Genomic DNA, 72089 nt, shown 5'->3' with positions numbered 1-72089 from the left:
ATTACATTGGTAACCAGTTTAAAATAGCAATAAGGCACCTCAGGGGTTTGTGATATATGGCCAATATACCACGGCTAGGGGCTGTGTCCAGGCACCCCGCATTGCGTTGTGCYTAAGAACAGCTTTTAGCCATTGTATATTGGCCATATACCACACCTCCTCTGGCCTTATTGCTTAAGGGTGCATTCGTAAATTTCCTCTGGCTATCTACTCCGATTTCTGATCACTCTAATCTGAGTGTGCCAGAGCGCAGAATAACTGATGAGTTGAACATGGCTGGTGTCAGTAAACATCGGCAAAGAGTTAGCACAGTTACAGTCACAGTCAAGTCAACGCTCTGGATAACATGAAAACAGCCTAACCAGCTCTGTTAGGGCAAGTAAAATGGTCAAAGTGAGGTGTTCTCTCATTTATGTCTGGAAGTAGCTAACAAGCTAGCTAACTTTAGCCAGTTAGCTTGGGTGCTTAACTGCAGTTGTGATGTCAGAACACTCGAATGTACGCTCTGAGAGCAAAAACGCTCTGAATTTACGAACGGACAATCTGATAATTATCTGAATTTACGCCCTCTGGCACTCCACAGTGAAATATCTTTGACAAGTCCCCTATCTGTTGCTATGACAACGGGCTATAAAGTCGTTTTCCCCCCAAAGTTGCCAAAATGCCTCGTGCGTCCACTTATATCAGTCCATTCGTAACAACCTAACCATTACGAAACTTATATTCGAACAAATAAACCTCACGTAGCAATATATGTTATTGTTGACCAAATTCGAAATTCATTTACCTCCATACAACATTTCGTCACTTCGTGGGCGGAGTAAAACCTCTCGCTTCTCCTCTTCCTATGGACGGGAAGCATTGTTGTACCAGCTGGGCCTGTGAATGGGATATAACCACTTTTCCATGGTGCAAAAAGTTATTCTCTATTTTTCCAGCTACAACTGTTTGTTACGTATCTGTGGTAAGTCGAGATCTGTCTAGCACGCCAGTTAAATTTGTAAATTAGCTAGCTTAGCTAGCTAACTAGCTAGAAGATACCGATCCTACCGCGCTTGTTTACGACGTGCACTGGGTCAGAACGCAATCATTGTTACATTACATTAAGACACCGTGGATCCGACGCGTACCTCAATGCAGGGATGGGATATGCCACTGTACTCCAAATGTTACCTTTATCCACACTGCTCCATCGAGAAGATTGAAATACTGCTTGCCACTATGTGAACAGAATAAGCAGTTATTTTTGATTAAACTGTCCATTTTCCTAGCCTGGTCGCCTGCAAAATGTGCCCGCTAAATTTACAGTTCATCTTGTTTCAGTCGCGCTGCACTTCGTTATCCAGCCAGGTGTTACGAAAATATGCTCGGAGCGAGTAAAAAAAAAAGACAACCTTGAACACAAATTATAACAGTAATTTAGGGGACCGTGACGCCGAGACTAGTGGGTAAATATTTTCCAAAAACATTATCTTCCACTTTCGGACGTTATATTCATAATCCCAACTGGAGTTCGGAAATGTGCCATATGGCTAAGATGTGAAGTTCGCTACTTGACATGACACATTGAATAAGTGAAGTAATGTGACGTTCTCTTCAACACRAACTGGACTCGGGGGTAGATCCAGGACACTCAAATTAGTATATGTTATGTTTGGTATATTTACAGTGTTTGGTATATTTCGTAATAGACAGAACGTCTGCGCCCCGCCCGCCTTGGGGGGGGGGGAAATATCCCATTATCACCTTGACTCACAGCAAAAACGTTACCTTTTTCAAACACAATTTTCTTGTTCTGTGCAGTTTTGGAAATTGCATTGCCTAATACAGACAGAAGCATGTCTGTTCCACMWAATATATAATCAAATATTTTATTTTCTCCGCATGATTGTTGATGACACTCCGATGTTCCGATGAAGGGAATTAAATAGTCAAATAATGCGCTCAACTCAGACAGCGGTGTGTAGCCTACTGTAGCTGCTGGCAAAGTAATTCAAAGCCTATACTGTGTCACTCAGGATGTAACTTTCCAGTGCTACTATTTTTTGCAATGTAATGTTACTAAAACAAAATCAGACAACCCCATAGTAGAATAGTTTACATATTTACCTAGTCGGCTTGTTGTGTGTGCTATGCGAGATAAATATTKTTCTTGAGACGCATTTAATGCTAGAGGCATCTTGTCTTCTTGAGACGCATTTAATGCTAGAGGCATAGGAAAGAAACATGTGTTCAAGCAGTCAATGCACAACAATTCTTAAAGAAAACAGCAGGAAAACACTTTTGAAAGCAGTTTTGGCCTTTGTTTTTGTTTTTTTAAGGGGGGGGATCCCAGTTTTACATTGCTACCACGTTTATTCCTATACTCATTCAATTGTGGCATTCAAGAATGGTTTAAGGTGGCAGCAGACTCTATGTTGCGTTCCACCCAGAGAGGAAGTCTGTTTTGTGTAGTGTATATCCACTGGGGGCTTGGGGAGCCAAGGTAGTTTACCATTCAAGAGGGGCTGAGGCACTCTTTGACTCTAGCTAGCGAAGGCGTTTGAACTTCCGGATCTGGTATTATATGTCTGTTTACAAATGCTAGTTGCAAGCCAGACTAGTCTGGTGTTCTATGCTTAATGACACTACTTTTACTTTTGACACTACTACCTTTGACACTACTACTACTCTATGCTTAATGACATTTTCAATACTTTCGGATGTCGGTTGCCAGATTTGCCGACTTGCTTCAGCGACTTGCCCCATACATCTCGCACGAGAGAATTCACAGCTTGCCTGTAAGTGCTGCAGAAAGGCTGTCTGTGACCCTTTGGGTTTTTAGCGAGTGGCAGAACACAGAAAAGTATCGCTGAGAGTTATAAGTTAGGAATCTCAACAGTTTGTGCCATCGTCATGGAAGTGTGCCACACTATCTGGCATGTCCCGAAGGAAGATTTTGTTGCTTAATGGGCAGAAATTGCCAGAGGTTCGGGGTACTGCTGGAATGATCCGTTTTGTGCATGAGCTGTCGACAGAAAACATGTTCAGATCCGAGATCCGGCAAGCTCGGGCAGCGATTACTACAACTAAAATCAATTTTTCTCAATGGTCCTGATGGCAGTCTGCGATGCAAGGTACCAACCATATCCAGGTAAGATGCGCTAAATACATGTGACTATATACATATGTGAAAATTATACCAATATAAACGTTGTAATGATATGCCTCACATAAAAGTGATCTGGCATCCCTATAAGAGGATGGGTCCTATGTCCAAAGTATAGGCCACACAGTTATGACAGTACACATTTGATAGCTTTCATGGTCCTTTTCAATACTAATGGTAACCCTTTTATTCAAAGGTTCTTCTGGCCTTGATGACGCCAAGAAGATCTACAACTATTGCCACTCAGGAGCCAGAATAATTTCAAAGAACTGCTTTGGGATCCTTGCTGCAAGATGGAGGATCCTGGGATGAGCCCTTGAGGTTGCCCCAGACAAAGCTGAGACCATTGCGAAGGCATGTGTGGCCTTCCACAACTACCTTTGCACCACAGACACTGACAACACAACACAGATTCATCAACACGGTACATCCACCTCACATTTGTTGACCACTCCACACCCACTGTGTGGGACCTACTTCCAGAGCAGTGGAGACAAGGTTGTACAAGGCGACACCAGCTTCCTGGACCCAAGAAACATGTCGGCAGAAAGGGCAACCAGAGTTGCAATAGACGTGTGCAACAACACAAAGGACTACATCCACACACCAGTTGGTCAAGTGTCTTTCCAGGATGCTGCTTTCACACATGGAACCCTACAGTAAATGTTGGAGTGTGGTTTTGAAACATGTCCACAAGTACAGTACCAGTCAAAAGTTTGGACACACTTACTTATTCAAGGGTTTTTCTTTATTTTTACTATTTTCTACATTGTAGAATAATAGTGAAGACATCAAAACTATGAAATAACACATATGGAATCATGTAGTAACCAAAAAAGTGTTAATCAAATCAAAATATATTTTATATTCTTCAAAGTAGCCACCCTTTGGTTTTATGACAGATTTGCACACTCTTGGCATTCTCTCAACCAGCTTCACCTGGAATGCTTTTCTAACATTCTTGGAGTTCCCACATATGCTGAGCACTTGTTGGCTGCTTTTCCTTCACTCTGCGGTCCAACRTATCCCAAACCATCTCGATTGGTTTGAGGTCGGGTGATTGTGGAGTCCAGGTCATCTGATGCAGCACTCCGTCACTCTCCTTATTGATCAAATAGCCCTTACTTAGCCTGGAGGTGTGTTGGGTCATTGTCCTGTTGAAAAACAAATGATAGTCCCACTAAGCGTAAACCAGATGGGATGGTGTATCGCTGCAGAATGCTGTGGTATCCATGCTGGTTAAGTGTGCCTTGAATTCTAAATAAATCACAGACGGTACCACCAGCAAAGCACCATCACACCTCCATGCTTCACTGTGGGAACCACACATGCAGAGATATGTTCATCTGCTCTGCGTCTCACAAAGACATTGCGGTTGGAACCAAAAATCTCAAATTTCCACCAGTGTAATGTCCATTGCTTGTGTTTCCTGGCCCAAGCAAGTCTCTTCTTATTATTGGTGTCCTTTTAGTAGTGTTTTCTTTGCAGCAATTTCACCATGAAGGCCTGATTCAAACAATCTCCTCTGAACAGTTGATGATGAGTTGTGTATGTTACTTGAACCCTGTGAAGCATTTATTTGGGCTGCAATCTGAGGTGCAGTTAACTCTAATGAACTTATKCTCTGCTGCAGAGGAGACTCTGGGTCTTCCTTTCCTGTGTCGGTCCTCATGAGAGCCAGTTTCYTCATAGTGTTTGATGGTTTTTGTGACTGCACTTGAAGAAACTTTCAAAGTTCTTAATTGTCCACATTGACTGACCTTCATGTCTTGAAGTAATGAAGGACTGTTGTTTCTCTTAGCTTATTTGAGCTGTTCTTGTCATAATATGGACTTGGTCTTTTACCAAATAGGGTTATCTTCTGTATACCGCCCCTTCTTTGTGACAGCACTGATTGGTTCAAATGCATTAAGTTCCACAAATTAACTTTTAACAAGGCACACCTGTTAATTCAAATGCCTTCCAGGTGACTACCTCATGAAGCTGGTTAAGAGAATGCCAAGAAAGCTTTTCATATTTTTTGAGAGACTCTCAAGGCATTTACCTTAACTTGGGTCGTGTCATGGCCTTTCAATGAGATCTTTCCTGCTATGTTAAATGGGTGAGAATGGCTGTCCAGCTGTAGATAGTAAGGCTAGACCCCCAAGTCCTCATCTACATAGCTTATGTACAAAGCAGTACAATTTTACTGAGTGACTGATTCAAACACAATTACAAATAACCAGACAAATACTTTTTAAGATATGTATTTACTATCACCAGAGAGAAATAGTGCAATGTAATACACTGGGGGGGACAAGTTAGCCCCCCCCCCAGTAAATTTCCCACCACCATAACGTGTGAATAAGAAAAAGAAAGCATGGAACATTTTTTGCAGTGAGACAAATGGGAGATGTTGATCAGCAGTAATAGACACCATCCATGGTACTATGACATCGTAGATGGCCTTTGCTGGACTCTGCTGCTGTTTCTGTAACTCCTGCTATCATTTCTTTAAGTCATCCACCTGCTGCTTAATGTCGGTGTCCAAAGGATCCTCAGCTGCAGTGGCAATTTTAGCATGTAAATCTTGGTGGGGCAAACTCTAGAACATTTTTTTTAGATGCATGCCATTAAAGCCACTACACAACACTAAACCATATATTCATTGCACTATAATCGTGACAAACGGTGCCCACAAACTGTTAGGGCCTACATAAAGCAGAGCCTTTTCTGGCAGCAAAACAGTTCATTCAGCCTCATTTACTGCCTTAAAAAAAAAACAGCTGATATGGCTGACTTGCCTAAGCAAATGTGGTTTTTACTGACAATTGAGATGTACAAACTATGGCATAAGGGAACGACAAGCGGATAAGAGGCAATCCGTAATTTCGATTTAAGATGTTAATGAGCGAGCTAGGACYGATTCAGTCAATATAACTATTTGTTCAGCACTTTTGAAATGTACAGCGACAGAATTCAGAACATGGGCCGTTCTTACAGTATTCCCCCAGGGGGCACCAAGTCAGAATCGTAGGATAAATAAAGGAGGCATATAAGCAGACAATGYAAGCTCTTACAATATTCAATAATTTGTCATCAAAGTCTGGCATTCTCTGGATTTATGGTGCTTTCAAGACAACTGGGAACTCTGGGGGGGACCAAAAAAACTAGGTCGAATAATGATGTCTGTGATCTTTAGGTCGGAGCTCCAGAAAGAAGCCGAAATTGGATGACCGTTTTCCCCGAGTTCCCAGTTGTCTTGAACTCACTGAAGTCTGAGATTTCCGAGTTTCCAGTTGTTCCACACTGCTCTAAGCTCCGTCGGCCCTCTTTGCTATCGTCTATAGACCCCTTTTTTAAAGGCGCTGCATGGTCATTCCGACGTCTGCATTGGCCGTGCAGCATTTACGGTGATATTACCTCTGCAGAAGTCAGGGCATTCATACTTCTTGCGCAGTGCAGAGCTGTTTGTTCATACCGGACCTCTCGCCCTCACCTACCGTTAACCAATCATGTCAACGCGGAGCTATACGGAGCCCTTCACAATGTAAAAAAAATTGAGAGGGACACGGCGATACAGTACGGAGCACCATTCGGCCTCTGTGTTCCTCTGGAGGCTTGGTAATTGCGTCACACCATCCATACGGCGCAGCCGACCACATTTTCGGATCAAGCATAAATTGTCTGTTAGGCGCAGCTGCGTCAGAGTTCTTAAAGGGGAAATTACTTCTTAAAAGGGCATACAGTGCCTTCAGAAAGTAATCATACCCTATGACTTATTCCATATTTTGTTACAGCCTGAATCCAAAATGTATAAAAATATTTAAAAAATCTCACCCATCTACACACAATACCCCATAATGACGAAGTGAAAACATGTTTTTAGATATTTTTGCCAATTTATTYAAAATTAAATACAGAAATGTCTAATTTACGTAAATATTCACACCCATGATTCAATACATGTTAGAATCACCTTTGGCAGTGACTACAGCTGTGAGTCTTTCTGGGTAATACTCTTAAGAGCTTTGCACAGTTGGATTGTACAATATTTGCCAATTATTATTTTCAAAATTCTTCAAGCTTTGTCAAATTGATTGTTGATCATTGCTAGACAACCATTTAAGTCTTGCCATAGATTTTCAAGCAGATTTAAGTCAAAACTAACACTCTGGAACATTCACTGTCTTCTTGGTAAGGAACTCCAGTGTAGATTTGGCCTTGTTTTAGTTTATTGTCCTGCTGAAAGGTTATTTAATCTCCCAGTGTCTTGTGGAAAGACTGAACCAGGTTTTCCTCCAGGATTCTGTGCTCAGCTTCATTACATTTCATTTTTTTATCCTGAAACTCACCAGTCCTTAACTATTACAAGCATACCCATAACATGATACAGCCACCACTATGCTTGCAAATATGGAGAGTGGTACTTAGTGTTGTATTGGATTTGCCCCAAACATAGCACTTTGTATTCAGGACAAAAAGTTACTTGCTTTGCCAGATATTTTGCAGTATTTTTGCAAAAAGGATGCATGTTTTGGAATATTTGTTTATTTTGTACAGTCTTCATTCTTTTCCCTCTGTCAATTATGTTAGTTTTGTGGAGTAACTACAATGTTGATCCATCCCCAGTTTTCTCCTATCACAGCAATTGAACCCTGTAACTGTTTTAAAGTCACCATTGGCCTAATGGGGAAATGTCTGGGCGGTTTCCTTCCTCTCCGTCAACTGAGTTAGGAAGGACGCCTGTATCTTTGTAGTGACTGGGTGTATTGGTATTCCATCCAAAGTGTAATTAATAATGTCACCATGCTCAAAGCGATATTCAATGTCTGCTTTATTTTTTTTACCCATCTACCAATAGTTGTCCTTTGCGAGGCATTGGGAAACCTCCCTGGTCCTTGTTGAATCTGTGTTTGAAATGCACTGCTTGTCAGAGGGACCTTACAGATATGTGTGGGTACAGAGATGYGGTGGTCATTAAAAAATCATGTTAAACACTATTATTGCACAGAGTGAGTCCATGCAAAATATTATGTGACTTGTTAAGCACATTTTTATTCCTGAACTTATTTTGGCTTGCTATAACYGGCTGAATAATCTTTTCTTTTTTTAAATTCGCCTTTGATTTAACCAGGTAGGCTAGTTGAGAACAAGTTCTCATTTACAACTGCGATCTGGCCAAGATAAATCAAAGCAGTTTGACACATACAACAACACATGGAATAGACAAACATAGTCAATAATAAAGTCTATATACTTTGTGTGCAAGGGAGGTAAGGCAATAAATAGGCCATGGTGGCGAAGTAATTACAATATACCAATTAACCACTGGAGTGAATAGATGTGCAGAAGATGAATGTGCAGGTAGAGATACTGGGGTGCAAAGGAGCAAGATAAATAAATACAGTATTGGGATGAGGTAGTTGGATGGGCTATGTAAAGGTGCAGTGATCTGTGAGCTGCTCTGACAGCTGGTGCTTAACTAGTGAGGGAGAAATGAGTCTCCAGCTTCAGTGATTGTTTTTTATTTTTTGCAGTTTGTTCCAGTCATTGGCAGCAGAGAACTGGAAGGAAYGGGGGAATAGGCTTTGGGGGTGACCTGTGAGATATACCTGCTGGAGCGTGTGCTAGGGGTGGGCYCTGCTATGGTGACAAGTGAGCTGAGATAAGGCGGGGCTTTACCTAGCAAAGACTTGTAGATGTCCTGGAGCCAGTTGGTTTGGCGATGAATATGAAGCGAGGGCCAGCCAACGAGAGCGTACAGGTCGCAGTGGTGGGTAGTATATGGGGCTTTGGTGACAAAACGGATGGCACTGTGATAGACTGCATCCAATTTGTTGAGTGTTGGAGGCTATTTTGTAGGTGACATCGCCGAAGTCGAGAATCGGTAGCTTTCTATAGCTACTATGCTTCAGCAGTTGGTTACAGGTGACAGAGCAATCTTTGTAATAGTAATAAGCGTTGTTACAATGTGGTTCAATGGGAAATAATGTTAGTTTTCCCCAATTTCGTTGAGGGGAATTCCGTCTTATGACGAGTATGTATTTATTTGTGGATGTCAATCATCAATTTCGTATGATATGTTACTACAAATTGCAATTCGTATAATATGTTACGAAGTCCAATTTGTTGTAGCCAACATTAGCTAGGTGGTTTTCTGGCTAATGCTAACGTTAGCTAGGTGGATAATGTTAGCTAGGTTAGGGGTTAACGTTAGGCGTTTGGTTAAGGCTAGGGGAAGGGTTAACTAACATGCTAGTAGTTTTAAAGTAGCTGAAAAGTAATAAGTTGCTAAAGTTGTCTGTGATGAGATTCGAACGGGCAACCTTTGGGTTGCAAGACATTTGCGTTATACGCCCACCCTGACCAACCACCCTCTTTCGTTTTTGCCTTAAGTAACCTTCTGTCTTAATGTAACCATACCAAACGTAACATATCATACTAATGAGTGTCCCAGATTTACTATGTTAAGTCTAGTCTATGAGACCAGGCTGTCAACACAACTTACTGAGGCTCATGGAATTTATAAAATGACTGTTCTCTGTGTGTTATTGTTTGCCTGGCTGCTTCTTGGGTCATGCATTTTTAATGAGTCCTGTCCCCCATTTCTCAAACAGGTTGGAGCACGCCAGGCATGAGTGGTGCACACCTAGGCGAGTGGCAGAGGAGGTCCTTTGACATTTCATCTGGCACCTGCGCACCTGAGCAGACGGCAGACGCCTATCGGGCGCACATCCTCGCCATTCAATATGCATGGGCGAGCTCCCAGCTCTCTCAGGCCGGCACGGCCAGCCTGCTCAGGACTTACTCTGAGCGCTATGCCGCAGTGCTGGACTCGGACGACCCTCGCACAGGGCTTAACAACTATGCAGAGAGCGCACTGCACCTGGCCCGCAGTCAGAGGAACCACAGTGACAAATGGGAGTCGTCCCTGACAACTGCGAATGTGCTGGAGCTGCCGTGCGTGCAGAAGATGATTCAGGCTGGGACAGGGGGTGGAAAGTCCCTGGTGGCACCTGCAGATGTTGACGTCACTGTTGGACAAGAGAGCAGAGGCAGCTCCCTGCCTGTTGTTTCCTCCACTGGACTCAGAGCTGCAGAGCCTCCATTCAAACCCCTGGGACCCACATCATGGCCAAAGGCTGCGGGCAACAGCACTTTCAGCAATTTACAGAGTATTACTGCAGAGAGACCAAGAGGCCCTGAGGGATTCCCCAGCCACCCCAATTCCTCTGCTGGCCCCTCAGGAAGTGGTCAGTCTCTGTTTGGCCAGTACTCCTCAGCTCCACCACATCCAAACCCAGGCCCTGAAGCGAACCAGTCTGTCTTCTTCAACTCTAACCCCTCCAAGAGGAAGACATTCTATAACTCCTGTGGAGAGAGTGGCAGAGGGGGGGCATCTAGAGGGCAAGACCAAAGTGGTGGTGGCACTAACTTCAAAACGGCAAGGGAGCAGTTTATTGTTGATCAGCAGAAAAAGCACTCCCACCAGCCCCAGAGAGCTCAGCAGCCCCCTGGGACGGTGGTTGCCATGGGGAATGCCACGAAGAAGTCACTGGGGGCCAACAGGCCACGGGGGACATTTTCCAAATTTGTGTCCCCAATGCCAAGGCAAGAGGACAAGGAGGGTGGGGTCGGGAGCAACAATGCCCAGGAGACTCAGCCAGTAGACGAGCGTCTGAAAAACTTTGAGCCAAAGATCATCGAGCTGATCATGAGTGAAATTATGGACCACGGGCCGCCCGTAGCCTGGGATGACATTGCTGGCCTGGAGTTTGCCAAAGCCACCATCAAGGAGATTGTTGTGTGGCCTATGCTCCGGCCTGACATCTTCACTGGCCTCCGTGGTCCACCCAAAGGCATCCTCCTATTCGGGCCCCCGGGGACAGGAAAAACTCTGATTGGGAAGTGCATCGCTTGCCAGTCAGGCGCCACCTTCTTCAGCATCAGCGCCTCCTCTCTCACCTCAAAGTGGGTGGGGGAGGGAGAGAAAATGGTGAGAGCACTCTTCGCCATTGCCCGCTGCCACCAGCCAGCAGTCATCTTCATCGACGAGATAGACTCTCTGCTGTCCCAGCGTACGGACGGGGAGCACGAGTCATCCCGGCGGATAAAGACTGAGTTCCTGGTTCAGTTGGACGGGGCGGCCACCTCAGCCGACGACCGCATCCTGGTGGTGGGGGCCACCAACCGCCCTCAGGAGATAGACGAGGCGGCTCGGCGCCGCCTTGCCAAACGCCTCTACATCCCCCTTCCCGAGGCAGCCGCAAGACGGCAGATAGTCTCTAGCCTCATGGCCTGCGAGAAAAGCCAGCTGGAAGAGGAAGAGCTGGAGAACGTGGTCACAGGGACGAAGGGCTTTTCCGGGGCCGATATGACAGGACTGTGCCGGGAGGCAGCGCTAGGCCCCATCCGGAGCATCCAGCTCAGTGACATTGCCACCATCACCCCCGACCAGGTGCGGCCCATCCTCTACTGTGACTTCCAGGAGGCCCTGAGGGTCGTGAGGCCCAGCGTCTCAGCCAAAGACCTGGAGCTCTATGAGGAGTGGAACAATACTTTTGGTTGTGGTCGTTGATCAGGGAAGCAGTAATGACTCGCATTATACATATTAGCCTATATTTGCCATTTACTGCTGTTGGGGATATATTTAGATTATGTTGAGTAAATAAAATTGCATTTTAGATTTCCCGCAACAGACTCCACCATAAAATGAGACTATTTTAATAATCTGTCTATGTTAACTTGATTTCTCATTTACTAATCCATGGCACAATGTTTATTTCCAAATATAGGCTATTTGTTTTTCTACACTGTTGATTCACTAAATAAGATATTGGTGTAAGTAATATGTTCCTAATAAATTTGCTAAATGTTTTCTATTGCGTTGCACAGCAAACGGGTTTTCCTTTGTAACACAGAGAGGAAATGTGACTGTTTTTCTGAGGACGGATTACGGGAAATATTCCCTATTCACTCCATTAGCTAGCTACCTGTTTATCCAAAGCAGATAATCAGGCCTACGTCAGCTTTCATTTTCTTGTCATCATCAATGTTTGTTAAATGAGGTCTAGTGTCTCCCTGTCACTTGCATATCTTCATCCCTTACAGTTTACATTCAAACTCGACCGTGATCTGGCAAAATTACTCCACCTCAAAAATTCCATTTGACGAAAGCAGACCTGCCAACACGCACGCATTTTGCGTACCAACTACGCAATTCTCTGTCCGGGTATGCAGGTACGAGATCCGAGTAAAAAGTACGCCGAAATGAATAGGGCCTGATTTATTTATTTTTATTTTATTTACATTTTAATAAAAAATAAATCCACTGAGTAAATCTAACATCCGGATTCTCGAGCTGCAACACACAGACMTGTATGGAGTTTGTGTCAACGGACATGGAGATTAAAACATAATTATTCGACGTAGCTACCCGGTGTCTGCGCCTCCTGTTTGTTATGATGCTGAGTTTGCCGAATGTCAACTGTAAGTAAATACATGGAGAAATCCCTTCGACTCCGTGTGTTGTGGAAAGGTAAACACTAATGGTTTCAAGCTAACGTTAGTGAACATAAGATGGAAATTCAGTGGGCTCTAAAGTGCCAGCAGTTCACTCGCATTTGCTAGTGAAAGAAATTAAATGGAAATACGAAAAATAACTTCATTTGTGCGAGTGTGATATACAGTACATTTAATTATGCGTCCCATTAGTTGTATTTTCCACGTAACATTACGAGGATCGCACAACCTGGTAGACTGTAACTGTAATTATGATCCGAGTCACAAAAAGCATTACAAAAGTATAATCAAAAATAAATAGAAATATCTTGGCATTAAATGGAGTCGGGAGTTTAGAAGACTGCGCGATGAAGAATGAATGAGTGTCCGGTATTAGCTATAGAGGCAATGCTTCTAAAATGCCTTTGCACTGGATTTGAGATTTTGTCAATTTCGAAAATCTTAATTGATGTATGCGCTGCAAAGAAATACAATGGGAACCTTTACGTAGGCTGAAACACCGGACTCGTCTAGCGAACAGCGTTCAGATTCCATTTGCGGTAACCAGTTTGCGGTCTGTGTCGATGCGATCATTTGTTTTTGTTTGTATGTTTTCAAAATTATTTAGCTTTTAGTGTTGATTAGGAACCGTGTCTAAAACTTGTGAGCTGGCCCTAGTGATTGGCCCTGTTTGTAAGGTGACACGCGTTCCTCTGCTTTAGAGACTAAACTTGGGGGCCAAGGCAAGCTGGATCRGAAGACTTTCTATGCAGATGTCAGAAAATAATTGTATTTTGCAGTAGACAACATGTTGCTGAAATTTACATTTGGAGATGTGCTCCTTCAGCATGCAGTGGTCGCTGACATTGCCAAAAGGCAGACTGCCAAGTTCTCATCCCTCAACTTTTTCATGGCATGCTTTCCCTGCATTATTCCTGAGGGAGCCTCTGTTGATCTGGTGGAAGAGGAGTTTAGACTCTATCAGGCAACAACCTTTGAGCAGAGTCTKGTCAACATGCGCACAGATCAGGCCTAGAGAGAAATCGGCACAATGAAAAGGGGGGGGGGGGGGCTGTGATGCTGGGGATATTGATATTCAGTCTCGTTTCCAAGAACAAAACCCAGTACAGAGCTTCCCTCAGTACAGACATGCTGAGTGCCCTCTTACCAAGAAGGTTTCGACGATTGCCAAAGGAACTGTTTGCCACAGAGAAGTCTACCCTGATGCCCTGCTGCGTAAGGCTAAATCTGCTAGCTACCAGGCAAATCTGTCTAGGAAATGATTTCCTGAACATTTGAAGGTCTCCAGAAGATTTGTTCTCACCCACTGTTTCCTATCATAGCTTTTTCGGTTTTATTATGGGTAACATGTTTATTTGATACTGATGCTCTTCTTCAAACATTTGTTCTTATCATATCAGAGTTTTAATTTTTTTTTATCGTGGATGCGACGTTTGTACATTTTGTACCTAAACAAATAACTTATTATTTGTTTAATAAAATAAAACATCTCCAAGAATAAAGGCCCTTTMTCTTCTTTCTAATTATGTCTTGTTAGTGACTTTTACCATATGTGTAAATGGTATGCTGTCAAGAATACTTGATTTGGTACAATTCTATAATTGCGATCAGACCCACAAACAGCGTGCGCACGAGCGTGCAGGGGAAAGAGAACCCCAATTCGGCGCGTGCTATGCAGGTGAGTTGTATCTCCAATATTTCCGCGTGCGTCTGGTACTCTAAAAAGTTGGACAGGGTTGGCAGGTCTGTGAAAGGCACACGCATACTCTGACAAACTAGCTCTCGTTCAGGCAAATAAGTGCATTCAGGCTATCCGGAAGGCCAAAGTTAGTTACTTTAAGGCGCAGTTCTCTCTCTGTGGATCTAACCCCAAGAAGTTCTGGAAAATGGTTACAGACCTGGAGAATAAACCCTCCCTCTCACAGCTGACCATGTCCCTTAATGTTGATGATGTGGTTGTTACTGACAAAGAGCACATGCCTCCTTGCCCGTCTAACATTTCCTCATCTCCCACCCCTTCTAATGCGACAAGCCCCGATGCTCCTCACTCTTTTCCCCCTGCCCCACTACAAAGTTTCTCCCTGCAGGCGGTCACTGAGTCCAAGGTGCTAAAGGAGCTCCTTAAACTTGACCCCAAAAAACATCTGGATCAGATGGTTTAGACCCTTTCTTCTTTAAGGTTGCTGCCCCTATCATCACAAGCGTATCTCTGACCTTTTTAACCGGTCTCTCCTCTCTGGGGAGGTTCCTATTGCTTGGAAGGCAGCCACGGTGCATCCTTTATTTAAGGGGGAGATCAAGCTGATCCTAACTGTTATAGGCCAATTTCTATTTTGCCCTGTTTATCAAAAGTGTTGGAAAAACATGTCAATAATCAACTGACTGGCTTTCTTCGTGTTTATAGTATTCTCTCTAGTATGCAATTTGGTTTCAGCTCAGGTTATGGATGTGTCACTGCATCCTTAAAGGTCCTAAATTATGTCACTATTGCCTTTTATTCTAAGCAATATTGTGCTGCTATTGTTATTGACTAGTCTAATGCGTTTTGATACGGTAGACAATTCCATTCTTGTGGGAGTATTGGTGTCTCTGCGGGGTCTTTGGCCTGGTTTCCTAACTACCACTCTCAAAGAGTGCAGTGTATAAATTCAGAACATCTGTTGTCTCAGCCACTACCTGTCACCAGGGGAGTACTCCAAGGCTCAATCCTAGGCCCCACTCTCTTCTCAATATACATCAACAACATAGCTCAGGAAGTAGGAAGCTCTCTCATCCATTTATACGCAGATGAAAATCTTATACTCAGCTGGCCCCTCCCCGGCTTTTGTGTTAAACGCTCTACAACAAAGCTGTCTTAGTGTCCAACAGGCTTTCTCTACCCTTAACCTTGTTCTAAACACCTCCAAAACAAAGGTCATGTGGTTTGGTAAGAAGAATGCCCCTCTCCCCACCGGTGTGATTGCTACCTCTGAGGGTTTAGAGCTTGATACAAGTTATTGGGAGTATGGCTAGACACTGTCCTCTCAGCACATATCAAAGCTGCAGGCTAAGGTTAAATCTAGACTTGGTTTCCTCTTTCATAATTGCTCCTCTTTCACCTAGCTGCCAAACTAACCCTGATTCAGATGACCATTCTACCCATGCTAGATTACGGAGACGTAATTTATAGATCGACAGGTAAGGGTGCTCTCGAGCGGCTAGATGTTCTTTACCATTCGGCCATCAGATTTGCCACCAATGCTCCTTATAGGACACATCACTGCACTCTATACTCCTCTGGAAATCGGTCATCTCTGTACACCCGTCGCAAGACCAACTGTCTGATGCTTATTTATAAAACCCTCTTAGGCCTCACTCCCCCCTATCTGAGATACCTACTGCAGCCTTCATCCTCCACATACATCTGTTCTGCCAGTCACATTTTGTTAAAGGTCCCGAAAGAACACACATCCCTGGGTCGCTCCTCTTTTCAGTTCACTGCAGCTAGCGACTGGAACGAGCTGCAACAAACACTCAAACTGGACAGTTTTATCTCTTCATTCAAAGACTCAATCATGGACACTTACTGACAGTTGTGGCTGCGTCYCCTGATGTATTGTTGTCTCTACCTTCTTGCCCTTTGTGCTGTTGTCTATGCCCAATTGTTTGTACCATGTTTTGTGCTGCTGCCATGTTGTGTTGCTACCATGTTGTTGTTGTTGTGTTGCTTCTATGCTGTGTTCTCATGTGTTGCTGCCATGCTATGTTGTTGTCTTAGGTCTCTCTTTATGTAGTGTTGTGGTGTCTCTTGTCGTGATGTGTTGTCCTATATTTTAATTTTTAATCCCCGTCCCCGCAGGAGGCCTTTTGGTAGGCCGTCATTGTAAATAAGAATTTGACTTCAATCAAATAAAAACGAATTCTCAAACGGAGAATCCAAAATGTTCCTGAAACATTGACTTAATTAATGGATGGGAGATTCCTGATCTCATAAGGCTTGCCCACTGATCTGCCTTGTATTGCCTCTGCCTGTCACAGTGACCATACGCTATTAAGCTGGTATGTGACAGGAAACAGGAAAACTGTAATTGAATGTTTCTGTAAGAATCCATATTTTAATGATCACAAAACAAGTACTTTTGGTATCCTGCTCATCTCACTAAGCTATTCAGTTATGTTTCACCAAATGCAAGACTGTCTGTCCTCCCCTTAAAGCTGAAACTTGCCCTCTCTGCCAAGTCTTAGTTCTCCAGATGTACAAGGAGTCAACAGAGATTTTGAATGTAGTTTATCTCCTTTTAAGTTGAATGCCTTTCTGTAAATAGACTGTCACTGGTTGAGAAGGAGACGATTATAGATAGTGCACACAATTTTCATAAAACAATCTTTGAAAAACTGGAAGACCATGAAAAGGTTTCATGTATTTTTCATTATATTTTTGTCAAGTCGCTGATTAATATTTCAGAGTTCTGGGGTTGGCTGCAGTATTGAAACTTTGTAAAATCAGCCAGCAATGCAAGTAGTGCGCACATGCCAGAGGGTTGGTGGAAGCTTGTCAGAACAGCAAGGCTCCCCACAGCTGGACCGGGACAGATACACAGAATTCTTCTGGTGCTGGGATGGCAAATCCAGACACTTGACACGCAGAATAATGTCATATTCTACCATCATYTACAGTGGCAAGAAACAGTATGTGAACCCTTTGGAAATACCTGGATTTCTGCATAAATTGGTCATATAATTTGATCTGATCTTCATCTAGGTCACAACAATAGACAAATACAGTCTTCTTAAACTAATAAAACACATACAATTATATGTTTTCATGTCTTTATTGAACACAATGTGTAAACCTTCACAGTGCAGGGTGYGAAAAGTATGTGAACCCTTGGATTTAATAACTGGTTGACCCTCCCTTGGCAGCAATAACCTCAACCAAACATTTTCTGTAGTTGCGGATCAGACCTGTACAACGGTCAGGAGGAATTTTGGACCATTCCTCTTTACAAAACTGTTTAAGTTCAGCAATATTATTGGGATATCTGGTGTYAACTTCTCTTTTGAGGTAATCTCAGTCGAGTTGAGGTCAGGATTCTGACTGGGCCACTCCAAAAGGCATATTTTCTTCTGTTGAAGCCATTCTGTTGTTGATTTACTTCTGTGTTTTGGGTTGTTATCCTGTTGCATCAGCCAACTTCTGTTGAGCTTCGTTGGCAGACAGATTCTTGCAAAATGTCTTGATAAACTTCGGAATTCATTTTTTCCATTGATGATTGCAAGCTGTKCAGGCCCTGAGGCAGCCCCAAACTGTGATGCTCCCTCCACCATACTTTACAGTTGGGATGAGGTTTTGATGTTGGTGTGCTGTGCCTTTTTTGTTCTCCACACATAGTGTTGTGTGTTCCTTCCAAACAACTCAACTGTAGTTTCATCTGTCCGCAGAATATTTTGGCAGTAGCACTGTGGAACATCCAAGTGCACTTTTGCAAACTTCAGARGGGCAGKAATGTTTTTTTTGGACAGCAGTGGCTTCTTCCGTGGTGTCCTCCCATGAACACCATTCTTGTTTAGTGTTTTACGTATCGTAGACTCYTCAACAGAGATGTTAGCATGTTCCAGAGATTTCTGTAAGTCTTTAGCTGACACTCTGGGATTCTTCTTAACCTCATTGAGCATTCTGCGCTGTGCTCTTGCAGTCATCTTTGCAGGACGGACACTCCTAGGTAGAGTAGCAACAGTGCTGAACTTTCTCCATTTATAGACAATTTGTCTTACCGTGGACTATTGAACATCAAAGCTTTTAGAGATACTTTTGTAACCCATTCCGGCTTTATGCCAGTCAACAATTCTTAATCTTAGGTCTTCTGAGATCTATTTTATTCGAGGCATGGTTCACATCAGGCAATGCTTCTTGTGAATAGCAAACTCACATTTTGTGAGTGTTTTTTATAGGGCAAGGCAGCTCTAAACAACGTCGCCAATCTCTTCTCTTTGATTGGACTCCAGGTTAGCTGGAYTCCAATCAAGGGGTTACAAAAGCTAGGGGTTCACATACTTTTTCTAACCTACAATGTGAATGTTTGAATTATGTATTCAATGTAGACAAAAGTACAATTTGTGTGTTATTAATTTAAGCACACTATGTTTGTCTATTGTTGTGACTTAGATGAAGATCAGATCAAATTTGATAACCAATTTATGCAGAAATCCAGGTAATTCCAAATGGTTCACATACCTTTTCTTGCCACTGTAGCTTTAACAACTTCTAATTCTAGGAATTTTGGGTTGAGTTTTGGCTTTGAATTGAAGTTAAACAGTACTAGGCTACATTACAAAGGAAAAGGACCCTTGTCAAGTTTATTGAAGATGACATAGGTCAAGGGTACTCGACTGCTATTTGAGAAAGTCCGGTCACACAAATGTCCTAGGTGGCAAAGGTCCGGATGTATATTGTCATTTAACGGCGTAGTAATMGGCCCACCTCACACCCTTTTTGTTGGCGGAGAGCATTTTGCCATTTTAAAGCTAATTTCCTGCAATTTTACACATTTTGCCATGGGTCTGAGATAATTATTTTGCAGTTAAAGCWAATTTCCTGCCATTTTGCCATGTCTTATGTGTGTTCATATGATACCTGAGTGACGGGGCACATTTTGGGGTAAATGCCCCTTGTCATGTAATCTGGCCATGATACAAGATTTAGGTAGCTGGTTAGCCTAATTTACTTATCTAGCTAGTAGTCAACTGGACATTTCTGACAGGTTATAAATAGCTCTCTAACGTCTSTCAGTAAATGACATAACTAGATGAAAACTGCCCATGCATTACCAAATTTCAAAATTTCACCTTGTGCGTTCTACGTTTACAAACCTCAATAGCAGTAAATTGAAAAATTGACAGACTGCGGTCTGCCTGTTGAGGTATGGCTAATTTTAAATAAACGTTTTCTTAGTTTTATTTGAGTTGCTGACTGCCAAATAATCTCATACATCCATCTTTCACAGTATTTCTGTCCTTACACTCATCCCAGTTTGAGCTATCACAGCCGCCCACCGTCCATGAAGGTAATCTAAACCTGTGAACACCAGTCTAACATTTGCACTCTATGGATGGACCCCTTTCCGTCCATAAGATTAACAGATATGACTTGTGGGCATGTTAAACTTTGATGCTTTTTTTCCTTGATCTCAAAGGTCAAATAGGAGGTGCTTATATTTGTCCTGTTTCACACATGTACAAGTGTTTGGTGTGAAATGGACATGTGATTTTTTTGCATATCCAACTCCCCCCGAGACACCCTCGGAGAGTGGGGTCACGGCCATGGATCAGCCATTATTGGTGGTGACKCTGGAGCAATTAGGGTTAAGTGCCTTGCTCAAGGGCAGATCAACAGATTTCATGTAGTCGGCTCGCGGATTCCAACTAGTAACCTTTCGGTTACAGGCCCAATCTTTTACTCTGAACATAATCTGTCAAATAGGATCCTCTCTAATGGAATGGTTCACTCTGATTATTCAGTGGTTGAGTAGCCCTATTTTAGCAAACTGTCCGAAAGTGGAGGTGAGATTTGGGATTCTGGCAGGGGGAGCCTTTGTTAGCCAGATCACATTGCAGCCATCTGGACGGATGCCCCTGTCGCTGCACAGCCCTGATGAACTCATCTGCCGGGCCTCGCCTCTCTCTCCAGGCAGCTAGGCCTGGTCCTCTGAGCCCTGGCCCCAGCCTCATGTTCCACTGCCTCCTCCTCGGTGTCCTAGCTAGCTAGTTGTCCACTCTCTTGTTCTCTGTGTTTTCCTGGCAATTCACTCTTCTAGGTTATCTCTGTGTGTGACATGAAGCATTCACCCACATCTTCTCTGTGGCCTGGCAATCCTCTCTCTGGTCTTCTGTGTGTTAGCATTCACCCACTGTTCTCTGTGTGCGACAGTGGATCTTCGCTCCCTGGTTTTCTTTGTCCTGGCAGTCTGGTTCTTTGTGTGTAAGCACTCTTTTCTCTCAAGCTATCTGTGTTCTGGGGTGTATTCACTCGGGACCAAACACATCCAAACGTAAGCAAACAAAGCGGAACAGGGAGGGACCGTCCTGAATTTCTAACGGTTTGGACTAATAATTACACACTTGGTCTGGACCTCTGCTGTCCGGTGTTCAGTGTCCTGCCCTGCGGTTCTTTACCTGAATTATTTGAGCCCTACTGCTCTATTGCTAGATCTTTTAAACCATAGTGAATTGCTTAWTCAACTTCTCTGTCCTTTAAGCCTTGGTGTACCACTGCTTGGTGATCATGTGGTTTCATTATATCATTAATACTTTTATATTTCAATCTCTAAACTACCCTAATATTCCTTTCTGAAAATAGCAGGTAGGTTTGGCACATATGCAAATGCTTAGTTGCCTGAATTTGATAGTGAGGACACTTAGCAAACCCATATTGGAGTTAAAAACCATGTAAAGTGTCTAATGTGCACTTTAAATACACAAAGTATTCATTTATTCATCATGAATTAAATTGGCAACAATGTTTTTACTTAAAAAATATATATAAATATTTACCAGGAATATACATGTCAATCATTCACTCAGTTTTTCCTTGACCATTAGCAGCTACATTTTGAATGACTGGCGTATTGTGGACTTAACGATTTAGGAAAGTTCGAGAAAGTGCAATTACATTTCTGTATTTCTATCAATTTATTTAGCCATTTGGTTATCATGGCAGCATGGTTTGGTAATGAAAGAATTGAGAAGGTTGTCCACTCATGTTTCGGGTCATGTACTATACTTGTAGCTTTGCCTAGGCTATATTTTTACTGAAGTTGCTGGGAAATGACTGACAACACAGCTCTTAGCTCCCTCTGTAGATGCCTACGGGATAACTTTTATTTGTATTGCTTTTAAATCTTTTAAATTATTTTTTAAAATCTTATTAACACTTTGTTCTAGCTAGCTATTTGTGTAGGTAGCTATCAAGTAAACACAATGATATAGCGCAAACACCGTTATCTATTCCATGGGATATTGTTAGATCATTTACATTAAAAGTCAAATGTATTAATGTGCCAGATGTTGCAACCTAATGATTTATGAATTGCTTTGAATAACTACTATGGATTGTCATTCAAATATCCAGGGGTAGAAATGGAATAGTGTGACACGTTGTCCATTTCCTCCAGTAGGAAAATACAGTACAACCTTCTTTTGAAGTATCCTTGAAAATATTTGAACAGGTATATAATGTAATCCCGGTGAAGCTTACTATGAAAGAATAACATATCAGTGTTATTTTTGTGTATGTAAAATATCCTTTATTGATATTTTGCAAGCATGATATATGAGTGAAAAGACTTTTTAAAAGTTTAGTCCAAATTGAGAGTAACATTTTCTTTGCCTCCGAGGTAAAAAGCTGGGACAAAACCGAATCCCATCCGTACTTGATATCAAACAAACATCTTTCAGTAAAAACACATGGTTCGGTCATTTATTCAACTCAAATTAATGTATCACATTTGATTAATGGTAGGGAATGTTTGAACTAAACGAATCAAACAGGAAACCCTAACACCAACTGTAATAAATTACCAAAAGAAACACATGCATGTGTACACGGCATAAATAATATATAAAAAGTTCATATAAAAAAAAGAGAAGTTTAAAATAAACTGTTACATTTAAGTAAAATAAGGAGCAAAATTTCCTTGGGTGGGATTCAAATAGGTTATTATAGTGACGAATAACATTGTAAAGTTATAACTTAAATGTCAAGCAATACCTTGCCATTTAAAAGACACATTTCTTGCATGATTGTATTCTTTAGAATAAAATATACAGATATTCCTGTCCAGGTAGGCTATCAGAAAACAGACATGTATTTAATGTACACAGACATCAAAGGGTAGATCAATGACTTCAAACTATACAGTATGTGACACATGATACTTACTGCTGAGGCACAATAATTTTTTAAGTTGTTTGTTCAGTTATTTGAACACCTTTTTGTTTTCTTAAAAAGCAGATCGAGGAATAGTTTATTTTTCCTCCTGAACATGTGAAATACACATTAATTAGCCTTGTTCTTCAACATGCAATTTCTTGACAATGTATAAAAATCGTGTGTGTGTGTGTTCACTACATGTGTATGTTCATGAGTAAGTGTGTGTTCAGTTGGCAACTCAGTAGCGATGCTCCCCCCGGGTCATGTGTGACGAAAACTCGTAACGGTCCTGACTGCGGTGGCCACAGAGGTTGCACTCGAAGGGGTCTCGGAAGCCATGGCAGCCCATGTGGATGGTGTACATCACATGGTCTAGGAAGAGGATGCGGCAGTGTTCACAGCGATATGCCCTCACCTGCTCCCCCTCTCCACTCAGCACCTTGAACCCCTCCGAGGCAATCTCGATACTGGCCCGCATGGCCTCGTACTGCCGCTGCTGCTCCTCCTTCCCAAGGGGCAGCACGCCATTACGTACCCCGGACGTGATGTGGTTGGTCAGGTAGATGAGGCCCGAGGCCCCGACACCTGTCCTCTCTTCATTGTTGCTCTCCGTGTCGGTGGAATCCTGGCCACTGTGGCTGGGGGAGCCGTCCTTCTCGCTGGAGGCTGACTTGGACTTCGCGAGCAACAGAAGATTTTCGGCTGCACTGTCCTTGGCTGACAGGCCGTGGCCCTCTGCAGGGGGCTTGTGGAGGGGGTACATGGAGCCCATGACCCCCATGTCAGAGGAGGTTGGGGAGGTCTGGATGAGCGGTCGGAGTGACTCGGCACCCAGGTAGTTGATGGCACTGTTGATGGCCTGGTCGATGACATGAGGCTGCATCAGTTCTCCCGGGCCACCCTCGAAGGAGATGTCGGAGAGGCGTTTCTCACCTGAGGGTTAGAAAGAGAAAACAGACGAATACCAATGTTAGACTGCAATTCAAATTTTAAAAACTCAGTTTCCTGATATCAAACATTACAAAGACTTATGTTTAATTGTGGTTCTAGTGGTCAATTTATTGGTCACGTTTGACATATTGAAAAGTGATTCTCCTTATTTAGAATATTCCATTCTTTGCATTTTTTCTCATGGCTTATTACTTAGTTTTAGTTGTTATTTCTGACATGTTTTGTAAATATATTTTCATTGTTAATTTAAGAAAGGGTAATCTTCAGATAAATGTATAATACACCAAGGGAAAGGATCAAGTTGAAATCAATGAAAATATTCTCTTTGCTCAACTTAAATAAAGCTCAAACATTGTTATAATGATATGCAGATTCCAGGCACTGCTGAATATGCACTGTTTTTTAAAAATAGCTTATTCTGCAGCGCAAAGGAAGCAAATCAGAATGCATCGAACTGAAATACACAATTCTGACAATTGGAACCTAAGTCCTGTGCCTTACATGTTTGTTGGTATGCGAAGGTAGAAGACTTTATCCCTTACCTACAAACTTCTGTGGCATAGTGCTCTTACGTTTGGCTACGTTATTAGCTAGTCTGTCTAGCACCAAGGCTCTCTTAGATCCCATCTGGCTTAAGTCTTCCCTCTGCTCATTCTGGTTGCTTTCTTCCTTTACTACTGGAAAGCAAGACAGAAAAGTAGGTTTCAGAATCAAAGTAGTCAAATCTGACCTGATAAAAAGTAGAATTACTGTACAACAGGATCTTTCTACAATTTGCTGAAGCATCCCTCCCTGACTGTAGATACATGGCACAATGATGAGGAGGCCTTTATTGACAGACGTGCTGCAGTTGGTATACATTGGCCTTACTGACTAAGCAAAGCAGAGTGATCAACCCTTCTCATAATTTCCTCTTCTTAACCTCTGCACTCTTGCCCCACTTCCTAAGGTTGTCAGTTCAGTAGGCTACATGTACATCCGCCCACAATGGATCTTTCCTTTGTATGAAGAGGTATTTTTATGTGAGCAAAAGCTACATTATCTTACTATATTTATTTCACTTTAAGCCATGTTCCACATTCAGAAAATTATTATAAGATTTTAGCAGAACTGTCAATACATTTTTAACAAAACATGAACTGAAAKGATTACAGGAAAAAATGACACGCTCTTATTTATGGTTCATGGATTCACAGAATGAAGTAGTAAAACTTGAAGACCTGTCCGCCATCCAAGAAAATAAGCTGCCACTTTTTTACCACATTTCCTTACTGAATAAAGTGTTTTCCCCTTTAGAATAACTGGATATGAGCACTCCAATATATTATGGAAGCCTTGCATCTGAAGAGAAACATTTATTCTGCAGATAAATGTCATTAAAATCGAGTCTGACCTGTTGAAGTACTGTTGCAATTTCAACATTGTTGGTGCATTAATGTTGCTACCAGAGAGAGTCCTGAGTGGTGACGAGTAGCCAAGTTCAAAGTAGGTCAACAGTGTGGGTGGAGGTGAGAGACTGACACCAACTAACCTGTATAGATGCTGTTCTGCAGCCCCATGCACTGGAGGTAGTTGTGACACCGCTCCTTGTGTTCCTCCAGAGAGCTACGCTGCTTGTAGCTCCGCCCACAGTAGGCACACTTGTGGGGTTTTCCAACTGCAAGAAGTGACAGCAGTGAGTATTGACAGCTTTTAATTGAGAGCAATTTTCAAGTATGTGAGATGTCCATTGTACTCTCCATATTGTGAGTGGTGTACATGTATGTATATGTTGTATTTTGAGTTATAACAATGGCATTCTTTTTCATTCTCCAAAAGACCCAGTCCCATGTTTCATTGACATAATAAATGTAATGGTTTTATAATCATTTCTTTGCAGATGACAGATATCCCACTGGGCAAAGACGTCAATTCAACGTCTATTCCTCCTTGATTCAACTTAATTTCATTGAAATAACGTGGAAACAATGTTGATTCAACCAGTGTGTGCCCAGCGGGATGGTTCCCACTCCACACTAAGACCACAGAGTAAAGGGCAGGTGTTCCCTCACAATGCCACTGGGTAAGTACCACCACATGGAAAGTTGATTAGGCCCTAAACGGGAGAAATTGGACTGAAACAGGGAGGGACTTCATGGACTACATGGTCCATTTTTTCCCCCGTTTCAAAACCTTTTCAAATGTTGTGTGCCCTAATGTCCACAGCACACTGACCACTAATCCTATCCTCCTAACTCACCAGAGTGGGTACGCAGATGACCGCTGAGGGCGTCTCTCCTGCGACAGGCATAGTTGCACAGGTGACACTTGAAGGGCTTCTCTCCCGAGTGGAGCTTGATGTGACGTAGCAGGTTGCCTTTCTGGGTGAATGAAGCGCCACACTGGGTGCACTGGAATGGACGCTCTCCTGAGGACAAGAAACACCCCACAGCAGGTTGTTAGGGCCAGCACACAGGAGCAGCTGCCACTCATCTACAGTATGTATCAACACTTTAAATGTCATTGGCTCATTGCAAATTAGTGTTTGCATATTTTTCGCTAACAAGCACACTTTTGTAATCTCACAAATACATGACTGCAGTGTAGGTGTCTTTGTGAGGTATGTAAATATTATCATGTAGAAAATAGGAATATTTTCAGCAAAATCTTGTTTTATGAGCTCAGACACAAAATTACAATAATGTACATTACAGTAGATTAGTATTTTATTTGTAAGAGTAGGCCTATATGAATGGAATTCTATCTTTTATATAATCGAGGGTTAATGCAAAGTGTTGACAGTGTGTGGGGAATGTATGAACGTGCTTTCTCTTTTGTCATCGTACAGTATGAGATGGACCGATTTTGTAATTTGTATCGGTTTCTAAACCATTCTGAGTTTGTCATTTTGCTTTGAGCCGCAACAATGTCGGCTCGGCTCAACGAGAACAGCCTCTCTTCAGAGAATAACGGGCCAGGTATAAAGCCATTGTCTGAATTTTGCTATCTGGATGCAAGAACTAAACCATCTCCACCAATAGCACCACTGTGGATGTGGATGTGGGGTCACTGTACTACAAGACTCCCAAGCACTAGAACACAGTGAATGATGGAGGAACTCTGAGCGCAGCCCAATCAACCAGACTAGGAGGGTTTGAGAGCGGAGTGACACTCCATTCCTCCGTGCACTCCCTGGCCCTGAACCTCGGAGCCGAATGGCGCTCTGATCGAACAAGAGCCTTTCAGACTCAGGCTGCCAGTTCCGTAATGCACCAGTGCCTGGGTCAATTTGATCAGAAAATCTCTTCTTTTTTTTCTTCTCTTCTTCGTCTCTAAAATAAGAGCAGCCCATCACAATGCAAATTCAAGCTCATTTGAATAAAGTGAAGGAAACACTTTGTGTTGAGAGCCAGTCTTCCTGATCAGTGGTTCTGGAATAAACCAATATCTAGCCTCTCTGAGTGTTGTGGCATTCTGTGAGAAGGTTTTAATATGGCTTTTTTTCTCTCAAAAGGCCCCATAAAATAAGAGTTACCAGTGAAGCAGCAAAAAGATAGAAAAAAGGAAACTCATTAAAAATGCATTTCAGGAGCAGAGACACCACAGAATATTTTCTATTTAAATAGGAGGCACTTCATTATATATTTTATTATATGTTATTTTGCATTTACATTAGTCTAGTGTTCCTTTCTTCCATTTTGGGTTTCATTAGTTTCTAAAGCTTGACAGTTAAGTGCCTTTTTGAAAAWTGTTCCCCGCCACTGGTTTGGGTTCATTACAATAGAATATCAATTCTGAATTTTGAAAAACTTGTAATACTCAGATAATTGCCATTTTGTGGAGATTCCATTTAATTGCTGCAGATATCCTGTTTTTCAACTGTGATATAAGGGCATGTTTAGGGATTATATTCATCATACTTTTTCAATCTTATCACACAACAAATAGATCACGAGCCACTTCTCTCACGTGATAATTTAAAAGAACACTCAGAGAATGATAATTGTATCGTGGCTTCCTCAGTCACCCATACAGAATATAGTGTAGATACTACAAATGACAGATGACATACTTGACTATATTTCAATATTTCAGTCTAAAACATCCCTTTACAGCATTATAGACCAATATAATGACTATAGCACAGTAACTATGGGAAAATATGCCTCTGAAACTAATCCAAACCAATGAAAGCTATATATTATCCACATAAAAAACTCAACAGAATGTTTAATAACACATTATCTACTCACGTTAAGCTCTGCCATCAGAGCTTAACGTGAGCTCCAATTGTTTAATTAATAACTTTTACAAAACAAGTATTCAACTGTTTCATTGCACCTCAATTATGGAGACATGGCATGGTACCAGTTAGCAGCTCCTGGTGCTTATCTCATTGAATTAAACACAATCGGTGGATGCCTAGCACGTTAGCATAGCATACATACTTAGTGGTACTTAGTGGTCAAATATTCAAAAACATATTTATTGGGTGATAAGCATGTAATTACCATTTTAGATTTCCAAGTAAATGGCGGACTCTAAAATAGTGTGAAACTCCAATTACTTGTGTTGAAGCCTATAACTCATGCTCTGTAGGCAACTTTGGAACAAGACATAAGAACACAGTCTAACCCTAACAGTGCTCTGTCTACTGCTCTCAGTGTCTCAAGTAAAGATAAAGACACTGACAGAATCCATCTCCTCTTCTCTACCCCACATACACATAATCTCTCTGTAAGGCTACCAGTGAGCGTGGGTGCAAAGTAAGGGCGATGAGTATCGCGGATGGCTTACCAGTGTGGCTTCGCTTGTGCACCATCAGCACATTGGGGCCAATGCAAACTATCCCACAGATATCACACTTGAGCTTCCCGTTGGGCAGGCGGATACCCCCAGCCGAGGAGTAGGGGCCCTTGCTGTCGGGGCCGCCTGCATGGGAGCCGTTCACTTTGGCCCCCGAGGCATCGAGCACGCGCAAGTCTTCCGCACACTCCTCCTCCTCCTCGCCATTCATCATCATGTCAATGGCGAGCCCATTCTCCTCGTCACTGCGAGCCTCAACTTTAATGTTACAGGCTGGAAAAGAGGGCAGTGGGCCACTGTTTAGAATAGGAACATGTTTCTGGGGGGCTATAGCCTACCTAACTGTGTAGAAATATAAGTACATTACTATATTACTATTTGACTAGATGTAAATCTTTGACTTTCTATGGGACAATATGTGACTATTTAGTTTAAGGGCATGTGTCTATGTCTCCCTCTACTTGACTGGTTGTTTTAGTCTATGAGGTCTATGAACACCTGTGAGAGCATGCCTCACCTCCAATTAACTTACTGATAGGAATAGTTAATTGCGGCGTGAGAGCATTTAAATCAGCACTTTCTGTGCAGCAATCCTCAATTCAACTTTATTGGCTGAGTACACTAGGACAAAACTTTGAAACAAATTTGCTGAACTCATGCAGTAGGTTCTTGTGATCAGTGTTCCAGATCAAACATAACAGATGAATAATATATATTTGTTTTAAACTTTTGCTTATGAAGATGGGGAAACTATATACTGCATCTCTCATCATCACTCTTCTGTGAAAAATGACAGCAAGATAAACAGGAAACAGAGACACAGGAAGCCGTGTGAAACTAAGGATGGCAGCGGTGTCAACCAGACCAACAAACTATGATAAACGCACACACAAACACGCATGCACATACACACACACACACACACACACACATAAAACGATAACTTAAAAACACTATCTGAACACAGACTAAAACTGATTGAATCAACGTTGTTTCCACGTCATTTCAACAACAAAAAATCAATGTTAAGATGTTGAATCAATGTGGAAAACTGATTGGATTTTTTTTTAAGTCATCAAAGTAAGAAATATTGTATTTTTTTCACCCAACTTTTAAGCTAAATCCAATGACATGGTGAAATGTTTTGTAGATTTCATGTCGAATTCACGTTAGTTGACAACTCAACCAAATGTATATCAAAACTAGACYTTGGAACTAATATCGATTTCAACTGCCCCCATAGTCACTTCATCCTGGCGCCGGGTTTGCATAACTGTTGTCATTCTTTTCAATGGCTTTGTAACCAGACTATGGCATGGAAATCATTTTAATCAACATTTATCGTCTCAATAAGCACACGTTTTAAAGGAGCGAGTGTAAAAGGAAATGTGACGACAAGTGCCTGATTAAATATTGGAGGGAGTAAACATTTGAAACCTTGCAAACCCCTCAACCTCATTTGCATTTCATGGTGGCTGATTTCCTCATGTGTCTACCTTGTTGGTACACCCAAAGAGGAACAAGTGGAAATAATGAATTATAGGAATCTATAGCGGAAAAAGGGGAAGCTTCAGAAACAAGGCCTGCCTAACCAAAATACCAAGAATTATGGAGAAGTGACAGAAAGGGAAGCACAGACAAGGAATTGTAAAACGGTGTAACTGAAACTTGAGTATTTTTGCAGGACGCTTGTTTTCACTGACACTTGGAGGGAACAAGCTTCCATAACGCATGATTCATCCAGTGAAAGCGGAAAGGCAACTGGAGTGAACACAGTGACTTTCTGTTGCTCTCAAACACAACTTCATTATCCACCTAACACCACCATCTTGGTGATACTGGATAAAATCAGCATTTGGTATACAGTACTATGTTAACTGTTCAAATAATCAAATTAAACATCACATTGGTGACAGTGGATTGACCAAAGAACAATTCATGTTAGAATTTGTTATATTATGCTAACTGCTGAAATACTGTAAGTCCAGGGCAGCATAAGGCTCCTCCCTCGCCTTACAACATTTTGGCTGTTGCCCTGTTGTCACTTTGCAATTGGACACATAGCCTACATGTCTTTCCACTGAGCAGGCGAGGTGAAGAGAACACAAACCACACGCCCATAGAATACAAAGGAAGCTAGCTAGATGAAAGCAGAAAGGCACGAAATAGAACAGAAAGAGAGAGAGAGCACCCCCAGGCAGAGAGGCAATGATAACTGTGAAGAGCATATTTTCAATAACCGCAGATGCTGAATTAAGGCCTGCATGTCTCCAAACATGTTAGGCCTACAGGTCAGGCAGAACAATAGACGTGAAGATGACTGGGTGGTTGGCTACAACATGAATACAACCATTTTCCAACTTCTACATGATTACAGTAATGAGAGAAAAATATGTTAGTACCTTCTATGGGTTTGTTGTTCGGTTAATGTAATGCATAAAACTTGTAACATATTTGGGGGCTCGTTTGGGATTTCACTTATTTATTTGCATCAAAGAAAACAAGTGATAGACAACAATACAGAAAAAATGTAATAAAACATTTAACGGTGTGCAGGTGTGGTTGGAAGCCCAAGGGCTTATATGAAAACAATGTACAATACACTAAGTACAAAAATAAGAAAGATTTTTTTAAACCGATAACAAAACCTACTAATTATGAATGTATAAATTATTGATCAGTAGTCACACACACAAAAAGTGTGTGTGTGTGTGTGTGTGTGTGTGTTCGTGTGTGTGTGTGCGTGTGTGTGTGTGTGTGTGTGTGTGTGTGTGTGTGTGTGTGTGTGTGTGTGTGTGTTGTGTTGTGTGTGTGTGTGTGTGTGTGTGTGTGTGTGAGTTACAGTACCAGTCAAAAGTTTGGACACACCTACTCATTCAAGGGTTTTATCTTTATTTTTACTATTTTCTACATTGTAGAATAATAGTGAAGACATCAAATCTATGAGATAACACACAATGAATAATGCAGTAACCAAAAAAGTGTTAAACAAATCAAATATCTATTTGAGATTCTTCAAAGTAGCCACCCTTTGCTTTGATGAAAGCCTTGTACACTCTTGGCATTCTCTCAACCAGCTTCATGAGGTAGTCACCTGGAATGCATTTCAATTAACAGGTGTGCCTTGTGAAAAGTTAATTTGTCGAATTTCTTTCCTTCTTAATGTGTTTGAGCCAATCAGTTGTGTTGTGACAAGGTAGGGGTGTTATACAGCYGATAGCCCTATTTGGTAAATGACCAAGTCCATGTTATGGCAAGAACAGCTCAAATAAGCAAAGAGAAACAACAGCCCATCATTACTTTAAGACATGAAGGTCAGTCAATCTGGAAAATTCCAAGAACTTTGAAAGATTCTTCATGTGCAGTCGCAAAAACCATCAAGTGCTATGATGAAACTGGCTCTCATGAGGACCGCCACAGGAAAGGAAGACCGAGAGCTACCTCTGCTGCAGAAAATAAGTTCATTAGAGTTAACTGCACCTCAGATTGCAGCCCAAATAAACGCTTCACAGAGGTCAAGTAACAGACACATCTCAACATCAACTGTTCAGAGGAGACTGCGTGAATCAGGCCTTTATGGTCGAATTTCTGCAAAGAAACCACTACTTAAGGACACCAATAAGAAGAAGAGACTTGCTTGGGCCAAGAAACACGAGCAATGGACATTAAACTGGTGGAAATCTGTCCTTTGGTCTGATTTGAATGATTTTCGGTTCCAATCGCCGTGTCTTTTTGAGACGCAGAGTAGGTGAACGGATGATCTCCACATGTGTGGTTCCCACCGTGAAGCATGGAGGAAGAGGTGTGGGGGTGCTTTGCTGGTGATTTATTTAGAATTTGAGGCACTCTTAACCAGCATGGCTACCACAYCATTATGCAGCGATATGCCATCCTGTCTGGTTTGCGCTTAGTGAGACTATAATTTGTTTTTCAACAGGACAATGACCCAAACAACACCTCCAGGCTGTGTAAGGGCCAAGAAGGAGAGGGATGGTGCTGCATCAGATGATCACCCGACCTCAACCCAATTGAGATGGCTTGGGATGAGTTGGACTGCAGAGTGTAGGAAAAGCAGCCAACAAGTGCTCAGCATATGTGGGAACTACTTCAAGACGGTTGGAAAAGCATTCCTCATGAAGCTGGTAAAGATAATGCCAAGAGTGTGCAAAGCTGTCATCAAGGCAAAGCATGGCTATTTTAAAGAATCTCAAATATAAAATATATTTGGGTTTGTTTAACACTTTTTTGGCTACTACATGATTTCATATGTGTTATTTCATAGTTTTGATGTCTTCACTATTATTTTACAATGTAGAAAATAGTATAATAAAGAAAAACCCTTGAATGAAAAACCCCAGGTGTGTCCTGGATACAGCCCTTAGCCGTGGTATATTGACCATATACCACAAACTCTGAGGTGGCTTATTGCTATTATTAACTGGTTACCATTGTAAATAGAACACTAAACAAGAATTTTTGCATCATCCCGTGTCATATTGTCTGATATACACACAGCTGAAATGCTATTTCAGCCAATCAGCATCGAGAACACAAACTACCAGGTTTATAATTATTGTTAATTTGACATAAATGTCTGGCGTTGACAGAGGCAGATTTAGAGATTAATTGTAGTTGTTTTATTGCTCTCATTGTTTGTCCTTCTCTGTGTGATTTGACACTTGCTTCCCAAAACAAGTAAATCAGGATGTGTGACTGTGTGACAAACATGAGATAAAGTAAAAACCCTTTAATTTTTTTACAAGGCATGTCAGTTAAGAACAAATTCTTATTTTCAATGATGGCCTACACCATCCAAACCCAGACGACGCTGGACCAATTGTATGCCATCCTATTGGACTCCCAATCACTGCCAATTGTGATACAGCCTGGATTTGAACCAGGGTGTCTGTAGTGACGCCTCTAGCACTGAAATGTAGTGCCTTTGGCCGCTGCGCCACTCGGGAGCTTCTTCCCATCCCCAATTTTGTCGCAATTTCCCCATACTGTATATCTCTGAGAAGCTGCACCACAGCAGTAGTAGTTCCCTCTGCCTTGCTAGGTTCAGTGCTGTCTACCTCAGCTATGTAAAAGTGAGTAAGAGAGGGGCCAGAGCGACAACATGAGGGTTGGTGTAGAGCACTGAAGCTCAAGTATCTTTCCAGAGACTTTCCATGACAAAACCCTGGGCTTATTCACTTTACTTGGAAGTTAAAGAACTAGACATGTGACTAACAGAAATMGAATAATGTCGCTGAACAAAGGGGTGGTCAAAATCAAAAGTAACAGTCAATATCTGGTGTGGCCACCAGCTGCATTAAGTACTGCAGTGCATCTCCTCCTCATGGACTGCACCAGATTTGCCAGTTCTTGCTGTGAGATGTTACCCCACTCTTCCACCAAGGCACCTGCAAGTTCCCGGACATTTCTGGGGYGAATGGCCCTAGCCCTCACCCTCCGATCCAACAGGTCCCAGACGTGCTCAATGGGATTGAGATCCGGGCTCTTCGCGGGCCATGGCAGAACCCTGACATTCCTGTCTTGCAGGAAATCATGCACAGAAGGAGCAGTATGGCTGGTGGCATTGTCATGCWGGAGGGTCATGTCAGGATGAGCCTGCAGGAAGGGTACCACATGAGGGAGGAGGATGTCTTCCCTGTAATGCACAACGTTGAGATTGCCAATGACAACAAGCTCAGTCCGATGATGTTGTGACACACCGCTGCAGACCATGACGGACCCTCCACCTCCAAATCGATCTTGCTCTATAGTACAGGCCTCGGTGTAATGCTCATTCCTTCGACAATAAGCTCGAATCCGACTATCACCCCTGGTGAGACAAAACCGCAACTTGTCAGTGAAGGGCATTTTTTGCCAGTCCTGTCTGGTCCAGCGACCCATTTGTGCCCATAGGCAACGTTGTTGCCGGTGATGTCTGGTGAGGACCTGCCTTACAACAGGCCTACAAGCCCTCAGTCCAGCCTTTCTCAGCCTATTGCGGACAGTCTGAGCACTGATGGAGGGATTGTGCGTCCGGGTGTGCGTCCGGGTGTAACTCGGGCAGTTGTTGTTGCCATCCTGTACCTGTCCCGCAGGTGTGATGTTCGGATGTACCGATCCTGTGCAGGTGTTGTTACACGTGGTCTTCCACTGCGAGGACGATCAGCTGTCAGTCCTGTCTCCCTGTAGCGCTGTCTTAGGCGTCTCACAGTACAGACATTGCAATGTATTGCCTTAGCCACATATGCAGTCCTCATGCCTCCTTGCAGCATGCCTAAGGCACATTCACGCAGATGAGAAGGATCCCCGGGCATCTTTCTTTTGATGTTTTTCAGAGTCAGTAGAAAGGCCTCTTTAGTGTCCTAAGTTTTCATAACTGTGACCTTAATTGCCTGCCGTCTGTAAGCTGTTAGTGTCTTAACGACCATTCCACAGGTGCATGTTCATGAATTGTTTATGGTTCATTGAACAAGCATGGGAAACAGTGTTTAAACCCTTTACAATGAAGATCTGTGAAGTTATTTGGATTTTTACAAATTATCTTTGAAAGACAGGGTCCTGAAAGGAGACGTTTCTTTTTTTGCTGAGTTTACTTAGTAACAGCTCCAGCTTCATTGATTTGATACATTGGTATAAAAGAGACGCTACATTTCTAAATTCACAAGCTATACTGAACAAAAATATAAATTCAAAGTGTTGGTCCCATGTTTCATGAGCTGAAATAAAAAATCCCAGACATTTTCCATACGCACAAAAAGCGTATTTCTCTCAATTGTTGTGCACAAATTTGTTTACATCCCTCTTTCTCCTTTGGCAAGATAGTCCATCCACCTGACAGGTGTGGCATATCAATAAGCTGATTAAACAGTATGATCATTACACAGGTGCACCTTGTGTTGGGGACAATAAAAACATTTTGTCACACAACACAATGCCACAGATGTCTCAAGTTTTGAGGGATCATGCAATTGGCATGCTGACTGCAGGAATGTCCACCAGAGCTGTTGCCAGATAATTAACGGTAGAAATTAACATTCAAACTGCCTCCAATGTTGTTTTAGATAATTTGGCAGTATGTCCAACCGGCCTCACAGCCACAGACCATGTGTGACCACGCCAGCCCAGGACCTCCACATCCGGCTTCTTCACCTACGAGATCGTCTGAGTGGGGGTGGAGGGGGAGGGGGGAGTGCTGAGGACTATGTGTCTGTAATAAAGCACTTTTGTGGAGAAAAACTAAATCTGATCGGCTGGGCCTGGCTCCCCAGTGGGTGGGCCTATGCCCTCCCAGGCCCACCCATGGCTTCACCCCTGCCCAGTCATATGAAATCTATAGATGAGGGCCTAATGAATTTATTGCAATTGACTGATTTCCTTTTATGAACTGTAACTCAGTAAAATCAATTTTTGTTCAGTATAAAAAAAGAATACACAGGAAACACAGGTAACTGATAACAAGCCATTGGTGTTGGCTTAGATATCTAGTGTGGAAGTAGAAATAGCCTGTTGGAGGTTCCTGTAACGGGGCTTCTTTTCTCACTGCCTGATGAAAATAGGCCAGTGTGTGCTTGCTTCACTGTGGAACCAACCACATGTGTGTAAAACCACCGAAATGCCACACTGAACATGACTCCTATGAGTGTGTCAGTGTTGATTAGGAGCACCAAAAACAAAGTGTACTTTTCTACTAGCCTTGAATTTTCGAGCACTCAAAAGCTTAGCACTCGGAGATGAAATTAACACGGTTGTCGTGAAGACTTAATAACTCTAATGATTCATAGCGAAAGAGAAATTGTGTCACCAGAAAGACCTACTGTGACATGTCATTTTACTGTCTGTGTGACTGTAATGACCAAATATATATTTTAACAATTTAATTCAATAAYGCAACTTGTAAAGCATACTTGTGAGATGATATGTCTTGTACTCCCCACACAAGGGGAATACTTGTTGCGCTTGTTGAATTGTATGGTGAGGCAATGTAGGATGAACCTAGAGACGCTTTGTAGGACGAACCTATGCTAGCTTTGGAAAGTGAATGGAAAACTGCAAAAAGCAACCTGGCTTTGAGGTCTTGAGCTTCCGTTATACTTTCAGCCTCCCTGTCTCAGTTACACTGTGTGCGATCTGCACTTCAGGCCCATAGCCTTTGTACCACATGATCCTGACAGATAATAATAACTCCCTGATGCATTTGGGGTTTATCAGCGAGCCAACGATGCACTGCATAGATATAACAGTCACTTCCTCTCACACTGGTGATTAGATCTTCAGGGAGTGCAGAGCAACACATACACACACACACACGTACACTCACTCACACTCAAAGACCGACACATACAACAAACACACACACTATTGTCTATGTTTAGTCTGACCTCTCTCCTGATTCAGGACCTCTTCAAAATACTGTAAGACCAGAGATAGAGATGAAGAATCATTCAACCCGTCCTTAAAAAACAAACTCAACAAAGAACACAACACAGTAACTTTTGTCACTGATGACCGCTCATGACCTCTCAGTGAATTTACAAAAACATCTTGAAAGTACTATGGAATAATGTCTGTAACGAGATTCCCAAATTGATCAACAAATATCATTCAATTCACTTAGGAAACGCGCGTAAAAATTCTAAACTGTCTGACTGTGATCTCTAAGTCATAGTCCCCATTGTGCATCAGTGAAGATTTGAGTCATTTGAGCTGTTTTTCCTAATATGTAAAATCTGGCAAGTGAAATGACTAATCATAGGCTCAGCCACAAAGACAGTCATATGGAGAAAGCCATGGCTGACTAGGGCGAACCACAGCAGCATAGGCCTGTGTTTCCCATAGCCTACTCTTCTATCTCTAGCTCAACTGCACACTTGCACAGAGCCTCCCCCCCCCCCCCAAAAAGGAGCATTTATGACCAAAATATCAGGAAGTAGTTGGTGGATCATGAATAAACCTTGGAATCTCAGCTGCTGGACGTGAAAGCCTCATCATGTCTTATGATGATTGCTCCGCGACAAATGCTGACAGACGTGTTCACATCAACTAAGTGAATCTTGATAAAGATACATGTGTACCTCATGATAGGTAAGGCAGTTACAATAAATTCCTGGTGCATGACGATGGGTATCCTTGTCGTAAACTATGACATGCTGGCAAGGGCTGGAGTTCCCTATGCGTGCAGCTGAGTTAAAAGCTTGACAGTTGAAGTGAAAGCGTGTGTGTGTTTGCAGGTGCMTTAGCAGTGCGGTGGTGCGATGCGCTGGGATGTGCCGTGCTGAACTCTGAACTTGACTCTGCTCCTGAAGTCTTTATCTCCTGGAGTGTTGAAACTGACTGACGGCAAGTTCTTCTCAGGAAACTCTTGCACACCCTATTTCAGTTTCCTCTGCTGTGACATGTTGTTTGTCATGCGCCGCCTCCAAAGTGCAATGGTACACTACACCACACATCTATCTGGAGCTAATACAGAAGGAACACCATTCTAATTTTACACCACAATTTATAGTAACACTTACTGTGTATTGTCGTTATCACAATGGATCACCGACACATCCCACAAAGATACCGTAGCTGTTGGTTGCATGAGCTACTGTACTTTTGGCATAGAATATGATATGGTTCACCTTGCATGCAGGTAGGGCAGCACTAGGGGTGCTTTCCACAAATGTTCTCATGAAGCAACAATTCAAATTCCAAAACTCCATGTGGTAAATGCTGCCTGGTGTCCCCTGACATCCCAGTCATGTCCCGAMTTGAAATAAACGTGTACATCAACTAATGTTAATATTATGTCCATGATATTCCCTGGCTTAATTTAGTAACATCCTCATATCAAGGGCACATTAGCCATTCCTTAAGGTTTTGCACATCATGAGACGGATCGGAGAAATGTGCAACCTTTCCTGCCAATGACCTAAATGCATCGGTAACTTTTAGATTGCACGTTCAAAAGAACTATGTTTGGTTAAGTGCCAGATTGCAAGTAATGAGTGGATCTAAGGGATTGTTGTTACATGTGGCAACCGCTTGTTGGGATGCCATTACGACATGTTATGTTACTTACAAAATAATTATGTTACTAAGAAATGTGTTTTTATGATATGTGCAGTGAGCTCCAAAAGTGTTGGGACAGTGACAATGTTGTTGTTGTTTTGGCTCTGTACTTCAGCACGTTGGATTTGAAATTATACAATGACTACGAGGTTAAAGTGCCGATTTTTTGTAGAGTCTGTCAGCTTTATTTTGGGGGTATTTTAATCCATATTAGGTGGACTGTTTAGAAATTACAGCACATTTTGTACATAGTCCCCATTTTAAGAGACCTAAAAGTATTGGGACATATTCACTTATGCTGAGTGTACAAAACATTAAGAACTCATTCCTAATATTGAGTTGCACCCCCTTTTGCCCTCAGAACAGCTTCAATTTGTCGGGGCATGGACTCTACAAGGTGTCAAGACAATTCCACAGGAATGCTGGCCCATGTTGACGCCAATGCTTCCCACAGTTGTGTCATGTTGGCTGGATGTCCTTTGTGTAGTGGACCATTCTTGATACACAAGTGAAACTGTTGAGCGCAAAAAACCCAGCAGTGTTGCAGTTCTTGACACACTCAAACCGGTGCGCCTGGCACCTACTACCATACCCTGTTCAAAGGGACTTAAATCTTTTGTCTTGCCCATTCACCCTCTGAATAGCACACATACACAATCCATATCTCAATTGTCTCAAGGCATAAAAATATTTTTTTGACCTGTCTCATCCCCTTCATCTACACTGATTTAAGGTGGATTTGACATAAGGGATCATAGGTTTTACGAGGATTCACCTGGTCAGTCTGTCATGGCAAGAGTGAGAACGTTACAGAGGCATAAATATCATACCCCCCCCCCCCAAAAATGCTAACCTCCCCTGTTATTGGAATGGGGAGAGGTTTGCATTTGGGGGGGGGGGGGTATAATATTTACGCCTCTGTAATTTTCTTACTTTTCATTATTCACGATTCATTCAGGAGTATCCGTAATCATGGTAGCATCCACATGAATGTAGAAGTGTTTAGAAACATATTTATACTTATTTACAATAAAAGTTATTCCAAAATGACACAAAACATTATTTACCATTCATTTCTATTGGGCACAAAATTATCTGAAACACAACCCAAACAAAACAGCAAATGCATCCAACAAATGTATAGAGTCAAAGCTTGATGTAGTCATTGCGTTCTAGGAATATGGGACCAAATACTAAACTTTTGACTACTTTAATACACATATAAGTGAATTTGTCCCAATACCTTTGGTGCCCTAAAAGGGGAGGACTATGTACAAAAAGTGCTGACATTTATTTTAAGTGTAGGCGGGTGTAACAAACACATGTATTGTTAATTATTCATGTATTCGTCATGTATTTCCACATCATTTTAAAAATCATCATTATTTTCATTATTATTAGCAACAACTTTTACTACTTTTGTCCTGAGGGTTTACATATTTCTGAAGGTGCTCTGGAAACGGCTAGGTTTTGAGGTACACAGGTAAAGGCTTGATGGATATACTGGTCTAGGTGTAGCAACTTAACTGGTTTATAGGCCTACTGATGTAGGAGTGGTGAAGCACGGTGAAACTCATGTGATCTGTCACTCACCCATGCCTTCTTTGTCACCCCTGTTGTTGTGTTGCAGATTGGAGCTAGCAGACAGGTCCTCTGGGATGGGCATGGCCTCGTCGTTCTCCTCAGACACATCATTGGGAGGGGGGCTGTCCCTGCCTACATGGGGAAACGCCAGCAAACCCATTAGTCACCAGAACATGGTTCATTATTGCTCATAAGATAGAACCAGAATGATCTATAATCCATTACATGTGGTATGACTGTGCCACTCAGCTTGGGCTCTGTGCAACTCACGCTGTGCTTCTCTGTTCTACCAGACATGCTCCTACAGTACCAGTTCTGAAAACAGAAGCTCTTACCTGGCATCTGAGACATCTCCTGTGCCTCCTCCGTCTCCATTCGGTGCAGGTACTCTAATGGGATAGAGAGACACAGAGATGTAGATGTGTTTAAATGTAATCAACGGCTCCGCAGGGCTGAAAAAACACAACATTATAAAAAGCCACAGCTGACTAAAGGGGTGACCTCTCTCTGTACAACTCCGTCACCCCGGCAAGATCACTCTTGTCACACCGAAAGACACACCACTGTCCCCCACATTACATTACAAAGAATTACAGACATTTTCATTACAAGTCTGACAGAGAGGGCGGGCTGGGAGAGTGGCTTGGCCCCGCATGATGGGCTATGGTGATAGGGGTGCTGGGAAGGGGCTTTCAGACCACATTTGTTATTTATTGTTAATTTCCTGCCACGTAATCATCCACAAATGCAAACTGACTGCCGCAAAATTAAGCAGAAAATTAACTGGCCCTAGGTCACTGAGGATGCGGCTGTTTGCCCGTGCCAAGCTTATCGTCGCTCGTGTTCGCTCTAATTTACTGAGCATGCATCGCTGAGCGCGCCACTACCCGAGCAAAGACGTGTGCGAGAGGCGCCGCAATCAGAAACAAAGAGAGAGGAGAGGATGAAAGAGAGAGAGAGGAAGAGGGAGACAGACAGTCCGAGAGAGATGCAGAGCGGGACCCGGAAAGAGAGAGCGAGACAGAGAAAGATAGAGAGGGGGACGATACAGAGATAGAGAGGGGAGGGAACCAAGACAGACAGGGAGTGTGCCAGAGAGCGAAAGTGGAGAGAGAGAACCAGGGACAGAGAGATCGATAGAGGAAGGCCGAGGGGCCCCGAAGTAAGTTTCTCTCGCACAAGAGGAGGCAGTTTAGTGAAGAAGAGCACATCCCCTGGCCAGAGCCTGCTGCATATCTGAGGAGTCACCAGTGCGCGTGGCCCCATTAATAATGCATCCCCCTCAAGCCTGCAGCAGATGGGCACAACAGCCTCAGCCTCGGCACCGCCACTTCAAGAAGGCCCTTGGTGGAGCCGCTTGCCCGGCCCAGCCAGCCACACAGGGAGAAGTGAAGCTCCCTAAAATAGCGAAGCAAGCCCAAGGGAGAAGGGGAACCTAGGCCTTCCTGTTTTACTGACAGATGGCTCCACACATTTGGAACAAATAGTGGGAAGCCACCAAGCAGCCCCCGCCGCTGTCGCAACGCACAATGTTCAGCGGACAGGCGAGTCGAGGCTGAGGTTCCACAACCCACAGACACCCAGGACCCACGTGGGGGAGGTGGTGGGGGGGTTGCCGAGGGGGTGGGAAGGGCAGAGGTCATTAGTGCAGGAGATGTGGCGCAGAAAGCGCAGTGGGTGTTGCGTGCTGGTGTGTGTCGATATAAGACTAGGAGGCCATGCCTGCGTCATCATTCTTTAGCATCTGGAGTTTGGAGGTCGAGAGGGGGTGGTATTCTCATGTGCCCTTTTTTTCTGGGCAGATGGTGCGAAGGGAAATACTGATGGTGTTGGTGGGGGACTTTGACAGAAGTGAGAAATGCATTCCCATGTTAAACCACAAGCGAGTTGTGTAGGCATGTGGAGAGCAAGGTGCATGAGAACATTCAGGAAGTTGTATTTTCACCCGAAGTGACACTGTTCTTACTTTTAGTATGCTGATGCTAGATTCAAGTCATTTTTTGGGGGACGGGGAGCATTTTTCACACCATACTTTTATTCCCTGTCTAAGGCTCACGGTAACGTTTCATTTTAAACCACAGGCGTTTGTGAAAAAAGATAATTAGTTGAATTTCTTGCTGTAATGTTTTTTTCCCTTGTTGATGATTCTCAATATATTGTATATTTTGTGGATGGTTTCATTCAGACAATATTCCAGAATGACACCACCTTCTAAAGTCCAGTATGACAAAACAAGGCCCTAACGGCAACAGCTGCTTTCTGAAAGTGCCTCATAAAGGGCAGGAAGAGTCATGGCAGTGGGTTTGAGTGCACTAACTAAGGGGAGGAGAGACAGGAAGAGGGCTGTGGGTGCACAACACCCTCAGTCCTAACTCAAGGGATTGTGTGTGTGTGTGTGTGTGTGTGTGTGTGTGTGTGTGTGTGTGTTGTGTGTGTGTGTGGTGTGTGTGGTGTGTGTGGGGGGGGGGGGGTGGATGGATGGATGGAGGGGTGGGGTGGAGGGGCTGTGCAGAGCAGGGTGCGAACACATGAAAGGGAGCAGGGTGGAGACTGAAACAGCCAAACCGTTAAACAGCCAAAGTGGACTACACCAGCACACTTTGGATAATGGGAGGAAGTAAAAACGGACAGACAGGGTTTTAGAACATAAACTATAATCTAGCAACTCATATTCATCCTTAAATGTTGGAATATCAACAAAAAACATATGCAAATAACATGGGGGCTAAAACGAATGAATAAAACAGTCATATATGAAAATCAATACAATCTAGGTGGTGGTATAGAACATCAGGCTAAGTTTTTCATACGTTTTTGTTGTTGGTGAAAATTAAAACAAGAAATGTATCATATCAAGTATTCTTACAGAAATGTTTTTGTTCCCAAACTATTATTAGTATATGCTGCTTCTGTGAGAAGTGTGATTCAAAACTGTACTTGAAAATACTAATTTGTTTCTCCAGAAAATTCCTTTTGACATATGGCATACAAAAACCAATCACTCATTTGGACAAGAAATTAAGAACAGTGGCTTTTGTGGCATTTTTTTCCTAAAATACAACGTTATCAGTTTGATTAATATATTTTGATACTGAGATTTAAAAAATTGATATGACATTTTGTGTACTGAGTCCCACCTCATCCATTGCGGTGTTAAATAAAACAATATTTGTGCCATAACTCGCTCATGCCTTACCAGCGACCCACCTGTGGTTCCAAACCCACAATTTGGGGAACCATGCCCTACTACACTATACCACGTAATATAATGAACAGTCAAAACAGTAATCTTTTAACATTTTAGAGCGATTTCTCATTGGCAATTAAGGAAATGTGTCTCCATGAATTGAAAGATGATAATCTTTACTGAGCAGATGTTTGGGCACCTATTGTAAGGGTTAGAATGGCTACATTACAGGAGCGAAAGGAGTTTCCTTATAGGGTCTTCAATTGCATCTGACACACTTCATTACACTAGTATTCAGTGACGATCATTTTAATAACTGTCTTTCTTTCGCTTACCCCTTCCTCAGTCTGCTAGTAATACGGAAGTGGATGTGTCCACAAGCATGTGTTTGCCGCATTTCAACCCTCCTCAATCCGAAGAAGCAGATACATAAAATGTCCTAATTGTGCTATGGGGTGGGGTGCAAGTCATTGCTTGATTTACTAATAGTCATTTCAATATACTAAATTGATTTCATATGAGGGCAAGTACATTTGACTAGTTGTTGTGTTTTTCATTTTGGATTCGTTTTTAAAGTCAACTTTGAAAAAGTATGTAGGCTACTACCATCAAATTGAAATGCAAGTGTTTAGCTGCCCTAAAAGAAGTGAGTACTTTTTAAGAACACCTGCTCTTTCCATGACAGACTGACAAGGTCAATCCAAATGAAAGCGTCAGTCAGTTTTTGCCCAGTGGGAGGCTATGTTAACAAAATTGATAATATTGTTATCAACACATTAAATCAAGTTAAAACCATATCCACATTGCTTTTGATGCTTTGTGAGTACAAAATGGACAATGCAGCAATGATATACCTTATTATTTTTAACCAAATTAATTAGACTTGAGTTGGATTTTACATTGTTTATTTATATCGTTCTACGTTATAGGAATATAATAACCTACGAGTTAAAGTTTGTAGAATTATATGTCCCAGTGCACAGAAGTGTGAGAAGTTTTGTGGACTTGTTTCCCCAATTTTTCTCTCAAAATGAATCTTCCATTGGTGTTTTTGTTGAATGTCAGTTTCACAACATGTTAACCGTTACTTGAGTCCTGCCCACCAATACTATCAACACACATGTTATATTCGGCTCAGACGAACCAATGATTGCGAACGTCTTGGGCACCTTGAAACAGAATTTCGAAGTGTGTGTGTGTCTTTTTCATGTAACTTTGAGAAAGCAGAGAAACATATGACGTGTTTTATACTGTAGGCTACGTAGTTAGTTATAGCTAATTAGTTTCCGCGGTTTCATTGAGGAGTGTTAATATAATGTTTATGCGTTTATTTTAACTCAGGCCTACTTCGTTTGATTTGTCATAATATGAAGTGGATTTATGAAATAAGAACTCCAGCTTGAATGACATGAAGTAAAATAGTTATAATTAGATATTCATTCTGGATGCGCACAGTTGCAACAGGTGGTGATCTGGTACGAAAAGTGAAAGGAGTCTATGTAAAACTTGCAAACCACAAAAACGTATTTTTGTTTTAATATGAACCATAATTATTTTAGGCTTAATCGTCAATGGCAAGAAGTATATCCTAATGCTTCTATATGGTCAAGATAATTGTGAGCAATTCCTGCAATCTCCAAAAAGGAGTATGGGAAAAGAGGAACATTTTCCATTATTCCATTATTTTCCTAAGTGCGTTTGATATTAACTACAATGCTGATCAAAATTGTATAACATTCATTAAACATGACAATTGCCCTTGACTTTTTGGTCAAATCCGTTACATGCGCCACTATACAAATACTCGCATCACAGGATTTCAGACGCTCGCGCACCTGCACCAGACTTCAGGACAATGTTTTCCAATCCGCTACATAGTTCATTTTTTAAGAGTAAGGCCCTTTCTTACTATTTAGAAATACGAATAAGCGCTTTAAATTAGTTCGAAGTGAACAAGCATCGTGAAAGTTACTCTACCTGCTATTCCTTGAGTTTGCAATATGAAGTTCTTCCAACTCTCCCCCGCTCCATGTGCAGAAGTTCGAAGCGCCGCGGCAGCCCCATGGAACTCTGCCCTCGGTCCCTCCCCTCTCCACTGTACTTCCTCTTTCCAGCCTAACATTTCAATGTTTCTGTGCTCGACTGAGGCATTTTGCTTGCTTTTATCCAGAGGTCGAGTCTGCTTGGGGAGTGGAGGCAGCAGCCCTTGGCACTTGCTTTGTATCGTGCCAATAAAAGCTGACACCCAGTAGACCATTACTGGCAGCCATGCATGAGATGGGATGAGGCGCACAGGAGACTGGACGGTTCATTGTTTATTTATTTATTTCGTAGAGAAGGATGGGGACTCCTCACTTGCATATGGGCAGCTCCCCTTCGGTCACCTGTTCTGGCATCCTATAAGAGTCACAGCGCAATTAAAACTACACCTGTGTTGGTTTCAAATTATGTTTAAACAAATATTGTGACAGGTACACCACAACCATTGTGGAAGGTTGCATCTTTCCATGTGCTTTTGTAACAACAAATGAATATGATCTCATATGCTCCCCTACACTTTCATACCATTCGAACACATTTCATTATTGAATCATGAATAATTCAGTGACATTATAGAAATGTAGGCTAGTAGGCCTGTGCGCTTAATCATCCAAGGTTTTCCATTGTTATCCCATCTTTCCAGTAGGACAGAGACCTTTGAGGTGGCAGTGGTTTGCTGAAAAACGAGAAAAACAGATACGTCTCTATCAGGTGATGCTAACTGAGGATAATGCTCTGGTCTAGAAGTCTCATTTGAAATAATTTATTCCAAGCAGCTCTGCGATTGAAAAAAATGTGAAAGAGAAGTCAAATGTATTAAACACCTAATTACACTTTAAAGGGACTCCTAAAGACAAGCAACCAATTGACTCATTGCTACTGTCTCATTGATACTGTATATATACTGATTTGTATCAGCTGCTTCCTTGTTTAGGAGTACCTCAGCATGTCCCCCCATTGGCAGACTGGGCAGTGTGGATGGATTGCACGAAGAAGTGCTACCTCTCTTCGCCAAACCCCCCACCTTTTTACTCATGTCACTACTATATAATTGCATTTTTGTTTAGTGCACTGAATTAAAGTTCTGCCAACATAGTAGCAGCATTTTAGCCAACATATTTTAGGGCACATTAACTTTCGTTTTTTTTTCTTCAGAAAAATCATAGTAGTTTGTAAATGCATATTTAAAAAACGAACTTGTTAAGGATATTGGTCTATTACAGTATTGCATGCACAAATGGGATATTGCCTCAAATTATTCAAAGCGATATAATTTGTGGATTAATATTTATAGAAATAGTCAATAAATAATGAGTAATATACCTCTTATTTTTTTCAAACAAATCGGCTCATTTCTCTGCCATGTTTAGTCATTATACCTTAAATGAAGTTTCTGGTACAGTGAATCTTTGCTGCAATATACTATGAGAAAAGTGACTGTTTCTCCCATTATCCCATTCTTTTCTAACCTTTCTGAGTGGTGTTATCTGTGGAGATGCTGCATGTTCTAGATAGCTAAATCCCCTAACTGTACACAGTGGACGGCAGCCCTTATCTCAAAAGTAGCACAACATTCACAGGCAGTTGGGGCTGGTCATGGCGCAAAAGAGGAACTTTTTGCAGGAGTGTGTTTTTGGTCTGTTGTTTCCACATGCTGCTATGGATTACAACAGTCTCCAAAGAGTTATTTTGATTCAGTCTCTATGAAGGCTAAGGTACCTTTTAGCTACAGTACAGGTCCGGTAAGGAACATACTGTGAGTGCGAGGCCAATAGAAAGAGTTGTGTCATAGCAGAATTAAGGGCCCTGTAGCCCAACTCCTGACCAGAGGCCAGACAGAGGGAATCTCGGAGCAGAAGCTGAATCAGCACAATGCACATTCCAATCATGACCAGCAGAGGAGCATGGTTTTCCCAGCTGTAGAGATAGCACCCTATTCCGGTGACACAGCAGATCTTCTCGCGTGTGGGGCCACACCAGGACACGGGGACACAGTCTAGTTTAAAGAGAGGTTTAGTCCATCAGGTTTACAGTACTTATATTTCTCTCAGCAGGTGGCACAGTTTTGTTTCCTGAGCACTACTTTTGAAACTTTTAGTGACATTAATAACGTGTACAGGTATAATGGGTTATGATGAGGTTATAATGCATTGTAAGACTTATAGTGAGCTTGGGTATGTCTTGATATCATCTTATATTGATACTGAGTGGATAAAAGCCCTTAGTTAAAAATGTCCTACGTTGAGAGACATAACATTTTATATTTATAAGCCTTATTATAAGACATGATACATAATCATATATGCTTATAACAAGTTATGAAGCATTATACTGGCAGGCTTTAAGTGTTACCAAATGATCCATCGCAATGTTTTATTTCACACAGTGGCTTTCATAAACATACAGTAATGACTTGTTATGGAATGATCATCATATAGACCAGACCACATACACCAAACACAGACCAATGAACAAAATATCCAACCTGTTTCTTATTTCATGGATCTTTAAGCAGTATTCACAGCTTCAAATCTGGAAGCACGAACAGCATGTAGCCCTTAATTGGTTTCAACACCTTTATAAGTCAAAGACGTTCAAGACCGGTAATCACGTTAAATAGTCAAATTTATCTAAAAAGTCAATTGGAAAGTGAAAAACACTTATTTTGGAATGTATTATGCTGTGGAATGTCAGAGTAAATTAAATTCCCCTCTGCACACTAAAGCATCAATTTCCTTATGGTAATTATCTGCTGGAATGAATGTGTTACTAGAAGGAGTCAGGCATGCTTGACATTTAGCCTCTGTATGGAGAAACGAAGACAAAAAAATAAGATGAGGAAGAGAAATTAATCTACTGGCTAGGCAGGCATTGGAAGATCCTGAAGGATAGTGGGTGATTTAGTCATTGTGTTAGTCAACTCTGCTTTGAAAAGGGGACCAATAATGAGATTCAGTCCATTGGCAACCTTGTAGGAAAGGGAGGGTGTTTTAGGGGGAGGTAGCTAAAGCAAAACTATCAATACGCTCCTTGGCAATGAAGAGGCATGATGATAATAAATACAAAAATCTCCGTTTTTTTTATTTTTATTATCTCAGTAAACAATGTACACAGCCCCTGAAGCATACCTGTATGTCTGCAGTATGCCTATGTATCTGAAGCCTTAGGAAAGTTATAGAGAATCTGCTGCTAAACTGCTACTCCGGCAGTTAGTAACAAACTACACAGTAAAAAACAGGATGAAAACAGAGTCTAAACTGACTTTTAATTAAGAAACTTTTAATTTCTAGGTGTGAAATTGTGATTGTCAAGCAGTTCTATCAAAGATAAGTAAGAAAGTTTCTGATACCTGTGACATTGAGCTAATAGGCAGAGACACCTTTTCATGACAATGACGATAGGAGTTGGCAAAGACACAGATCTGGGACCAGGCTAGTCAGAGACGTCTTGTTTCCTCAGTCAGAGACAGGAACAGAGCAGAACCATGCAGATGGATGGTCGTTAGCACATGCCAATCACTGAATGTCGAGCAGAGTCGCCCACACCCACACTCTCAGAAGAAAGGGCAAGGTTAGCATACAGTATTGTTCCCTGGGGTAAAAAAATATGAAAATACACATAATGTACCTTCAGAGGTACACATATGATCTCACACGGCACTGTTTGGTACCTTTTGGGGTACATGTGCAGATAATCTAGTATAATGGTACATTTTTACACCCAATATTATGGAAATAAAGATATAATAATTGGAGGTATGGCTTAGTGGAGGTGTGGCTTTAAGTTAGTTATTTTTGGCCACCCGTGAGTGGAAGTGTTTTACCAGTTTAAGTGATCTATGGTTATGTTAATTACAGTTTGAACATGTCACAGCCAGTTCTGAAGCCTTTATAAAGGCTTACATAAGAGCATGTGACAATAAAGAGCTGTAATAAATATTGTAGTGACCTTAACCAACACTGAGCGACCTAGTCAAGAGGTACGGTGTTGGCTTGACTGTCACTGGACCCAGGTTCGAGTCCCAGTCGAGGTTACCCGCTGAATTTGCTAAATTGGCGTCAGAAGTGGAATGGCGGAAAGACGTGTACACGTGAAGGACTTGGCGTAGAGAAGAGGTACATTTCTGCCAATTTAAAAAAACAAATGGCTTTGTCACTGTACCCTAAAAGAGCACATTTTTACCTTWTGGCTATTTTAAAGTACGAACTGCAAGGGTATGATTATGTACCTATAACTAATGATACAATGGACGCACTTTACAGGGTACCACTACAGTGACAAACATTTGTACTCCTTTAAAGTACAATTCATTCAGGAGTGAATGTTATTTATAATAAGGGCTACATGGAAAAAATCGGACCTCTCTGAAAAGAAAATGGATATTCCTCCATTCAGCAAAATATATTTAACCTAAACCCTCYCTGAACCATTTACCCTCACTTCTTGGACAGACCAGAGCCTTAGATATGCAGTTTTCGAAACTGTTCTTTGTCCTGTAAGCATTACATGGCAACGCAGAAATTTTGATAGGGCACAAGGCTGCAGGCCAAAAGGTTGTGGGTTTGCAGACCACCGTTGACAAGAATAGGGGTGGAAAAATGGCCTTTATAGTAAAAGTATTGCATGAATCTATCATAGTATTTGCAGATCTGTGAAAATATTGCTTTTTATAAACATTTAATGAAATTCTATGACATTGTACATATTAGAATAATATTTTTTAATACCACTCAAATTACCGAAATTACAGGCTAAGAAGGGACAGAGATAGGTTAATCTTTTCATATTTCTGCAATGCCAAATCAGTGTGTCTTGTTTGCAATGAAACTATCTGAGAAGTCATCAGGAATCTGAGCATGGTACTTTCACAATTTAGGCCAACATTTCCACCCCAGACAGAGTAGGCCTACAGACACATAAAAAGGTCAGCTTTAAAAACCTTTTAAATGCAACTACAGTTGAAGTCGTAAGTTTACTTAGGTTGGAGTCATTAAAACTTGTTTTTCAACCACTCCACAAATTTCTTGTAAACAAACTATAGTTTTGGCAAGTCGGTTAGGACATCTACTTTGTGCAACTTTTGTAATTTTTCCAACAATTGTTTACAGACAGATTATTTCACTTATAATTCACTGTATCACAATTCCAGTGGGAAGTTTACATACACTAAGTTGACTGTGCCTTTAAACAGCTTGGAAAATTCCAGAAAAGGATATCATGGCTTTAGAAGCTTCTGATAGGCTATTTGACATTATTTGAGTCAATTGGAGGTGTACCTGTGGATGTATTTCAAGGCCTACCTTCAAACTCAGTACCTCTTTGCTTGACATCATGGGAAAATCAAAAGAAATCAGCCAAGACCTCAGAAAGAAAATTGTAGACCTCCACAAGTCTGGTTCATCCTTGGGAGAAATTTCCAAACGCCTGAAGTTACCATGTTCATCTGTACAAACAATAGTATGCAAGTATAAACACCATGGGACCACGCAGCCATCATACCGCTCAGGAAGGAGACGCGTTCTGTCTCCTAGAGATGAACGTGCTTTGGTGCGAAAAGTGCAAATCAATCCCAGAACAACAGCAAATGACCTTGTGAAGATGCTGTAGGAAACAGGTACAAAAGTACCTATACCCACAGTAAAACGAGTCCTATACCGACATAACCTGAAAGGCCGCTCAGCAAGGAAGAAGCCATTGCTCCAAAACCACCATAAAAAAAGCAAGACTACGTTGTGTTAGCAAATCCAAGTTTATAATTTTAAAAGGCTAATTGATCATTAGAAAACCCTTTTGAAATTATGTTAGCACAGCTGAAAACTGTTTTTCTGACTAAAGAAGCAATAAAACTGGCTTTCTTTAGACTAGTTGAGCCTACTTTCAGCACCATGAGCTGTGCATTTATGATAGATTGTACCGTGGCTGCTACTTCAAAGTTTCAGCACCACAATGTAGGTCATTTGAATCTGGCTTATTGTGAGGCCAATAACTCTGATAAATAGGCCTACGTCATGCCATTGTTTTTAATCCAATTAAAGTAGTAGCAAGCTATCAAAGTTGACCTCTGGTGATCCTTCTCAACTTTGCGTTCTCTTTCTCAAATTGAATAGAACATAGGCTATAGGCTACAAAGTGCATTTTTTTGGAGTAGGCCTAATAAAAAAAAACAAAAATTGCACGAGGCCTTTGACACTCCTCCTGAACTGCCACTGTAGGTCTACACAGCATGGTAAGGCAGAACACAAAAACGTTTTTGATCAGCAAGATCAGAGCATGCCGGGGCACAGGGTTGGAATATCCATTGCAGTGTGTAATGCAGTTTTATTCCTGCATTACACACTGCATTACACACTGTAGCCTAGTTTTATTCACACCATCCCAGCAGCTCATCCATAATGCTCTGTGCTCTGTGCTTCTCCCGAGCATGCACTTTGTAGTATGGATAATTTGATTGAGACCACAATAAATAGCCTATAGGTGCACTTGATATTGCGCGCCAAGCGGAGAATCAGAGATGAGGAGTGGCATCGGGCACACATCAATATATAGCCTAATAAGCAACTAATTCCTAAACACTGACAAATATTGATATTTCATCAAATACAAATGGCATGACCCTCCCCTGGACTAGATTAAAATATATTTAAAAAATACTAAACCCTCCCCTTGACTGAAATTGAAAAAGCATGACCCTCCCCCATTTTCCTCCAGGTACCCATTCTGTACATTTCTATCCATCCCTTACCTTCTGCTTTTGCCACCTCAGTAATCTCTCGTGGACACACTACGTAAACATTCTGGCACCTTAATTGAGCATCTGACCAAATTACACCAGATTTTTGTTCTGGGTTAATCAAGATTACTGTCTCAGTAAGAAGCCTCCACAAGGGGGAATGGGGAACGTTGCATGAAAAGTCTATACAGTAAAAAATARAAGGTGCCCGAACAGTGTTTTGAGCGGTTAAGGCAGCTGTCCTRGGCACAAATGTGATTCCCGGCCTGTGTGGTATCGAATCCCGTCTTCACAATGAGATAGATGGTTTAGCTCAGTGTGAGCATGATATAGATCTCAGTGAGCGTGAACGTCTTCCCTGGTTGAGGATTGAGGAGAAATTGACGACTTGTCTTTTTGAGAAACATTTGTGTGTCGAACATTCCTAACAACCTGTATAATTTATTTGCGTACACTTCAAACATACATTCAATCTTTGTACCTGTCRTGATTATGGTGATACTATTTATCAAAGTGCAGCTGCCACTACTCTTAAACCCCTGGATGCCGTTTATCATAGAGCACTTTGTTTTATAACAGGATACAGATTTATTACTCATCACTGCATTGTTTACCAAAAGTTTGGCTGGACCTCTTTAAAGTCACATAGATCTCATCATTACGCTCTTTTTGTTTATAAAGCCCTGCTCCATAAGCTTCCAACTTACCTAACATCACTGTTAAGATTTAAAATGACAAGTTATCAAACCCGTTCACTTTGGAAACTAAATTTCCTTGCTGGTTTCCAGTTTGCATAGTCCAGTGTAGTTCTTTGAGGGCCATTGTGGTTTTGGCTTGAGGGGGAATATACATGGCTGTAACTATAACCGAAGAGAATTCTCTTTGGGAGGTAATACGGTTGGCATTTGATTGTGAGGTATTCTAGGTCAGGTGAACAAAAGGACTTGAGTTTCGGTATGTTATCACAATCATACCATGAGTAGTTAATCATGAAACATACACCCCCGCCTTTCTTCTTCCCGGAGAGTTCTTTATTCCTGTCTGCGCTATGTACTGAGAACCCAGCTGGCTGTATGGAAGGGGACACTATATCCCGAGAGAGCCTGGGAAACAGAGTATGTTACAATCCCTGATGTCTCTCTGGAAGGAGATCCTCGCCCTGAGCTCGTCTATGTTATTATCCAGAGACTGAACATTAGCAAGTAATATACTTGGAAGCGGTGGGTGGTGTGCATACCTCCTGAGTCAGACTAGAAGTCCACTCTGAATATCTCTTCTCCGCAGGCYATGTTTTGGAGCAGCCTCTGGAATAAGTTAAATTGCCCTGGAGGGTACGAACAAAGGATCCAATTCGGGAAAGTCGTATTTCTGGTGGTAATGCTGGTGAGTTACCGCTGCTCTGATTTCCAAAAGTTCTTTCCGGCTGTATGTAATAACACAAAACATTTTCTGGGCAAAAAATGAAGAAATAACACACAAAAAAAACTAAATAGTGCAAAGTGTCTTAGGAGCTAGAAGCAGAGCTGCCCTATCTGTCGGCGCCATCTTACTATCTTAACATACCCCACCAGACACGCCACTATGGGTTTCTTCACTGTACCCAAACAGTACAGAAAACTGATTTAAATCAGAAAACTGATTTAATGTGTTTAGGGCCATGTTTAGGTCCATGTCATGTTTAGGACCTCTTCCCTTTTTACACATTTTGTTACGTTCCAGCCTTATTCTAAAATGGATTCAATAAAAAAAGACATTTTTGCAAAAAAACAGGTACCTTATTTACGTAAGTATTCAGACCCTTTAATATGAGACTCAAAATTGAGCTTAGGTGCATCCTGTTTCCATTGATCATCCTTGAGATGTTTCTACAACTTGATTGGGGTCCACTTGTGGTAAATTAAATTGACTGGACATGATTTGGAAAGGCGCGCACACACCCGTCTATGTAAGGTCCCACAGTTGACAGTGCATGTCAGAGCAAAAACCAAGCCACGAGGTTGAAGGAATTGTACGTAGCGCTACGATACATGATTGTGCCGAGGCACAGATCTGGGGATGGGTACCAAAACATTTCTGCAGCATTGAAGGTCCCCAAGAWCACAGTGGCCTCCATCATTCATAAATGCAAGAAGTTTGGAACAACCAAGACTCTTCCTACAGCTGGCCGCCCGGCCAAACTGAGCAATCGGGGGAGAAGGGCTTTGGTCAGGGAGGTGATCAAGAACCCAATGGTCACTCTGACAGAGCTCCAGAGTTCCTCTGTGGAGATGGGAGAACCTTACAGAAGGACAACCATCTCTGCAGCACTTCACCAATCAGGCCTTTATAGTAGTGGCCAGATAGAAGCCACTCCTCAGTAAAAAGGCATCCAGAGAATCCGGCCACACAGCCCGCTTGGAGTTGGCCAAAAGGCACCTAAAGGACTCTCAGACCATGAGGAACAATATTCTCTGGTCTGATGAAACCAAGATTAAACTCTTTGGCCTCAATGCCAAGTGTCACGTTTGGAGGAAACCTGGCACCATCCAGGAAACCTGGCACCATCCATGGTGGTGGCAGCATCATGCTGTGGGGATGTTTTTCAGGGGCAGGGACTGAGAGACTAGTCAGGATCGAGAGAAAGATGAACAGAGCAAAGTACAGTGAGATCCTTGATGAAAACCTGCTCCAGAGCGCTCAGGACCTCAGACTGGGGCGACGGTTCACCTTCCAACAGGACAACAACCCGAAGCACACAGCCAAGACAATGCAGGAGTGGCTTCGGTACAAGTCTCTGAATGTCCTTGAGCGGCCAAGCCAGAGCCCGGACTTGAACCCGATCGAACATCTCTGGAGAGACCTGAAAATAGCTGTGCAGCGGCYTGCCCCATCCTAACTGACAGAGCTTGAGAGGATCTGCAGAGAAGAATGGGGGAAATTCCCCAAATACTGTACAGGTGTGCCAAGCTTGTAGCGTCATACCCAAGAAGACTCGAGGCTGTAATCGCTGCAATCGCTCTTTGTTGTGCTTCAACAAAGAGTAAAGGTTCTGAATACTTATGTAAATGTGATATTTCAGTTTTTCTATTTTTTAAACATTTGCAAACATTTCTAATAACTTGTTTTTGCTTTGTCATTATGGGGTATTGTGTGTAGATTGATGAGGGGAAATAAACAATGTAATCAATTTTAGAATAAGGCTGTAACGTAACAAAATGTGGAAAAAGGAACACTTTCCAAATGCACTGTATTTTATGTTTTGTGTGGACTCCATGCTGCGGCATGTGCAATAGCTAATGGGGATCCTAATAAACTAAACTAAACGTTATATGTTCCATCTATCTGTCATCTTCATTCCATGCCTTTACTAGTCAATAAAACTGGAAAAAATACTTCAAATATAAGAAAAAAACTAACGATGATCAAGCATATACAGATATATTATATGATCCAAGTATGTAGGACTCAGGAGCTGTACGACAGCTGCATGTAAAGGAAAGCAAACAAAAACTGAAGACACTATTCACATAAGAACCTTTTGAACTACCTCTCTCTGTGGAAGGAGAGTGAAAACATTTCCATTTCAGCCACAACTGTTTCACACACATGAGGTTTGACACCAGATGTGTCAGCAGTCAGGCTGTTGAACCATTAGGGAGGAAATCCCTAAATCGGTCCAGAGGCCCTACACATAGTGAAAGCTAATGTGAATTTGAAAAGGTCTTAAACCACTAGCTAAACGATTATTGTATCCTTGTGAACTGTGTTTTATTATTGAATTGAAATATATTGATTTCTAATGGTGCATAACTAGTGGTGGTATTGAAGAGGAACATGTGGGAACTCAGTCTGTTGTTTTTTAAGGTAAATTCTAGTTTTATTTGATTGAGTTCACTGTGAATTTCTTCCAACCCATTCTACAATTCCTTCCACCCCTGCGCAACATATTACTTTTGGAGAAATTTTACAACTTTGGGCTTTGACAACACATTCGAGTCAATCTCACCAAGCTAAATCCTGGAAAGACTATTTTCAACGCAGAAACATATATTAGATGATGGACAAGAGACAGGAAAGCAGCACACCCCAGTTTCCTGTCAACAGATGAACCTGTAACAGCACTCTGTCTTTTATTCACCTTACTGCAGATCTAAGCATTCACTTAAAGAATTACCCGTCTAGATTTGTATTACTCAATAAGTGTTATACCTGCATGATATACCTACAGTAAAATAGATCCCTTATGGGGATATTTACATTGACTACACACACATACACATTTCTTATTCATTGCAGCCTTCGTAAAGAACTGGGTCTTGGTTAGTGCTCTCACTGTTTTCTTGTTCGGTGGCTGCGTGGCCGGATTCTCTGGACGCCTCTTCTCGACAGCTAAACAACTGTACCTTCACACACACATGCACGCACGCACACGCACACACGCAGGCTGGAGAGGACAATGATAACAAAAAGCTCACAGCCCTGAAGTCACAAAACCACTCATCTAAATCAGGGGAATTATGCTAATGAGGTCTTTCATTATTCTCCAACTCAGCCAGAATCAGTCATTGACATCACATCATTATAGATCTATTCACACACACAGATTGGATGGCATAAAATGGACGACTACACCTTCCAAAGTTTCTCATACGTTTTGTTTAATATTTCTCATGTGTTCTTGAAGAGGCATTAAATAGGAAAAACTGGTCGCTTGGAGTGTAGGAATGGGTTTTGTGGAGGCACAGTGGTCACCATTCTGGACAGAGGTGCAGTACGAGCATAAGCGGGAGGATTCCATAAACCCGGATTGGTCCTGTGAAACACATCAACACAGAGGCAGTTAGTTGGAGCATAAATAATATTAAAAGCGGAATTCTAACACATACTTAACTGTGAACATAACTCTCTCTGACCATACAAAAAAATCATGAAAAAATTTGCACAATTAAAGAGGTAATAAGTTACGATGAATGGGATTTTTTTTTTATATGGAGCTCACCTAAAGTTACAGTCCTGACTTTACAAACATTGGCCCGGCATTTAACTTACCCACTTTAATTTTGGAAATGTTTCAATGGTAGGGTTGCAAAACTCCTGGTAATTTTCAGAAACGATGGTAATTAACAGMTTATTTTGAAAATAATAATGACAAAGCAAACACAGGTTTTTAGAATTTTTGCAAATGTATTTAAAATAGAAAACGGAAATATCACATTTAGATAAGTATTCAGACCCTTTACTCGGGACTTTGTAGAAGCACCTTTGGCAGCCTAGAGTCTTCTTGGGTACGACGCTACCAGCTTGCACACCTGTATTTGGGGAYTTTCTCCCATTCTTCTCTGCAGATCCTCTCAAGCGCTGTCAGGTTGGATGGGGAGCATCGCTGCACAGATATTTMAAGGTCTCTCCAGAGATGTTCGATCGGATTCAAGTCCGGGCTCTGGCTTGGCTACTCAATGACATTCAGAGACTTTCAGAGACCATTCCTGTGTTGTCTTGGCTGTGTGCTTAGGGTCGTTGTACTGTTGGAAGGTGAACCTTTGCCCAGTCTGAGGTCCTGAGCGCCCTGGAGCATGTTTCATCAAGGATCTCTCTGTACTTTGGTCCATTCATCTTTCCGTTGATCCTGACTAGTCTCCCAGTCCCTGCCACTGAAAAACATCCCCTCAGTATGATGCTGCCACCACCATGCTTCACCGAAGGGATGGTATTGGCCAGGTGATGAGCGGTGCATGGTTTCCTCCAGACATGACGCTTGGCATTCAGGCCAAAGTGTTCAATCTTGGTTTCATCAGACCAGAGAATCTTGTTTCTCATGTTCTGAGAGTCCTTTAAGTGCCTTTTGGCAAACTCTAAAAGGGCTGACATGTGCCTTTTACTGAGGAGTGGCTTCCTCCTGGCCACTCTACCATAAAGAACTGATTGGTGGAGTGCTGCAGAGATGGTTGTCCTTCTGGAAGGTTCTCCCATCTCCACAGAGGAACTCTGAAGCTCTGTCAGAGTGACCATCGGGTTCTTGGTCACCTCCCTGACCAAGGCCCTTCTTCCCCGATTGCTCAGTTTGGCTGGGCGGCCAGCTCTAGGAAGAGTCTTGGTGGTTCCAAACTTCTTCCATTTAAGAATGCCACAATCCTGTCTCGGAGCGCTACGGACAATTCCTTCGACCTCATGGCTTGGTTTTTGCTCTGACATGCATGTCCAATCAATTGAATTMACCAATGGTGGACTCCAATCAAGTTGTAGAAACATCTCAAGGATGATCAATGGAAAKAGAATGCACCTGAGGTCAATTTCGAGTCTCATAGCAAAAAGGGTCTGAATAGTTATGTAAATAAGGTATTTCTAAAAACCTGTTTTCGCTTTGTCATTATGGGGTATTGTCTGTAGATTGATGAGGGAAAAKATTTATTTAATACATTTTTAAATAAGGCTGTAACGTAACAAAACGTGGAAAAAGTGAAGGTTCTGAATACTTTCCGAATGCACTGTATATGTAAAACATGTACATTTCACATTTTGGTAATTTAGCAGATGCTGTTATCTAGAGTGACACACAGTAAGTGCATTCTTCTTTAGACAGCTAGGTGAGACAACCACATAACACAGTAAAATATACAGCATACGAACATTCAATTCCAGCTAAACAATGGACATATAAAATTTAGCAAAAAATATATTTTTTTTTATACACATCTAACATCTATGAATAAAAAATCTGAGAACAGTAATATTTTATACACACATGAAGGTACCCATAAGCAATTATTTCTGATGAAAAAACACAAATGTGAAAATTTGGTGTATATAGCATTTTATAAATAAACTCTTCAATTGCCAATTGCGTAATTGTATGGTCCTGGTAGGTGCCAAGTGAGTATACAGTATGTACCGGCCTTGTTCACACTAGCAGTTTGAAGTGACTCAAATCCAATTTTTTGTATATCCYATTCTAATCAGATATTTCAGCCAAAAAGCACATGGAATCAGATATTTCAAGCCACATTTCAAACCACCTTCGTAGGTGAAATTAGATACAAATCTGAATACCGGCCATGCGACTTGTGTCTGCATGGTCAAATCWGATTTTTTTTTGTTGCCCTCAAGTGGTTTTTAGACTGTTATTTGACATAWCTTGGTAGCAACAGCTAACTGCCAAAATAAAGGAAACACTTGAGTAAATGAGGGATACAAAGTATATTGAAAGCATGCTTAGGGTTATGAATAAAAATGCTGGGCAGGCCTAGTTTCCCATTATTTTGGCTACCATGGCTAGAAGAAGAGATCTCAGTGACTGGTGTGATTGTTGGGGGACATTTGGCAGGAGCTTCAGTGGCGGAGACTGCTCAACTTACTGATGTTTCACTATATGGCATGGCCATCTAAGTCACCAGATTCAACCCAATTAAATGCTTATGGGAGATTGCGGAGCGGTGCCTTAGATATCGTTTTCCACCAACATTAACAAAACACCAAATTATGGAATTTCCTGGGAAGAATGGTGTCACATTTCTCRGATTGAGTTCCAGACAGTAGAATGCTCAATGAAGCTGTTCTGGCGGCTTGTGGTGGCCCAACGCCCTATTAAAACAATATGTTGGCATTTACCTGTAGTCTGTTGACAGTTTGACAAGAACATGTGGTAGCTAACTACCTTGCTAACTGTTTACAAACAAATTAGGGAATGTGCTAGCAAGCTAAACAGCTACCTATCTAGCTAGTTGACTGCTGTGGCGAGCCAAAAAGGACTTATCCTTTAAGGCTTTAAAAGTGTTCTTACACTATGATTTCGAACATTCAAAGCAACTGGGAGACTTCCATGGCAGGCATTGTTGTAACCAAAGCTTGCTACACAGCAACTTCTGAGTCGGAGGAAGCACAAGCACCGCCACCAATCAGCCTGTGCAACTGGACACCCACCGGCCATGACCATGACAACTAGCATAGGCATGTCAGCAAATGACTACAGTCTAAACACACAAATACGATTTGATCACTCGTAACTTGCTGTTTGGACAGTCAGAATTGCAAAACTGGATTTTTAAAAAACAAAACCGATTTGAGCATTAAGGCCTACAGTGTGAACAAGGCTTTTGAGGTCCTGTTAGGCAGATTCTGAATCAAGACTACACAGTCTGCGCAGTCTTGCCCTCTACCTATTTCTGTGTAGATAGGACAGGTTAAGCCTGATACAGAGGGTATTTCTTTTGGGCTGTTGTTTGTGTATATTTAGTATATCTACTTTGACTGCTACAAGGTCCCTATTATAAAAGCCTCCTTATGTCCAACAACTTGAACTTGAACTTTAATCATGGCTGCCAATTTGCAGAGTGAAGGAGAAAGGAGGATTGAGTGATAGTTACATTAGGTTCCATTTGATTGCTCTTAGGGTTGCAAAGGGAGGGAATATTAACAGTAACTTTAGAAATGTACCAGTAAACTACCGGAACCTTGGAAACTTTCAAGGATTTCATGTCATATGTGGGAAAAGGGGCTATCATGATTTGTATACGATGTGTCAAGTTCATGCTGTTAACCCAACCCTTTGTGTGTGAGGCCAACCCTGGGGTGCGTTCAGTTCGCCTCAATGTTTGCTATGTTGCGTGATAGCTTGTACGAAACAACGCGTATCTCCAAAACAGTGTGCAGCGTTCCTCAACAGCCTTTGAGGTACGTTTGCTCATGTTTGGTGCTTGTGGCGAGGTCTTGTGGCGAGGTCTCCGGCGCGGCCCACGCTTGGATTGCGTRCTACCTGACAGGTCGCTCCTACCAGGTGGCGTGGCGAGAATCTGTCTCCGCACCARGTGCTTTCACCACTGGTGTCCCCCAGGGCTCTGTTCTAGGCCCTCTCCTATTCTCGCTATACACCAAGTCACTTGGCTCTGTCATATCCTCACATGGTCTCTCCTATCATTGCTATGCAGACGACACACAATTAATCTTCTCCTTTCCCCCTTCTGATAACCAGGTGGTGAATCGCATCTCTGCATGTCTGGCAGACATATCAGTGTGGATGACGGATCACCACCTCAAGCTGAACCTCGGCAAGACAGAGCTGCTCTTCCTCCCGGGGAGACTGCCCTTTCCATGATCTCGCCATCACTCCTCCCAGAGTGCTAAGAACCTTGGCGTGATCCTGGACAACACCCTGTCGTTCTCAACTAACATCAAGGCGGTGACCCGTTCCTGTAGGTTCATGCTCTACAACATTCGCAGAGTACGACCCTGCCTCACACAGGAAGGCGCAGGTCCTAATCCAGGCACTTGTCATCTCCCGTCTGGATTACTGCAACTCGCTGTTGGCTGGGCTCCCTGCCTGTGCCATTAAACCCCTACAACTCATCCAGAACGCCGCAGCCCGTCTGGTGTTCAACCTTCCCAAGTTCTCTCATGTCACCCCGCTCCTCCGCTCTCTCCACTGGCTTCCAGTTGAAGCTCGCATCCGCTACAAAGCCATGGTGGTTGCCTACGGAGCTGTGAGGGGAAGGCACCTCGTACCTTCAGGCTCTGATCAGGCCCTACACCCAAACAAGGGCACTGCGTTCATCCACCTCTGGCCTGCTCGCCTCCCTACCTCTGAGGAAGTACAGTTCCCGCTCAGCCCAGTCAAAACTGTTCGCTGCTCTGGCACCCCAATGGTGGAACAAACTCCCTCACGACGCCAGGTCAGCGGAGTCAATCACCACCTTCCGGAGACACCTGAAACCCCACCTCTTTAAGGAATACTAGGATAGGATAAAGTAATCCTCTAACCCCCCCCCCCCCCCCCTTAAAAGAGTTAGATGCACTATTGTAAAGTGGTTGTTCCACTGGATATCATAAGGTGAATGCACCAATTTGTAAGTCGCTCTGGATAAGAGCGTCTGCTAAATGACTTAAATGTAAATGTATGTAAATGTCTGACCTGATCAATATGGGTGTGACCATCTGAAATCGCAAAACTTGTGCAGCACACTGTATGGTAGCTGRCCTCTGGGTCACCATAATCACAKAWTTTTTCAACTAGTCATTCAGTACAGTACCGTTTCCGTTAAATTCAACGTTGCACACCATTCTGTGATACCGAACTCAACCCTGGTTTGGTTGTCTCTGATTGGCCTCACGGGTGCACCTGCCTGGGTCCCTTTATAATGAGGCACGGACCCACCTTTGTCTCTCTCTCCTCCCGCACCTGCGGGAGCCCAACCCAAGCTCCAACCCAAGCTCCAGCTTTACGTGCCAACAGTGCCACATCAAAACCGAATGCCACCACGATAGCCACAGCCAGCTGGCCACCAAACACAACAGAACCAGCAATGAAGAAATGTCAAATTAGAAGTAGACGAATAGAAGCAGATGGATAGAAGCAGACGATCGGCCACAAACCCTCCACAAGGCGCAACACCACAACCACCGGGAGTTTGACAGGGCCTGGTCAGTTTGTTCTAAAGTTTTTGTGTGTGGTGAACTGTGGAGGCAAACGTAATTGAAGAAGACGAGGAAGTTGTAATTAGCAGCTTGAATTTGTGCTTTGCGGGGGGGGGGTTGAGTGAACAATTATGTGATGGTTGCAGTCTACAAAGATGAAATTGCATTGAATCAAATTAATTTGATTAATTGATTTACCACGCGTATGGCGGGTGCCGCTGCTTATGTTATATTCCCAGTCATTGTAGGGATCAGAAAGCTTGACCACTTTAGTGGGTCGTTCCACGAATAGAGTCCCTTTTATGTCCTTCAAACATTATGTCTGTGCATTTTTATAAAACACTACATTTAACAGTTGGATCCGTGTTAAAAATGTCCATTAGCATTGTGTTTTCTTTCAAATAAATGATTTGTTTTCTCAGTAAATCCCCATCGTAAAGTTCTAGTTATTTTGTTCCTTTGGGAAAGTATTTCTAAAGATTTAAACTTATTTAATGTGATTTATTTACATTTGTCCCTCAGGTTTAAGGTCAACCCTGTTATGTAAACTGAACTCCTGTTTTAATATGGTAAAATAGTCAAATCATAGTGTAAAAGCAGGTGAGTTGGTTCTACTTTTTAGTTCTACTCTTTACGCTTTATCATATAGTTTTGATTCATGTATTTATGCTTTGAGAAGGCACATACATTTTGAAAATGCATTTACTGTTTTGCAAACGACCACAGAGTTCTGTGTCTTAAGTACACTGTTTTGAAAATTGACAACACTGTTCCAAAAAAAATGCTTGTAAGCGATTGTAACAATAATTGGAGGGAAAAGGCACATCAGAAAGTCCAAAGGCCTCTGAATGTTGGCGGTGATAATCAATCAATCCGAGAACATGTCTTTTGTTTAGTTTTTTGGAAAAAAAGATGGGAGGCCAGCTTAATCAGTAGAGGAAACAGATCTCACAGGGTGTTGGGCACCAGGAAAATGGATCTGGGTTGTGAAAAACCACCATTACCACGAGCTGCTTTGGATTCAACCATCTGGAGAGAGCTGCTCCAAAAGCCAGTAAAATTCGCTCAACTGGGGCCCAACTAGGAAACAGGTTTTTACATCCTGGACAACAGACACACAAGACTCCCTGACTTTGGGGGATGGTTTTCCTCTGCTTATTTGTTATTGTAGACTATAGTATGCAATACATGTTCCATTTGATACTGCTACATAGATTCCAATTCTAATCATTATTTGTGGTCTTCTTCTTTTGTAATTTGAGTACGGTTTAAAATGATTCTATTGTTTCATATTGACTTCAACATACAAAGAAGTAGCAGTGCGTACTGTTTTTGGTCATTATGAAATAAYCATGAAAGTTTGTATAAGTAAGTATGAAAAACACTTAAATGTTTAAAAGTTGCTTTGGATAAACGCATCTGCTAAATGGCGTGTATTATTATCATTATAAGATTGGCAGTATGATGAATGGTTCTTTCTGCCTGATTTTTCTTTTCACGGTGTGGTTCTGCTCCCTCTGTGCCAATGTCAACCATTGTTGTTCCTGTGTCACAACTGTCGCCGTGAAGTCTTTTAGGTGACACTGTCATGTGCTAGCCACCAACCGTTTTCCCCCCAAAAGCGACACAAAAGCTGACAAGCATTAGGATGATGCGGATCTAACAGGGACATGGGAAACAAAACTTCACACGGAGTTTGCCTGAAGTTACAGTCCTTACTTCACCGACACTGGTCTGCGACACACAATGTCATCGATAAGCGTCAGTCTGTGCCGCATTGACAGAAATAGATGTATCATGAGTCATGACGCATTAGTTTATACATTGCGTTCAATGCAAAAAGATACGTGTCAAGCATATTGATACATGGATATGCATCAAGGTAGTTGACACATAAGTCAATACACTGGATTTAAGGCAAACAAGTTGGTGAGACTCAGACAGAGAGAGAGAAAGAGAGAGAGAGAGAGAGAGAGAGAGAGATGGAGAGAGTAAAGGAACGAGGGGGGGACATATTAAGGGAGGGGAGAGAGAGAATAGGTTAAAAGAGGGCGGGGGAGAGATGAGAGAGAGGTAAAGGGGTGAGGGGGAGAGAGCTGAAGGGAGGGGAGAAAGAGGAAGAGAGAAAGAGAGAAAGGGGAGGAGGTGAAAGAAGGGCGAAAGAAGAGAAGGGGGAATAAAGAAGAGGTGGAGAGAGACAGGGGGAGAGAGAAGGAGGGAGAGAGAGATGTCTGTCTGCCTGTCTGTCTGTGGGACCCACTTAGATTTTGGAAATGTTTCAATCGTAGGGTTGCAAAACTCCCATTAATTGAAAACACTGGTAATTAACAGGTTACTATAGAAATCTATGGCAATTTATATACACTGAGTGTACAAAACATTAGGAACACCTTCTTAATATTGAGTTGCACCCCCTTTTGCTTTCAGAACAGCCTCAATTTGTTGGGGCATGGACTCTACAAGGTGTCGAAAGAGTTTCAAAGGGATGCTGACCAATGTAGATTCCAATGCTTCCCACAGTTGGCTGGAAGTCCTTTGGGTAGTGGACCATTCTTTTTTTCTCCCAATTTCATGGTATCCAATTGGTAGTAGTTACAGTCTTGTCTCATCGCTGCAACTCCCGTACGGACTCAGGAGAGGCGAAGGTCGAGAGCCATGCGTCCTCCGAAACACAACCCAACCTAGCCGCACTGCTTCTTGACACAATGCACATCCAACCCGGAAGTCAGCCGCACCAATGTGTTAGAGGAAACACCGTATACCTGGCGACCTGGTCAGTGTGTACTGCGCCCGGCCCACCACAGGAGGCACTAGTGCACGATGAGACAAGGATATCCCTGCCGGCCAAACCCTCCCTAACCCGGACGACGCTGGGCCAATTGTGCGTCGCCCCAAGCGATGCAGTGCCTTAGACCACTGCGCCACCCGGGAGGCCCTGTAGTGGACCATTCTTGATACATACAGGAAATTGTTGAGCGTGAAAAGCCCAGCAGCATTGCAGTTCTTGACACACTCAAACTGCTGCACCTGGAGCCTACTACCATACCCCGTAGGGCTGAATGGTACACATACACAATCCATGTCTCAATTGTCACACGGCTTAAAAATCCTTTAACCTGTCTTCTCCCCTTCACCTACACTGATTGAAGTGGATTTAAAAAGTGACATCAATAAGCTTTCACCTGTATTCACCTGGTCAGTCTATGTCATGGAAACAGCAGGTGTTCTTAATGTGTATATTTGCAACCCTATTTGCTTCATTGCAGGGTTCAGTGAGCTTTAACATTCTCAGCTTTGCGTTATTTTATGGGTATAGGGACAATGACCAATGTAGGCTCTTGTTGTGCTCTGAGGTGAGCCCTGGCGCGGTCCTCCTACTGTCCTGGCTGTCCACTGTGGTGGTGCTGAAATTGGCAGCGCATCTTTTCATCGCGCTGACTGGCGGTAGGTGGCCTTCTGTCCATGGTCCTGAATCGATGGGTATGGTGTGTGCTGTTTAATGAGCGCATCTTGGCCTACCGGTCTTCGTGGGGCTTCTCTTCAACACTGTGTGCTTTCTTGCGGCAAAATGAAAATGTTTGTGTATATGGCTGCATTTCAGATAGGCCTACATTTTTGTACATGTTGTATGTCGCAGTATTACAGGACCATTACTCTGTCTAGCCTACTCAAAGAAGTAGGCCAACGTTCACTCAGTCGTCATTCATTTTCATTACACACAGTCATTGTGTGATAGGCTACTGTAAAAGTGATGTCAATACTATGAAAACAACACACGGCCTACTTTTTCTAAACCTCCCTGCTCTCTTGCTTTAGTGTGTGTGTGTTGCTTTCTGAATGTGAATGGGCATTTACTGTTATTCACGGCATATTCATATAGGCTACTGTCATGTAGGAAAATGACAAATTGGCTATGAATATAGAATATGCACTCAGTTTAATTTAGTTTGCTTTTCTGAAACTCTCCCACGGAAAATATTGCACACCTGGAGAAGTGGCGGCTTGGCATGTAGCATACAGTTGTAATGATTCAAGTTGAAGCTATGAAGCCTGTAAGAATCTTTGATAGCCTAGTGGTGCTCATTCTGTCGAGCGGATCTGTGCGTGTCGGTAGGCGCAAATTATGTGTAGGCCTTTGGCAGCTACGGCTGCATTTTAGACACACTTTTATGTCATAGCGGGAGCGCATATCTTTCTTGTATTTATATAACGCAATTATATGAAACAACAGTTCTAAAAAAAACAACAGTTGTTGATGTGTACGGTTACATTTCAGATACAGTTTTGTACATTTAAACAGCAGTAGGTGTCATGTATACTCCCTCTCCGGCCTCTAGGTCATCAGGCTGCTGATTATCCCGCACACCTGTCACCATGGTCTCACGCACCTGCGCCTCATTACACTCACCTGGACTCCATCACCTCCTTGATTATCTTCCCTATACCTGTCACTCCCCTTGGTTCTTTCCTCGGGTGTTATTGACTTCATGTCGGTGCGTGGCTTGTGTTACGTGTTTATTGTTTCATTTACTTATTAAAACACTCACTCCCTGAACTTGCTTCCCGACTCTCAGCGCACTCGTTACAGTAGGACCAATCTGCCTTGTTATATTAGGGCTCTAAAGCGATACTAGTTGTGCTCCCAAGGATTTAAAATACCTCCTCAGACATATCCTGAAGCCGGGCCTGGATACAGTACTTATAAGATTGCAATTTGCCCTCATTTTAGTGTCCTTTTTAACAGAAACATTTAGGCCCGGGATTCAATCTTGTTGCGCATTGACGGCAATAGCACCTTTTAAAGACAATGTTCACAGAGACCTCATTCACGATAAAAGATGCATACCTCTGCTCAATCGGAAATTACCTATAAATGTAAAGCGCGCTGTAACGTGGATCTACTGCTGATTGAATTTGAACCCAGCCTTGGTTCATTTAATAACTAAAGGTATTCCCCACATTTTAAATGGGTGTCGCACAGATACCATGTTATTACATGGAATTTAGATTTCTTGGTTAAGTTAAATGTAACCACATAAATACTTTTAATTTGAAACTACAAGCAGTTCTTTCTTTTCATTTGAGTAATAGTTGAATATCTAATCTTCAGCTACAATGTATAGCAGAGCGGTTAGTATTCCCTCCTCTGGGAAATATTTCCACTAGATGTTGGAACATTGCTGCAGGGACTTGCTTCCATTTAGCCACAAGAGCATTAGTGAGGTCGGGCGATTAGGCCTGGCTCGCAGCCGGAATTCCAATTCATCCCAAAGGTTTTCGATGGGGTTGAGGTCAGGGCTCTGTGCAGGGCAGTCAAGTTCTTCCACACCGATCTCGACAAACCATTTTTTTATGGACCTCACTTTGTACACCGGGGCATTGTCATGCTGAAACAGGAAAGGGCCTTCCCCAAACTGTTGCCACAAAGTTGAAAGCACAGAATCGCCTAGAATGTTATTGTATACTGTAGATTTTCCTTCACTGGAACTAAGGGGCCAAGACCGAACCATGAAAAACAACCCCAGACCATTATTCCTCCTTCACCAAACTTTACAGTTGGCACTATGCATTCCGGCAGGTAGGTTTCTCCTGGCATCTGCCAAACCCAGATTCGTCAGTTGGACTGCCAAATGGTGAAATGTGATTCATCACTCCAGAGAAAGGGTTTCCTCTGCTCCATAGTCCAATGGCGGCGAGCTTTACACCACTCCAGCCAACGCATGATGATCTTAGGCTTGTGTGTGGCTACTCGGCCATGGAAACCCATTTCATGAAGCTCCCGACGAATAGTTATTGTGCTGATGTTGCTTCCAGAGGCAGTTTGGAATTCTCTAGTAAGTGGTGCAACTGAGGACAGACGATTTTTACGTGCTGCGCGCTTCAGCACACGGCGGTCCCGTTCTGTGAGCTTGTGTGGCCTACCACTTCACAGCTGAGCCATTGTTGCTCCTAGAGATTTCCACTTCACAATAACAGCACTTACAGTTGACCGGGGCAGCTCTCTAGCAGGGCACAAACTTGATTAACTGACTTGATGGAAAGGGGGCATCCTATGATGGTGCTACGTTGAAAGTCACTGAGCTCTTCAGTAAGGCCATTCTACTGCCAATGTTTGTCTATGGAGATTGCATGGTTGTGTGCTCGATTTTATACACCTGTCAGCAACGGGTGTGGCTGAAAGAGCCAAATTGACTAACTTGAAGGGGTGTCCACATACTTTTGTATATATAGCGTCGCTCAAGGACAAAACAGAACATTGCTTTGTGAAATAAAGGTACCATAGGGCCCAAACAAGCCGGGTGTACACTACTAAAAACATTAATTTTGTTATCAAGAAATTGTCAGTCTAATCACTGGCAAGCCCATGGATGCCTTGGGGTACACAGTCATCGACGTAGCCTGAGGCAGATGTTGTTAGAGAGTTTAGGATGCCCTCTAATGGATTATAGTGGTAATCCTTGTCTAATGTGAATGGGAAAAAATACACTTGTTTCACATACTGTATGTCCCACACAGCTGAATGAGGTTGACATATATGTAATATGGTAATGAATCATTGTGTATGACTACATGTAGGGTACTAGGGACTCACCATGGGGCAGAGCTGGGTAGAAGAGGCAGACTGAACCCAGAGGACCGAGCACCATCATAGTGAGCCTTGCCGGTATAGCCAGGGATGGTGGGGCGGCTGGGACAAAAATATTGTACATTTGTACATTATTCATAAATTGCATATAGTCCACTGTACAATGGAAAAAAATGATGTACACTACCGTTCAAAAGTTTGGGGTCACTTAGAAATGTCCTTGTTTTTGAAAGAAAAGCATATTTTTTGTCCATTAAAATAAAATAAAATAGATCATAAATACAGTGTAGACATTGTTTATGTTGTAAATGACTATTGTAGCTGGAAACGGCAGATTTTTTATGGAATATCTACATAGGCGTACAGAGGCCCATTATCAGCAACCATCACTCCTGCGTTCCAACGGCACGTTGTGCTAGCTAATCCAAGTGTATCATTTTAAAAGGCTAATTGATCATTAGAAAACCCTTTTGCAATTATGTTAGCACAGCTGCAAACTGTTGCTCTGATTAAAGAAGCAATAAAGCCGGCCTTCTTCAGACTAGTTGAGTATCTGGAGCATCAGCATTTATGGGCTCGAAAGGTTGCTGGATTGAATCGCCGAGCTGACAATGTAAAAATCTGTTGTTCTGCTCCTGAGCAAGGCAGTTAACCCCTGGGTGCCAAAGAATTAGATGTCGATTATGGCAGCCCGCCGCACCTCTCCGATTCAGAGGGGTTGGGTTAAATGCAGAAGACACATTTCAGTTGAATGCATTCAGTTGTACAACTGACTAGGTATCCCCCTTTCCCTTATATTGGGCAGTGTGGTATAATGATCAGCGGAGGTACATCATGAAGATACTTACTGTGCCGTGGGAGTGTATGGGGGCAAAGTGGTCCGCTGCATAGTCAAGGGGTAGAAGTCATATCCTGTCTTATCTATGTTGTCCATGTTCATGGACCCCACCACACCACTCCAATAACATAAAGAGGACACACAAAAAAGCAAGTCCAGTCACACTCAGAGACACATTTCCACTCTTCCTTAGAGGCACTGCTTTAGCCTACACATGGAACCTACAAACAAACAAATTGATGTGAAATAAAGATAACAAAAATCGAAAAATACAAAATGTTGGCAAGAGCACAAACAGAGGCTAGAACTTCTTACCCATACAATGGAATTTGACAGGTGTTTGGGCAGGGACTGGTGCTGTGAAATAAAACGAAACAATCTTAGAACAAAGAAACAGGCTTATTTTTCCAACAAGACAATCTAGCAAAATGCGTTCTTGTTATTACATCATGAAATAAGGCCAGACCAAAACACTCACAATGTTATAGGTTTCCGCACTTCATTCCTAGCACGAAGCTGGTGCCTGTTCCAATGGGCTCCAATCGCCTTAGAGAAGAGTTAGAGGCAGCACTATTTCTGCATTATTTGTTRGTTTAGGGTATCCCATTAAAACCAAATCCTCTCATTTCAACTGGGATGGACAGTATTTAAATGAACTTCAGTGTTGTGTGTATTTTCCAGACACATGCACTCACCTGCCACAGCTCTGGTTTGCTGTGGTAACACTTCTGGGTGAAATGCTGATTCACAGGGTCCGCCATTTTCTCAAGGGTGGTTGCCGGGGGCTTCATGCGCCGCGGTAATTTTGCGTCCCAACCGACGTCCTCATAGCCCCTACAAGTTAATATATTACAAAGCAGGGTGACACACTTAGGCCTGCACTATTTGTGATTTATTAAAAAAGCGTACACACATTAGAATATAACTGGATGCTATTGTTGCAATGTCTTGATCATGCACAAGGTCAAAGAAACCATATGATACATATCAGAATTGAACACAGTGACTATATTATGCTGCGCAATGTGTTTGAGAGAAAATARGAAGGTCCTGGTTGGCACCTGACCTCTGAGCCACTGAAGTGTAGATATAACGTTGTGCTGCCTTCTCTATCCACTGACTGGAGCCAGAGGGGCTGACATCCTTCAAAATCAAACACATACACATTCAACAAGATTTCACTTCACTGTTTTGAAACCGTTGAAAATGTATCATTATGTAAACGTATAGGGTTATACCAGGTTCTCTCTTTCAGGGAAAAAACTGAAGGATTTCACGGTACATGGCATTTTGGGAGGCCCTGGTTTCACCTTCGAATGACTTGTCCAACCTGTTGACAACATATCAGGCTAGTAAAGTGCGGGAATCTGCAAGCCTATTTGGCATAGTAGGCTACAATGAAATGTTGGATTTATATACATAGTCTTTATAACAAAAATAAATAAATTCGCCTAAAGAATTGGGTCAGTTTATGTGTATTATGCTGTTAGCCTTATAAGTGTACTTCACATTTGACTTTCTAATTAGGCCTAGGTTAGTTTAAATGTTTACCTCCAAGACTGGCCCGAAGAGCTGCGTCTGACATTGACCTTGAGTTCCATGCCTTGTTTTCTGACAGGTCGCATGTCCCGGCTGATGGCCTGACTGAAGGAGTCTGGGGCCTTTCTCTGGAACCGGGGGCGACCCATAATCCAGACGGAATATTAGGGATATCTATAAATTGAGGTCTTCCTTTAGTTGCCAAATCCACCTCAGCCCCCGCACTTAGATGCCCAGAGCACGGATCAATCAACAAGACCTCATCTCGTAAAGGCGCCAAGGGCGCGTTGTCCGCAGGTGGATGGGCCAGTAGGTTGAATTTCGAGAATGCACTCCTCTGTTGTTCTAGTAAACTGTTAAAGTAATATCTTCCCTCCGMACCTCTCTCGCGGGGCAAGTTCATTTGCCTGTGCATCCATCTTGCACTAACTCGMTTTACATTTGATTGCAGAAGTCTGACCCGGTGCAAATCCGTAGAGGATGGCTCAGATGGAACGCACACTCCAGCCATCGTTTAATCGGACACCGAGTGACAGACCAAGATAAAAAAAATAAACCCACGATTGCTTGAGTCACAGAGCCTTTGTTGGATAACTATGACGAAGTCAAGGCAGGCATGACTTTCTGAGTATCTTGTTGCCTGGAGACTGCTATGTTGGCTGCTGGGTCAAATTACTGATTTGGAAAGAGGATCACCCTTTCAAGGATTTAAGCAAATCAATGATTTAATCAGAGAGAGAAAACAAGAATAAGATTACATGTATTTAGATTGTAATGCTAAATGACTTAAATGTAATATCGTTTAGCTATAAAACACTTTATGTGCATTTGTGGTGGTGGTTTGAGTGGGGGTGGAGCAA

General features: G+C 42.4%; 3 protein-coding genes across 3 annotated transcripts; 1 reads left to right on the top strand and 2 right to left on the bottom strand.

The window, feature by feature from the left end:
- The first annotated feature begins 796 nt into the window (after positions 1 to 796).
- Positions 797 to 12856, top strand: fignl1 (fidgetin-like 1). The gene is made up of 2 exons (XM_024007375.2): positions 797 to 964; positions 9748 to 12856. The coding sequence occupies exons 1-2, from the start codon at positions 886 to 888 to the stop codon at positions 11706 to 11708; spliced, it is 2040 nt and encodes a 679-aa protein (XP_023863143.1). The 5' UTR covers positions 797 to 885; the 3' UTR covers positions 11709 to 12856.
- Positions 12857 to 22092: 9236 nt separating this feature from the next.
- On the bottom strand, positions 22093 to 45398 carry ikzf1 (IKAROS family zinc finger 1 (Ikaros)). Its single transcript, XM_024008934.2, is given in 9 exon segments — positions 22093 to 23492; positions 24053 to 24187; positions 25042 to 25167; positions 25750 to 25917; positions 28287 to 28568; positions 39936 to 40058; positions 40262 to 40315; positions 45091 to 45302; positions 45304 to 45398. Coding segments are annotated over 9 exon segments (1875 nt in total). The 5' UTR covers positions 45384 to 45398; the 3' UTR covers positions 22093 to 22797.
- Positions 45399 to 56150: 10752 nt separating this feature from the next.
- Positions 56151 to 71852, bottom strand: LOC111978495 (protein SPMIP7). The gene is made up of 9 exons (XM_024008592.2): positions 71242 to 71852; positions 70929 to 71020; positions 70757 to 70833; positions 70386 to 70524; positions 70169 to 70236; positions 70006 to 70047; positions 69701 to 69808; positions 68859 to 68954; positions 56151 to 56675 (listed from the first exon to the last, which is right to left on the bottom strand). The coding sequence occupies exons 1-9, from the start codon at positions 71738 to 71740 to the stop codon at positions 56552 to 56554; spliced, it is 1245 nt and encodes a 414-aa protein (XP_023864360.1). The 5' UTR covers positions 71741 to 71852; the 3' UTR covers positions 56151 to 56551.
- Positions 71853 to 72089: the final 237 nt, after the last annotated feature.

The sequence above is a fragment of the Salvelinus sp. IW2-2015 genome, linkage group LG18, assembly GCF_002910315.2.
Source record: "Salvelinus sp. IW2-2015 linkage group LG18, ASM291031v2, whole genome shotgun sequence".
Classification (NCBI taxonomy): Eukaryota; Metazoa; Chordata; class Actinopteri; order Salmoniformes; family Salmonidae; genus Salvelinus; species Salvelinus sp. IW2-2015.
The sequence above is the reverse complement of the archived record's forward strand: the minus strand, read 5'-3'. Positions and strand labels throughout refer to the sequence as shown.

Bases quoted from the DNA above. Each gene is read 5' to 3' on its own strand.
- fignl1 (XM_024007375.2), top strand. From the start codon at position 886: ATGGGATATAACCACTTTTCCATGGTGCAAAAAGTTATTCTCTATTTT. The intron at 965-9,747 runs GTAAGTCGAGAT...TTTCTCAAACAG, and splicing joins CTGTTTGTTACGTATCTGTG to GTTGGAGCACGCCAGGCATG.